The sequence below is a fragment of the Cyanistes caeruleus genome, chromosome Z (assembly GCF_971803275.1).
Source record: "Cyanistes caeruleus chromosome Z, bCyaCae1.hap1.1, whole genome shotgun sequence".
Lineage (NCBI taxonomy): Eukaryota > Metazoa > Chordata > Aves > Passeriformes > Paridae > Cyanistes > Cyanistes caeruleus.
This window is the reverse complement of record NC_141732.1, coordinates 1334410-1406498: the sequence shown is the minus strand read 5'-3', so window position 1 is coordinate 1406498 and position 72089 is coordinate 1334410. Positions and strand designations below refer to the sequence as shown.

Below are 72089 nucleotides of genomic sequence, written 5' to 3'. Positions count from 1 at the left end.
AATGCATTTATGTTAGGAAAACCCCAGAAGTAGGTGCCCGTCCTTTCTAGAAGAAAAGCAAGCCTGCAAGCTCAAAAGGCTGAGCCGAGTTTGCTGTATTTTGTCTCCAATTACCATTTTATTGTGCAGTTTGGTGAAAAGAGGCTGCAGGAAGGAGGTGAAGGCCAGCTGCAATGGAGAGGAAGATGGTGACACCAAATGCACCTGGGGATTGACAGAAAGGCACAAGCACCAGCTCCAGAAGGGTCCACACTAAATATTTCCGTTCCATTTCCTAATTAGACTCTGTGGAATTAGAGGCCAACAACCCTTGTTGATTATTTTGTAAATATTTTTGTATTATTTTGTATTATTTTTGTAAAGCAACCCTTGTTTTGCCCAAAGGAACACGGTCAGCTACTCTCAATTTTCATAGTAATAAGTACTCCATGTAAGAAAATACACTAAAAAGAGGAAATTATTTTGTCACATAGTAAAAATTTCAAGTAATAGGATTAATTTTAGGAAAGAGCAGAGGCCCTGAAGCAATATTTAAATAAAATATTTTAATTTAAAATTGGTGGTGGGACAAGGTGGGACAACAGAAGATTCTGAGGTGATCTGGAAGAACTGAAATGGGTTTGAGAAAAACGTGTCACGCTGCAACGGGACCTGTAAGAATGAGGCAAGCCATGAGATCTCAGGTTGTTAATACCATTCCTAAGTGCTAACACAAGAACTCCTGTGAAAGGGATGATGTGTCAAAATTATCCCCACTGATGGGATTCTGATGTCTGTGCCATGTTCACATCACTGTGTCTTGAGGACCAGTGGAAGTGCATCTGAACAGGTGATGCTCAGGGTCCAACATCTCAACTCTACACATTTCTGGGGTTTTAAATTTCCATTCTTTCAGAAAACACTCAGTGTGGTCTTGTGAAATGGTTGCCAGCCACTTGTGTGAGACCAAGATGCTGCAAAGATGCTCCTGGACCCCTTTTACATTCATTCAGTTTCATCCAAAGTGACCTCACCCACCTTGATGCATGTGCGTCCTTCCTTCAAGCAAAACAAAGCACAGGATAGGGAGATGGTTGGGAATTTCTCTTCAAAACAGGCCTCCCCATCTGAGCAGATCTGTGATGCTGCTGCTGGTCCAAGAAGTCCTCAGACCTGAGCTGCTCAGTGTTCACCTGACACTAAAGAGAAGATGCAGGAGCCCTCCAGTCAATTTATTAAATCCCTGCTCACTCAAATAGACTCTTCAGCTTCAGTGATTGATGTGAATTAAATATTAATCCATGAGCACAGGAATAATGTGGTGGCTGGTTTCCCTCTGTGCAGTTACTCTGGTTGTTTCTAAAGAAATTTGTTTTTAAGGGATGCAAGATAGCTGTAGACTTCAGACTGCTTTTAGGATCCGAACTGAGTTTAGCTGTAGGAATTATAGACCTGTCCCTTTGAATTCTTGCTATTAAGCTTGGGAGCTTAATTTTCTAACACAGTGGTTGCTCTGGCCTTTCTCCAGCCAAGCACTCAGGCTGTGGGGTGACTTTTAATCCTAGGAATGGTTTTCCTGTGCTCAGCAGACTGCTTGGGCTGGCACTGGGCACAAACTCCATGGCTGCAGTGGGCAATCACTGAGTGTTTGCAGGATCACTCACAATTTATCTGAGGGCAAAGTTATTTGAGAGTTCAGAAAGCACCGGAAAAGGTTTTTGCCGTGACGTTTCCCAAGTATTGTAGAAATCCTGTGACCCACTCGCTGGTGTGCTATATTTGTATTATCTCGGAGCGGATGCACTTCTCACTTACTGGGACTTTCACAGCTCATAAAAATAGAACTTCTGAACTTCCAAGGGCCCTGTGGATGGTGTGGGCGTGTGACATGTCTGCACTGCAGCAGAGGTGAAAGGGTGTGCGGGGGTCAGAGCGACATGGAGCCCGCGGCCTGGTGCAGGCCGCAGCCAGCATCGGCCACCGCATCTCCAAATAAAACCAAACAAACAATTACTGGAAATGCAGGCAGCGAAAATCCACTTGGACTCACTTCCACACATGCTGTCTTCAGATAAAGCCGGTGCTAAACAATAGGAATACAGTGTTTCTATTTTTTTTTCCCACCCCCCTGGGAATTCTGTGGCAAAATTGTGCCTGACTTCATCACAGTCATGATTTTATCCAAGGACTGAACCTCCCAGATGAGTTTTGCAGGGAGCTCTTATGGACTTCTGTGGGATGCTTTACATCAGCGATGCCGCTAAGAGGCTCTGAAGTCGTTTTGAAACAAGATAAACAAAATAAATCACAGGGTTTCAGGAAGACGAAGGAGTGCAGAGACTCCCTACCCCTGTTCCAAGGGACATGCCTCAAGCTTTGAAGAGCCCTGTCCTCCAGTGGGAAATCTCACTGGGATGGGGAAAAACTGCAAACAAGCCAGAGTTAGGCTAAGTAGCAGCATTTTACTGGGATGCAAGGAGTAATAGGATATTTATGCAGTGGTTTGCTGGCCTTTTGGGGGCTTTTGTGCCCTCTAAGCTGCAGAGAGTGCAGCAGGGACAGGCCTGTGGTGGGCTGGTTTGCAGTCTCAGCAGTGTCCCTGGGAGGACGAGAGCAGAGCCAAATCCCTTCTCACCGTGTTTATAAATGGCTGGCAAGGCCTCATTGCCAGAATTAATTACATCTATCTCCTGACAGAGTCTCGGCTCGATTAACTACGTTTGTAATTATTACTCCAGGAGAAGATAAAAAAAAACCAACCCACCAAGAACCTGCGACTGTGTGAAAGAAAAGCTTCCTGATTTATGTTCTTGGCATGTGCAGTCCAAACAGTTTCAAAAGGTTTCAGCTGTCTCAGCCCAAATAAAATGATGCTGCAGGGCCTGACTATAAAAATGCTGCTCCAATGAGCAATGCACACTTGCACAGCCAATTTTTTCTGTATGAGGAATATATCCATGATCACAATAGCTTCCTCCTCTAAGGAACTTAAATAGGAAGGATGGGGTTCTTATTTTGCTGCAGTTGTGTTAGCCCTGGTTTCAGTAAATTGGAAAAAAAAAAAAAAAAAATTTTTTTTTTTTATGCTCTGGAAATCTGAACCTGAGTGTAGAAAGTGAGTTCTTGCCTGCTAAGGGCATTTTGATTTTTCTGAGGTTGTTTTTGAAGTTCAAAGCAGATAAGGGCCCTATCTGGGGATACAAGCCACTGTAACATAACACTTATCCAATTTTCAAGGATGTTAATAGCTTCAAAGTTCCCTCCAAAGGCAGACTAAGCTTCCAGACTCAGCTAACCAGGAGTAAGCTGGTAAGAGACTCAGCTTCCTCTCTTGGCTGCTGTTACGTCTGTCCTCTAAATTACGCCAAAACAAGCTGTAGGGCTAGGAAGGCAAATACTAATAAAAAAATTAAATAGAGAAGAAATGTAAGATAGGGAAAAAAATAAATTTATCTTATTAAATTACAAAGGAGGACCATTTTACCAAAATGGAAACCCTACAATAGAGCATCTGGGTTGGTTTTGAGGTTATTTTAATTATTTTATTTATTTTATTGAGTTTGCCTTTCTTTGTACCCCATCTGACTACAGAGATCAGGAGGAGGAATCTAACATCTAGAATAAAGACCTTCTTATCTCTTGTCCTCAGAGAAACTATGCCTAGATACAGATACACCTTGCAGATTATTTATGGGGGTGAAAGTATCAGAGAATTTACCAAGCACTGCTTACAAAAAGATTATTTTCTCATGCTTTTTTTTTTTTGTTTTGGGGATTTTTTGTTTGTTTTTTGGTTTTTTGTTTGTTTGTTTGGGTTGGGTTTTTTGTTTGTTTTGTTTTTTAATTAAAAAACCATGATGGCTGAAAAATCAAAATATTCTGTGTTGGTTTTCAAATTATGGAATAGGGTTCAGTGCAAGGAAATTACACCTAAGTAATCCAGTGTGGTGCTGCCTAGAGGTATAATTTATAGCTCTCTTTAAGATCTAAATCAAAATAGCCCAATGATCTGCCTGGGTGCTCTTTTTGGATCAGAGCACCTTGATTTTTAATTCTGCTAACTGAAAGATTGCCACACAAATGTAGTGGATAAACTAGTACAAAGAGAAAATCAGTCAGTGACTAACAAATCATGAAATGTCATTTATACATATTTTTCCTTATGATGTAAATTATTGATGTGCATTACAGCCACCTGAAAAAATAGTGTGCTTGCCAGTCATGGGGCATTTTTTTCTTTTTTTAAATCATATCAGAGTAAAATGGGAAATTCTCAGAAATCTGTGCAAGCTAATAATGTCTACAGTTTTTATTCTTTTTTTCCACTGGGCAATGTAAAGCAGTGTCCCTGGCAGTTATTAACTGAGGAAGTGATCTCATTCCTACGCCACTAAGAGCATTTAAATTTAAATTTAAGTTTGAAAGATCCACTTTAGTCTCCCTACTTAGAAAGGGGCAGCCAGCCAACCTGGCTGCAGACCAAGAAATCAGTGTTTCTCTGTACAGACAGCTCCAGAAAGGACCATTTCGGATTTCAGCAGAGAGTTTTCAGAAACCAAGCAGTTAAATAAAGGACATGGAGAAGACAGCACCCTTCTGATACGATGCACATATCAAGATTGTTCAGTGACACAGTGGAAGAGCACTGGCTCAGACAAAATCTAAAGAGACTGAGAAAATAAACAGGAGGAAGGTGGTTTGGCAGTGTAAAAGTCTGGGTGACAAAAGATCAGCTTGGTCACGTAGCCCATTTTTTTGGCTTAATGGGCCCTAAATATTCCAGTGGAAAACAAAGCTGGCTGTAGATATTTATATTCAATTGATATGACCAGGGATAACTTGGCTTTCAGCTTTTAAAGTCAAGTTTGGTTTTGCCTTATAATTTTTGTTTTGTAGTCCTTAATAAGACAATGAGCTCCTATATGTATATTTTGTATAAAATTGTTTTACAATTTAAATGGTATGTAAACTATTTTATAGATATTGTGTGGACTATAGTCACCAGCTGCCAGGAAATAAGAGGAATAAAGGTCCACCTCCCTAAGAAAAAAAACCAACTATTTTTTTTTCCCCCTGAACATATTAAATCCCCCACCCCACCGGTGCTTGGTGAAATATTGCTTTATTTGTGCAGGGCACAGCTGAGAATCCTGCCCAGCTGTAGCATCAGGTTCAGATGAAGGTTTCAGGCTTTGAATTGCAGAAGCTGCTCTCACTCAAAAAGTGGGCAGCTACTCCTAGAGGAAGAGACTGATAAGCAGATAATAAGCCTTTTTTCTTCTTCTTTTTTTCTTTGTTTTTTCTTTTATTTCTCTCTCTCTCTGAGCCTAGCAGCAAGAAGCCAAGAGCCTCATTGGCTCATGTTGCATACCCAGCTGTAAAAAAAGAGGCTGTAGCTTTGCTACTTTCACAACATGGTTAGATGAATAACATCACACTTTGAAATGGTCAGGGACTATTCGTGGACAGTTTTCTTTTCAATAAGTCACACTTAAAGTCAAAGTTAATAGTTAATTCCTCTCCTTTTTAATTAATGCACAGAATTACAAAAACCAAACAAATAGCAAAGCACAAAGCAAACACAAACCAACTAACAAACAGAACAAAACAAAACAAGCAAGCAAACAAAAACAGCCCAAAACCAACCAAAAGACCCACATCCTACAAAAAACCCACAACAGAGGATGCTTCAACCAAGAGTCCAACACACTTAATAAAGTTCAAGAGACCAGACTGTGCTGCTCGTGGGCCTCGGCATCAAGTTTAAATTCTGTGCTGAATCTGAATCTGATGCACTGGGACAGACAGCAGTGTAGTTGATCTTAGGCTAGTTAGGATTTGTACTTTGACTTTTGCTTGAACTAATATTTAATCAAGTTTGCTGCCTCATGTGCATCTTCAGCATTGGAGGGAGATTTATTTTAGTAAGGTTTTGGAGAGTGATAAATTTGTTACAAAGAATTTGCAAAGATAAGACAAAAGAGCTGTTCTGTAGCCCCGATAAGGAAGGCTGCTTTGAAAAAGCAGAGACCATATGAAGTCCATTAAGGACTGGAGAACTGCACAAAAACAACGGCAACATCCTTTCCTGTGACTCCTCGGAATATAAGAGCTTGCACTGTGCTTCAAAGGGACTTCAACAATAACATAATTGGGGCTCATGGTCAGGCACTTAAACCCATGTAGGGTGGTGGGAAGAGTGAAATGTGTTCTCTCTTTGTTGAACCTCCCCTGCTCCTTATCTTATTTTCTCTCTCACTGTATTTACTCAGCGTTCATCCTCAGCCAGGCTGGTTTGTAGCACATGAATGAATGAAGACGTCTTTGAAGTCGCTGTGCTGAGCAAAATAGTTGAAGCTTTTCTTTGATAAGTTCACATGAATAGAGGCATTTGCTATTAACACATCTTCTACTGATGCAGCTATTATGCCTGGGGAGAATTAAGAGTCCTTTTCCGATGCGTGGTTGCAGCTCCCATTAGGGCTAACGATTCTGCAAACACGTATTTGGGGCGAAGATGTGCATAATGGTAATTGCCAGGCATTTGCATGTGCATTTAATCCGGAGAGAGCTCGACATGCTTTACAAACTCCACCAGCACAATTACACATGTTGTAAATGTAGAATCACTTTGTCAACAGCTGCTGCGCAGCCACCTCGAGGTGAGGCCCAACAGCTGCGCAGCAACACAAAGCTGTATGCTCTTTTATTAAATTGCCTTATCTGGCTGAAAACACCAGGAGAATTCTAGGTAAGCTACATGTAAATTACTCGAATTGAAAGTTGGCCGGAGCTCTGGAGGTAACACTCCTACTGTCGGGGCGGGGGGAAAGTGGTGTTTTTAATGATGGCAATTTGCCTGAACCTCTGTTTTGTGTCTCCACCGAAGGACAGCACCTCCAGCTGCAGGGTGATGGCCAACAGAGGCCAGGGATGGCTCTGGGCTGAGCCAGACCTGAGTGCCACCAACAGCACAGGCATCTGTGGGGCTTGGTGATGCCCTGTGCTGGATCCCGAGCCCCAAAACTCCCCCAGAGCGCCAGGTGGAACCACGCTGTCACACTAGACTGGGAACGGTGAGAAGCACGACGTGACTCTCTCAGCTGCATTGTCCAAGAGAGCAAGGTTTACTACTCCAGATCTTCCTTTATAGGCATGTTCAGGAAGAGGTAAAACTCTCACTGATCACTAAATTTACACATCACCATCACTGGTTGAGTGGAACACCACCCCTTGACTGTTTCTTACAAGTAAACAAGAAAGATCTTGAACAACACCTGCAAAGATTGTTGTCCTTTACCAAGGACTTTTTGGATTTTTCCTTATGCTTTCCCAGGCCAGAGTGAGAACCTTGCATGACCCAGTTTCACACAGGCTCTGTGCTCCCTGCCTGCTTTCAGCATCCATGCCACACGGCACAAATTCCACTGAGAAAAGCACACAGGTTTTTAAAAGGGGAGGCGAAAAACCCAAGAGTGATGTCAGTGTGATGTAAGAAATTGAAAGCCTGATGATGATTTCATCATCCCTACAGGTTGCATTACCTTTCATGTGGAATAATAAGTGGGCTTTCATTGTCTTGGCTGTAGGGGTGGAGAAATGTCTCTCTTGGCTGTGGATGCTTCATCTCTCCACGGTTCAAAGGTACACTGTGAAGCAAATCTGGGGAGTCTTCCACAGCTGGAGAAGACACTGTGATTGAAACAGACCGAAAATGCTTGCTTCCTGAATCATGGAAATGTAATAACTCTTTGCTCAGGCTTTGAGACTCTGGAAAATTTTGGCGTGTTTCCCATCATGATCTCCTTGAAGAAAAATTAGGGAAGAGTGGGTTTTCATGCCACCTGTTGTCCTTCCTGCCCACCATGAGCCTGCTCCTGCTTTAGTGGCTCCTCATCCCCAGCCCGTGCCTCCAACCCAGACCTCACATTATCCTCACACACTGCCTTGGGCTCTTCCTCCTTCCTGCTGCAGGAGAACAGCTTTTCCTTTGGCAGTGGGGCCCATGGTAAATGGCAGCTGGTGTTTTGGCCATACAGCCCCACGTGGCTTTTCTGGGCAGCTGTAAACGCCACTCCTGGATATCCTGGCTGGGAGGGAGAGCAGGACCCCAGGGAAGATGCTGTGTGAGCACCACATTTTCCAGCCCTCTCCAGCCCTCTCCTGCCCTGACAGAAATTGCCTCCCGCACAGAATCCCAAACAAAACACCATTTTGCAAAGGAAGGAATCCTTCCTACCCTCCCTTCCGTTCTGAGGAGGGGGAAGATGCCTGGAGAGAGGATGGGCACCCAGGGGAGGGGCTGAGGGTTGGGCTGGGGGCAGCTGGAGCAGCCCAGGGAAGGTTTGTGTCACTGCTTCGGGCCCAAGAGTCATGTCAGCACAAACAAAGTGGGAAAGAGCTGGCCAGCATGTGTTGTCAAGCTCTCCTCTTCCGACAGCTCCAGATGGGGACCACATGGAGCCCAAAGTAAAAGTGCAGCAAATGAACCTAATCCTCTAATTCTCTGCCTGCAGTGAAATGGGCTCTCACTGCTGCTCTCCTAATGAAAAAACTAGTGAGCAGTCATCTGTCTAGGTCGCTCTCGTTGCTTCTTATTGGCATAACTGAGTTTTACCATGAGGGGTTAAAGCAGCAGAAAGAAACAAATTATAGTCTATTTTCTGAGCCTGTTTTGAAAGAGAAATCAGAAACCTATTCTTCGTTTGGGAGGACGGCGACACTCAGCTTTATTTTTTATTCCTTTATTTGGCACAACTTTGTTTTATAAGAAGTGATTTCCCCCACGTTTCTAATTACCCACCATAGCCCTTTGATGTCCCTCTAACCTTGCTGTTAATTACTTCTCCAAGTACAGCAGTAGCAGCAGCTTTTCATAAGACTTTTATTCTTCTTAGGACCAGATACAACTGCCATCAAAGTGAGTAAAAGCCTTTCAATCCACTTTAGACAAGGGGCCTTGTATCAGGCCCTTTGTGGGAATGCATGATCCACCACTGAAAGGAGAGCAGTCACTCCTCCATCCTTCTCCTTCTGCTGGTTTCAGTGGAAGTGAATCAGCACAAACACAGAAATCCTAAATACTGATAGAAATTAATAGTGTTCCCAATTCGAAATAAAGTACTGCCTGTTTCTCATGCTAAACATCATGTGCAGTGTGGCTTTACTCACCAGAGTGACTGACAAACTCTTTGGTTTTTTCAATGGCATGTCCTGGAAAATAACGAAAGGCCGGATTTCCACATGCTGTTGCTCATTGCTGTCTAGACTACACTGTGAAATGTACATGACAGTTCTTTGGAGGTGAGACCTTTTTGTTTGCTGACCATACAGCTGGAAATCATGTTCTGAATGTCCTGTACATTCAGGGCTAAGTACAGAACTAATGGCTATAATGTATTTTTAAGTGTCTGATGAAATTACGGCTCAATCTTACTCCACTCAAATTGTAGCTGCCATTACAACTATACATTTGATGCAAGGAGGGTTGAGACCAGACTTACCTCAACTTTCTTCCATAAGGATTTCAATCTGTGTAGCTCAGTTGTTAATAAAAATTACGCAGTCATGGGAAAATTTTTGTTCTGGGAGGTGTGGAGATAATCATCTCCTACTCATTCACTGAACTCTTAAAATCCCAGCTAATCACAGTGTTGTGAAGGGCCCCGTCTCCATCTCCCCAGTGGCTTTCCCCAGACTCTGAGGCTGCTGACACTACCCTCAGTCCAGCTGGGATCAGCCCCAGTCCCACAGCCTCTCGTCACAAAGCCATGGAATCCCAGAGTTGTTAAGGCTGGAAAAGAGCGCTGAGATCAGCCTGCAGCCACCAGGGTCACCTCCACCACCAAACCTCCTCCTCTGCTGCCACAGCCACACGAGCTTCCAACACCTCCAGGGACAGACACTCCACCACTGTGCCTGCTCCAACACCTGAACACTCTTTCAATGAAGAATTTTAAATTTATATCCCACCTAAACCTTCCCAGAACCATTTCCTCTTGTCTTCAATTATTGTTTGGGAGCAGACCCCAACCCCCCTGGCTGTCCCCTCCTGGCAGTGACTTGTGCAGAGCCAGAAGGGTCCCCTGAGCCTCCTTTTCTCCAGGCTGAGCCCCTTTCCCAGCTCCCTCAGCCCCTGCTGGGGCTCCAGCCCCTTCCCAGCTCCGTTCCCTTCTCTGGGCACGCTGCAGCCCCTCAATTCCCTGTGCTGAGGGGCCCAGAGCTGGGCACGGCACTTGAGGTGCAAAGGGCAGAGATTCCAGTCCCAACCACTGTGGAGACATCCCCAACCTCACTCTGGTTCACCCAAGTCTTTCCCAAGCTGGACATCCCAAAACAGGCGTCCCCTTGATCTTGCACAGGTCAGGGCTTTGCATTTTTGCCTTTTGACTTTGGTGTGACTACTGCAGTCCCATTCCCCCAGACTGGACTCCTTTGGCCTTGTTCTTGAGGGCATCCTTTCTTTGCCCAGGCTTGGTGTCACCTCCAGACTCAGTGGAGAGCACTCCATCATTTCCCACAGGTGGCTGACAGCAGCTCTTCATCTGGAGCTTAAACATTTTTTGGATGCTCACTGTCAGTTCTGGGAGGATAATACCATCTGCAAGGCACACTGCCAGAGGAGATCTCATTTCCCATCCCAGGGGGGAATTAACACTTAGATTTTTGGAGGCAAATAGCAGTTTCTCCTCAGCTGATCTCAGCCAAGGTAATTCCTCTACTGCTACTTTGCCTCAGGTCTCCTCTTTATCACCCTCATGGGCTTCCCAGCAACTCTCATCAGTTGGCTCTCAGTGTCCTCATCAGGGGAAGCTTCTCTTCCCAGGAAAACACAAAGTGGAAGGGACCTTAAATCCCCTCCATTCCCACCCCAGGCACGGCAGGGCCAGCTCCCAGTGTCTCAGGAGCTGCCAGCCCCAATGTCCAGCCTGGCCTTGGGCACCGCCAGGGATCCAGGGACAGCTACTCTGGGATCCCCTTGTCTTTTTCCATTATCTTTTGCTCCCATTAAGTTTTTTCACCATCTCTGCTTCTCTCCTTTTTCTTCTTACTGGCACCTTCAGTTTCCTTCCCTTCCTGTAACTTCCTTTCCTTACCTTTTGCTGTTTTCCCTCTTTTCTTCAAGTCTCATCTTTTCTGTCTCATCTTTTCTCATCCCTCCTTTTCCTCCCATTTCCTGCCCTCACCCATAACTTTCCTCTTTTCCATAATTCCTGCCCCTCTTAATGCTACTCTTTGCTTTCCTCAAGAAGAGCTTTCCTTTTGTCACCTCCTCATAGCTATACTGGTGGAAGATACTTTGATTTTATCAAGCCAGAGTCATTCCCAAAGGTTATGACCTTTTCTTATCAGCGCAGACATCAAACACGGGCAAGCAGCCAAGCCAAGGCTGCACTTTGTGAGAATACAGACTCCCAAAGGCACTGTCAGGAGAAAACATTCCCTTGGGTTCCTCATCTGTCTTTGTCTCAAAACATTTCGATTTCAAGTTCAAAATCAAGTAGCAGGCAAGACTAAGCTGAGCCTTTATGAATCCTCTTTTGTGGCTTTTTGGAGTCTTTTAGTACCATTCTCCCCCTGCTGTGGGACTGGCTCTCCTGAATTATTCAGTTATTCCTGAATGGCATGCCCTTTATTATTTATAAAAGCATTTATATATTTATTATTTATATATTATATCCATAATATCCATAATATCCATAATATCTATAATATCTATAATATCTATAACATCTATAACATCTATAACATCTGTAATATCTATAATATCTATAATATCTATAATATCATAATATCAATAATATTTATAATATCTGTAATAGTTATAATATTTAAATATTATATACAATATTTATATAATATTTTCTATTTGTAAAAATATTTATATAATAATATATAATAATTTTATAATGTTATTATATTATTATATAATAATATTATATATTATATTAAAATATTAACACTATTTATACTATTTATAATATTCATAATATCCATCATATTAATCATATTAATAGTATTCATAGTATTCATAATATTTATAGTATTTATAAATACTATAAAAAACTGTAAAAAATTCAGTGATAGCACAACTGTAGGCTGCAGCTCGGTAACGCTGAGTCCATAAAAAGACATTTTTATAACCTAATAATTCCACTTGTGAGCATTTAAATGGCTTCAGAACTGGTACAAAAATACAGTATTTTCTCTGAAGCTTTTATAAAACAAATGGAGCAAAAGAGAATCACAGAACAGAGGTGGAAGGGACCCACAAGGATCATCAAGTTCAACTCCTAGCCTGGCACAGGACAGGACCAAAAAAAAGCCACAAACCTTTTAAATTTTGATTTAAAGGCAAGTAAAAACCATAACTGAATCAAAATTCTGAAGAATCTTGGTCAAGAAGAGCATAGTTTGTATTCTAGAAGACTAACTAAGCTTAATGGAACTTATATGGCAAATTGGAGCTGGTCTTACAAAAATAATACTTCTAAGACTTCCACTTCAAAGAGAGTTTTCTTTCAAAGTACAAGTACAAAACAAAATTGTGGGAGAAACGTCTTGTAATGACTGACAAAAAAGTTCTACCAGCAGAAAAGCGAAATTTTAAGCTGTAAGACACAGAAAGTAAAAATACCGCATAAAATTAAAGTATTTTTAAGTGATAGCAAAATTATGCAAATTTTAATTTTCATTTTGGAGTCAGATCAGATTTACCCTGGCAGGGTTGGCATCTGTAGAGAACTCACCATGGGCCAAGAGAGCCTCTGGGTTTGAAATGAACATCATCTGGAATCTGAACCGTCCACCTTCCTTAACGTGCTTGGGGTTTGGAAAAATGAAGTGCATAGACAAATCCAAGTAATGCAACAGGTTTTTGACTTTAAAAGGTATAAACAGATTTTGAACAGATTTTTAACGGTGGTGTCTGGTGAGATTTGTTTGTGCTTTTTGTGTGTGTGTGTGTTGGTGAGGATATATTGTTTTACAGACGTGAGCTTTTGGGTTTATATTGTACGTGCTGGATTTAGTACACTATATTCACTTTGGCTCAAAATCTACTTCCAGGAGCAGATCCAAACAATCTCAACCACTTGGTGTTATTTTGCTGCTTTTCTTGTGTGTTCTCTTCTGCAGAGCTAGCTGCTGAACCTCACTGTTTTTGTGGTTATCCTAGACACTGAGGAGCACTCCAGTGCCTTCTGGTTTTGGCACAAAGGAGCATTCTCTATCCCTTGAAAGGAAAGGTGTTCACAACATCAAAGGCTCCCTTCATGTCCTTTGGGATTGTTTACCAGGACACAATTCATGCAAGAAAACTCCTCCCCACAACTTTTGCAGCAGTGTCCTCCTCTCCAAGAGCTATCAGGGCTTGCTCACCAAACCTCTCTAGGCACTGGAGCACAAATGCAGTTTGGGTGCACCCCAAGTCTGCCTCTTCTGCCACAGGAACCAACTAGCTGTGCTAAATCCTTACAAAACTGCTTATTTATTTATTACGACTGAGATAAGTCAAAATCTTCCAGCTGACCCAAAATCTTTTTGCTTTGAGAGTGCAGAGAGGTTTAATTTATTTTTTTTTCCCCTGTTAATTCTAGGCATGGGTGTTGTAGGACTTAAAATTCAATGTCTTTCCCCTTCATTCCTCCTCTAAACCAAATTTTTAAAGAGGCTTTTTTGCCCTGAGTATTTAGAAAGAGAAGATTTGCTTTAAAAGCACGTAATACATGTTACACACATAAATGTTGTGTTTTGTGACAGCAAGAAATGTTCATTGATCTCTACTGATTCACAGTGATACAGATGACAACAATACTCAAACCAGCACAGAAATATGACCACGACAGGTTTGTGCAACTGCTGGATTTGTCATTTTATGGACACAGCAGATAAGCAAGGTTTATGAGTGACTTCGAAAACTTCTCTTTTGGCAGGGGAATGGTGGATTTAATTTGGCTTAGATGTAAGGCAGGGGAGCTTTGTGGCTGCTTTAACCTCTGCCAAATGGGGAGCCACGCTCAAAGCCCTTCCCTGATCCAGGGCTGGGGAGGGCTGCAGGGAGCACACAGCTTTTTTTGGACAAAAGGACACAGCTGGAAAGAGCAGAGCAACTTTTGGGCACCCAAACCCCTTGCCACTAAAGGGCAGGAGCCTGTCTTCACTCATAACTGGTGCAATCGAGGTTTAGCTGCAGATTATGCTGAGAAAATAAAAGTGTGGATTCTTTTAGAACCAGTCCACCAATAGGGATCCATGCTGTGTGTGCCAAAGGTTTGAAGTGCTTTCAAAATGGATCTGGGAGGGACAATGTTTTTTTCCCTTCTCAGAATGCTGGAGCAAAACCCTGCAGTGATGCCCACCAGTGGGAAAAGAAAACCCAAAAGAGGCTGCAAAGTGACAGGCAGAGTTTCCCTCTTGCCCTCTCCTGCAGCTGGTGCCAGGCAGGAGGGAGAGCAGGGGGTGTCAGTGAGATCAGCCCCACTGTGCCTGGTTTTTGGGGATGGATCTGGCTGTGACCTCACCCCACAAAAACCACGTCTGCTCTCCAAACTCTGTGGAAGCTGGGCTGAATGGCTGCAGCTGTTGCACCCCCCTGAAAGGAGCAACCCTGACCTTGAGGGTCAGCAGGGCTTCTTCCCTTTGGGGATGTCTACAAAACATCCCCACCCTGATCCATTCAATGTGCATTAGTGCTGGAGGACACCAGTTCTGGTACAACACAGAGGAGCTCTGTATTCTCCTGATCACATTTCCCAGCTGTTTTTGACCCTACTTGAGGACAAGGATGCATTTTCAGATTTGTTGGTGGATGTTTCCCCTCCAGACCAAAATCAGCTTTCTATGGAAGCTTCCCTAAGCCCAAACAAGAGCCTCATCATCACCTGCTGGTTTCTCCAGGGCAACCTCCAGGACCACAGCCTGGCTTGTTCCCATCAGCAGATCTTTATGAAAAACTGGTGGTGCTTTTACACCTGAGACTGCCAGACAGCATGCACAGCTCAAAGAAAACCTTTTAGGGGACGGAAGAAATGGGCCTAGTTGATTTTCAGTACAATTTCTTGTGAGAGAGCATTAGCACTCACGGCAATCAGAGCCAGCTCATCAGACAAATAATTCCTTAGCAAAGGAAAACCCAACAACAAGGAGGTCAGGACCATGTGCATTTTGATTTTGAGCTGATTTCAGTTTTAGGATTGCTCTGTGCATCACTGACACGGCAAATGAAGCCTTTGGGCTGTGTGAGATTACTCCACCTTAGCAGAGAACATAAATAATTTCAAAACTCAAAGTTCACATGGAATTATTTTCAAAAATTTCATGTGGAATTAGCAACAAATAATTAAGTGTAAAATAATAATAGCAATTATTTCTTACTGAGATTTGCATGTAATGCTTGCTGCTGCAAAAACATTCAACTAAAACACTTTGTGTCTAAAACACAAAGTATTTTAGTGATGAGATGACAGCAAAGAGGAAAGCTAGGGAAGTCTTATTAGGAATCATTCATTGATCATGTTTGCAAACACAGTAATAAAATGTTCCTCCTTGGGTACAAAGAAGAAAGGCTGTTCCTAGAAAACAGACAACTTTTCTTAGAAAGCAGTGATTCAGAGAAGAGTTTATGAAACATCATAAATAATTGCCTTGAAATGTGCTCTGAACATCAGTTTGTGGGAACAGAGGTAATGCAATTTTTGCATAACAAAAGGAATGTCAAGAAAAGCAGTAGAAACAATAGCAATGCCACCTAGCTGCTGTCCAGGGCTTTTCATGGCAGCTTTCAAAGTCCAAAACGGGGAAGAATTAGAACAGAGGAAATGGTAAATATCTTTCTTTTGTTCCATCGAAATGAAACCACGAATCATAAATTTGGGGGTGTGGGGGGAAGTCAATTCAGAGTAAATGGAACATGTTATTGTTGTGAAGAGCCTAATAAAATGGAATATTTTATTTTAGGACCATTAGGATGCTTTTATTTCTCAGTCAAGATTGAATGAAAATGCCATTTTCCAACTCAGTTTCATTTGACAACTTTACGGGGAAATTTGTAAAATTTTTACATTTCCCTCCTGACATTTTGAAAAGAATTGGCTGAGAGTGTGTTTCTCATGGACCAGCAGGTCAGACCATGCTCAGAGCTGCTTTGCCTTGTTCCAAAGTCACAGCTTTGACTGAAATCCCCCTCCAGTGTCCTCATGAGCCAGGAAAAAAATTCCTCTGTGCACCATTTCCATTTTCCTCCTCCCTCCTCGAGCAGCTGATGGGTTTTCATGGTCCCTGGCAGAGGGCAGAACTCCTGCGTGCTGTCACCCATCCTTTTGGCGTCTGGAAGTCTTTCCCAACCTTTTCCATGATTCTGTGATTCCTGCTTTGCTGGCATGCCCAGAGCTAAAGAGGATGCTGTATTTGAGGGCTAAAAAGAAATCACTTCAAAGCCAGAGCACCAGAGGCATTTGCAGGTTTTTACATCTCACTGCCATGCATGGGACAGCTCAGCCCATGATTTTTATTTTTCCTTCAGAGAGGCTTTTGGAGTTTGGGGGTGCCTCAGTGGGCTCCCACTCCCCACTTTGTGCTTGGCTTTAGCAGCCAGGCTGGGACTCACCAGCCCCAGTGGATGCACCCCTCTTAGGGGATGATGGGGGAAACTTGGGACCTGTGAGGTCAGACTGTGACCTGACCTGCTGCTCCTTTGGGGTTTGAGATCCAGCACTTAGCAGGAATGCTCCCGTGAACAGGCAGGTAAAAAAAAACAGGTACATGATGCCCGTGGTTCTTCCTGCTCTCCTCAGGACCCCTGACTGCAACGACAACAGTCTGTAATTTCAGACAGCCCTCATGCATTAAATAATAAATCTAATAAAAGGAATTGATTTGGCAGTGCCCAGACTTTGTGCTCACACAAAACCACCCTTACATGGCACAGAGCCCCCTCTCAGCACCTTATCTGTAACGAATAGTTAATGCTCTTATTCCTCTTCAGCATAATTCCAGGGTTATAAAAAGCCTCCCCACGCTTGGGAGGTGCCAAAAGCCACACGTGACAACACTCCAGAGATGACATGCAAACACAAGGAGTTTTCCCCTAGAGAGAATCCATTTTGTGCTTTTTTCGGGGTAAAAAAATCCTCCTGGATTTTCCCACTGCCTGCAGCAAGATCATCCCTCATAACCAAGACATTCCTGGGTTTGATAACCCCTGCCTTGGGTCCTGGTTATTTCACAGGTGTGTGGCTCATTCTGCACTCCAGTGTGGCAGCTGTAGGGGGAGGGATTTTTGACTGCTGATAAACTTCACACTAATTAATTCAGAATAAATTCAGAGAAAAATTAATCCAGAATAGCCTTGATTTCTTGCAAGGAGTTTGTAAGGAAACCTCAGTCTAAAGCAAAGCCTGTGAAATTGGGGTGGGTAAATACGAGGGGCTCTGTTTCAACCCATTCCCAGCACCCAAAAATTGGAATATAGGGCATATTATACTTTCACAGCCTTGGAGACCAGGGTTCACCCTGACTCAGATTAAGGGGGACCATTTAGGCTTTGCCCATCTTTCAGCCTGGAGCACCATGACATGTTTTGCTGCCAGAATGTTGCAAAGATTTCACGGTGATAAAGAAAATTAAATTTTGAGCTGACGTGGGTTTTGGAGAAGAATTACCAACTAACAGAAAATGTAAGCCTTGAGTAAAAGTAGGACAGAGAAGTTGTTTTGATTGTTTAGCAGAAAAGACCATAATTTGGGCCAGTCTTCAGGAATGGTCATTGCTGGAGTATCGACTTTACAATAAATGTGGTAGATGCAACTTGCAGGGGTATTGTGAGGAATTGGTCTTTTAAATTCTGTTCTAATTAGTTTGCTTCTACCCATTCAAATCCTTTTGTTCCCTAAAATTTGGTGATTATTTTCCTGATCAAAAGGAAGTGGTGCAATTTTAAAATCTGCAGAGCTGCCCAGAACTGGTAGTGTGGATGAATGGCCTGTAAGTAAAATTTATTTTATATTCCTTTTGTTTATTGTTACAGTGATGTGATTCTGCAATAACGATACCATTGAAATTGCAAACTGAAAAGATAATTTCTTTTTAATTGGCAAGTTCTACAATGGGTATTTCTTTCCCATTTGAATTTCTCTCTCCTTGCTTTTCTCCCTTCCACTGCCAGGTCTCTGCGACCCTGTATCTGAAGTCAGTAACTCTCCAAATTTTCTCTTCATACTGGTACAGTAAATGAGGAAGTTCCCCCATTTCCACATTTATGAAAGAAGAATACTTCCAGAGAACTTGCTTTGTATCTTTGCTCATTTTATTGATGGGTGCAACACAGTAAACAAAGGTGGTAATTTAGATACAATTCACCAATTCAATTCCAAAATAAACTTCTTGGTTTCAATGAGGCCAACAAATGTGAGGAGAACGGACAATGAAACCATGGCTCTCCTATTTTATATTTTTTTTTTTGCATTTGCAGTAGCTTTGGGAGGTTCCTTTGGAAAGGAAGAAGAGCCAGAACTGATAATTGCCTTAATCTGTGACTTCATTGTTTCAGTGCAAAGTGTTGCAGTCAGCACACATTCCTGTCTGCTTGTGATCTCCACATCAGCTGACTGCTGATGGCACACTCTGATACGCTCTGTCCAGATTAAGATAAATTAATTTTGTGTCCCAGTAACTCTCACTATGGATTTATGGAAATAGTGCACAAATCCGGGTAAACTCTTGGGTGAAATTGCTTGCTCCCACCATGATCATTTTTCATATGCAGCTCCTATAATCCCCAAGAAGCTGAGTTCAGGACTGGAATACTGAGTTCAGGGCTACTGATCCAAAATTCATTAAATCCATTTCATACTACTTTTTTTTTCAGTGGGATTAAAATCAGGGACTTAATTACCTGAGAAGGGTTATGCAGCGCAGCATTGTGAATTATTGCATTTAATATTCTTGTGGCATTCTCAATATGTATGGTGGCATACAGGCAGCAAACTGCCCTAAGGGATTCATGAATCCATTCATTTATAAGGGATTTAGTTAAACGAATACACAGTGGAAAAATAAAAATATTATCAGGGAAAACATCATTCTTTCAATTCTTGCCCAGCGCAGTATTTCATCCTCGCAGCTCTTGCTGTGTAAGACAGGGAGTGAAAGAGCACAATTGCCTCATAGTGCGATGGACCTGTCATGTGGAGAAGGGTTTTTTTTCCCCCCCTAAAAGCCAAGAAATCACTTGTCAATGTCAAGTCAGCCATCCCCAGTGTGACATTTGCATTGTGAGCCCCAGCACAGCTCGGGGGGCGACAAAGCAGCGCAGCACACTTGGATCCCGAAGCTGAATGTGGACAAATGTAATACTCAAGTGTAGCTTTCATGATGAAATAAAAGATATCTCACCCATGAAAGGGGATTATTATCTCTGCCATGCAAGTGTGGCCCCTCATTAAAATATCCATGGTCAAGTCTATCTCTTCCAGTGAGAGCTTCTTTTTATTCCGTGGCATTGTTTTAGTTGTCAATGCCCACACTGCAGTTTTGAACCAGACTGTGGGAATTAGAAGTGAATCCGGTCAGATTCTCATGGAAGTTTTTTACCCACTCTATTTCATCCCCTGATTCAGGATAAATAATAATAGCTCTTTTTCCATGCAGCGTTTTACTGATCACTAATGTGATTTTGCAGAAGTTAGTATTGCCTGGGCTTTTTTTATGTTGTACAATGAGCCAAACACTCTTTCTGTTCAGAGCAGCTTTGTTTTAAAAATCTGCTAATTCAAGTAGAAACATTATTCCTGATGTAGGTCAAAATTCTGGATTATAAATAAACTCCTTTGTCTTACTATTTAATCTTAAAAGATGAAAACGTTGGAAACACGTTTCAAATTATTGTATAACCAGAGTTTAATAAATACTCAGATCTTTGTGCCCCTTGATTTCCCTGTCTGTTTTCACTCATGATTTACACTTGACTGAGAAGTTTTACCTGTAAATTGTGAATTTCTTCAATAATATGGAAAATTGAGCCATTAAAGCATGGAGTTCCTAAGCCATTAGCTGCCTGCAGTGGTTGGAGTGGAAAGATTTTCCATGTCTTAGTTACCCCCAACTAGTTAATGTCAGATACGTGGTGCTAATGCCTCAATACCACGGATATTTCAGTTAAAGAAGGGTGACCTGCTCCCCTTGTGTGGTCATGCCGGACACTGGCCTAACCAGCCCCTTGTCCTATTTTCAGAGAATTAATCTTTCCAGTCACACTGGAAACCAGGGAGTAACAGAAATGAGGGTAGGTAAATCTTTTAGCTGCCTACAAGCAAGAAAACCTGCTTGAAATAGAAAATTAACAGTGGGCAGAGAGCTGTCGGCACATGGTCTTGCTCTTAACTCCAGTGAGAAAGGAGGTTTTGCTGAAAGGGTCATGGAGACTGATTATTAAATGGTTTGGTGTAGGAGTCCCACTTTTTTAGAAATAGAAACCTGAGGGGATGACCTGGGAGAAATTTGGGGCGGGTCTAATTCCCACCTTTGCTTTGCAAGCAAGCAGAAGCTCTATTCACCTGAGCCAGCATCCACGAGATGTTTGAGGGAGCTGGGAAGATTGCAAAGGCAGAAAATTGCTCCAGAAGTCAGCAAGATGTCTGGCATCCACATCTGGTGTCCTGGGCAGGATGCACAGTGGTCCTGGCCAAGCTCAGGTGCTGCAAAAGGGGGTGAAGAATGGAATATCCACATTCCAAAATTCACCGTCCCCTCGCCAAAGTAGCAACGTGAATCACAGCATCCCGAACTTCTGCCCATTCTTCTCCTTTATTCCCTGATATCTCCTCACACCTCTTCCACACAATGAGGGATTTTACACTGAGGAGGGAGTTTAATCTGTGTAGGTAGATGTTTTACCCACTTGTAAATAAGTTTTGCTGACTTTCAAATGTATAGTAACAAAAAAAATATATATATATAAGTGACTTGTAGTTCTCCAGACACAAAGCACCCTTTGGCAATAGAGCACATTAATTCATCAACCTCCAAGGTATTATTTGTGAAAATACATCATTTCCCATATTGGATATCACCCCCAGTCAGCTGCCCCTTGGCCAGCAATGTGAAAACACATTTCTCCATTTGTAATTTTCTTTTGTATACATTCTTCCTCTGCTTCAGCTGAGGGGAATTTAACATTTATGTTCCACATCCTTCCATGAAGCCTTACCCCTTGATTCATATACGTTCTGACAACACTCTTCAAGTGCTTTATTTTAGTAAGGACTGCTCTCATTACGCTGCTGGGGACTTGGTGGGAGAAACACACTCTGGGGGTTGTCTGCCTCTTAAAAATGTAGCTAAAGGCCTTTCAGGTCCTGTTTCTTGGACATAAAACTTGTCTGCGATGATTGAAATGAGAATTCTGTTTGACCTCTTGTGACTTAATTTCATGCTTCATTTCCACTGCTGCCACTACTTCTCCTCGTGGGCCAGGGCCGTGTCCCCAGGACAGGGAGGGGAGAGTCTGTTCTGTGTCTGTTCTGTGTCCAGCCTCTCCTCTGTCTCATTTTGGACTTCGTGGTTGGGTTCTTTTTCCCTTTGAACTGAAGATTGAGGAGAGGGAGGCAGTTTTCTCTTGTTTGGCCTCAGTAGTTTATTCTTTTCTTATCAGCATTACAAGGTACAAGGAGCTGTGTGCACTATGATAGAAAAGGGTAAAATGGCTAACAAAGATCCTCTTCAAGGGCTTTTATATGTCCATTTACCCAATTAACAGATGCCAACTAAATTATTTCTCTCAGTGACCCAATGACCCAACACCTGTGCACTGCACTGTGACATTCCTTACCCAATCACTCACTACCACCCAAAAACCCCTGGGAGAAGAACATGAAGAAGAAAGAAGGACAAGAGACAACACCCTAAATCCTCCATCTTGTCTCCTGTTCTCTAAACTACTTTTTCACCCAGTGATGTAAGAAACTTTTTAATCTACACACATTTTCAGTTCTTTCTATCTAACTTCAACACCTGTTCTCATGTATCACCGTGAAAACATGCTCATGAATTTCATGTTATATGGAATTCAGGGGTTTTTTGGCTTCTAGAAGTATTAGAAACAAGGACACACAATCTGTGTTCCAGACTCCAACACTCCTCCTGACCAAACTAGTCAGTTTTGCTGCAGAGCTGACTTCTCAACTTCAAAATTAAGTGTTTTCAGCCCTCTTCCATTGGTTTCCCCCATCTACCGGGGCCATATGGAGTACAATAACTGTCATTCATTCTTAAATTATCTTGCCCTCTGCCTTTTAATGCTGGGGTTTTAATTGTAGCTTTTAAAAGTGTATTTTGCATCATCTGAATTTGCTGGTTGATCTGCTGGACGTTTCTGTAAACGTTGCTTTTGATAGTGTGGTTTCACTGGAGTGAACAGAGCTGTGACTCACATCCTGCTCTGCCCAACACGTACCTGTGATCAGCACCATCTGCCACCCCTGTAAAACCCCTGCTTCTGGTCCTGCTAAACCATTTCTTCTTCTTCTTCTTCCCACCCTTTGCCCAGCTCAGCCCCAGTGGAAACGAAAACAAACAGCTGAAAAACAGAGGGAATGGTGAAGCTGCAGATTATAGCAGAAGTGCCAGTGTCTGTTCTAAACCCAGGGCGAGAAATTCAGTTTCTCCAGGGCTGCAGAAGGAAATTGCTTCCTAATTTTGAGCCTGAATTGCAGAGGGCAGTGCCACAACATGGAAATCCCCAGTAAGGAATACTAATGGCATTTCAGTCCTCTGGACCTTCAGGTCCTGAGTTTAATGCAAGGAGATGGCCATGACTGATTCTTTGAAATGTTGTATGTCCTGGACCCATGTTATTAAATTGCCACCCACAAATTACCGGCACAGATTCTCAATTTTAAAATTCTCAAATTTAAAATCAGCCAGTCTCTACAGAGAAGCAGGGTTTTCTGTGTGTTTTTATGCTTTGCTTTTGAATAAGAAAAGCTTGCTGGAATTAAACACTGTTTATCCATAAATTAAATAACAAACAAGTTAAAACATCCAAGAACATTAAATGTTTGAACCAGCACAAGCAGAGGAAAAGGTGAAGAAGACTGAAAGTCGCTAAAGAGAGGTGGAAAAGGGATAAAACAAAGAGATGCATGGCTGTTTGAAAATAAGCATGCAGTCCTCAGGTTTAGAAGTTGTGGAAGAGAGGTTCTGGGGATGAACCACTCCAGATTCCACACCTGCATGGGTCTGATGATGCCAGGCAAACACGAGGCACCTGTAGCTGCCTCATTGCATCTGCTTTCTTAGGAATCTCAGTGTCTCTGCACCAAACCAGCCTCCCAAAACATGCACGGACACACCCCAGACACATCCCTGGCTGATGGAATTCCACCCAGGAAATCAAGCTCCAAGGGATGCTGAGGCTCCTCCAAGATGCCTGACCTGAGTAATTTTGAGCTTTGTTTCTGTTTGGATGAGGAAAGTGAGAAGAAAGGGAAGGAGACCAAGGCTGTAAACCCAAATTGGAAATTAGCAGAAGTGTTTCTGCAGCTCAGCAGTTTCCTGTTAACTCAGCTGCTGGGAGCAGCAGATCTGGGACCTCCTGTGGGCTCCACACCATGAAAACCCATCCAACTTGTACTCAGCCATAATCTGTGAGATTTTGATCCATGGGATCAGAATCTGTGAGAATTTAAATTGTAGAAGCATGACTGTTTTCATATACAAGTGACAATTACTGGAGTCAGCAGGGCTATTCCTGGGGGTGTGTCACTTCCAAAAGATCTGGAACACTGTTGGTGTGGTGAAACATGACTTTGCAGATGGGTTTGAGAGTAAAAAATGAGAGAGAGAGAGAGAGAGAGAGAGAAGGAGAGAAAGAAAAGAGAGAAAGAAAAGAGAGAAAGAAAAGAGAGAAAGAAAGAAAAGAGAGAAAGAAAAGAGAGAAAGAAAGAAAAGAGAGAAAGAAAGAAAAGAAAGAAAGGAAAGGAAAGAAAGGAAAGGAAAGAAAGGAAGGAAAGAAAGAAAGGAAAGAAAGAAAGGAAGAAAGGAAGGAAGGAAGGAAGGAAGGAAGGAAGGAAGGAAGGAAGGAAGGAAGGAAGGAAGGAAGGAAGGAAGGAAGGAAGGAAGGAAGGAAGGAAGGAAGGAAGGAAGGAAGGAAGGAAGGAAGGAAGGAAGGAAGGAAGGAAGGAAGGAAGGAAGGAAGGAAGGAAGGAAGGAAGGAAGGAAGGAAGGAAGGAAGGAAGGAAGGAAGGAAGGAAGGAAGGAAGGAAGGAAGGAAGGAAGGAAGGAAGGAAGGAAGGAAGGAAGGAAGGAAGGAAGGAAGGAAGGAAGGAAGGAAGGAAGGAAGGGAGGGAGGGAGGGAGGGAGGGAGGGAGGGAGGGAGGGAGGGAGGGAGGGAGGGGAAGGGAAGGAAAGGGAAGGGAAGGAACAGGCTGATTTGGCCCTGCTCATCAGCAATGGTGAGAATTGGCACTACAAACAGATCACAATCCAATTACAGAAATAAAAATCACAAGCAAAACAAACTGCGTTTAATCCTATCAGTTATTTTTACCTCAGTTTCCTCATTGCTCATTTACATGTAGTCTAATTAGGTCATTCAGGGTGGGATATTCATTAAAATCCTGTCTCCACTGAGGCAACATTAGCAAGGGATTCATACTGAACGAAATACAATTAGAATGCTTATTAATTAAGTCACCAGTGTCTTTCACTTTGGACCATTACATTCAGTTTGGCGTAGTGAGTTCTCCTGGACAGCACAATTTAATTTAAAATTTGGCATGTAAATGCTACCTAAGTATCCTTAAATACCCAGTACTGTGCTTGGGAAAAGGAAATTAATGCAATACATTTTTAGTCTGTACAGAAATCTCAATGTGTTCACTTGTCTTTACAGGACTAGTGAATCTGAATATATCCTCCCTCCCTCTCGCTCCAGTCTTGCACTATTGTCCTGCTTAGGCTAATTTTAGTATTAAAAATAACTGTAATTGTAATTACAACAGAGTTTTAAGGTAAAGCATCTTATTTCTTTCTGTGCCTCTCCCTGGCAGTGTACCTTCATGCAACACTTTTAACTGACTTTTCACTTTTTAAATAGTCAGCAGGTTCTATCAGAAATGTCCCAGAGTTAAAGATGAGCCAAAAATTACCAAGGTAAAACCAAAAAACATTTATTTTCTTGATGTGTTCAGATCCAAAGTTTTCAATAAGAAGATATTTCACTGAGAAAAATACTCCTTTATTATAAAAGACATTAAGGGGGGATGTTAGAGACCAAAGGATGTACTTTCAAATGTTGGCTCTCTTTCTCTTGTGCAGATTTGGAGTCTGGATTTATTACTTAAGATTTTAAAGGGGTTACAAAAAATTTTTAAAAATAAATTAAAATTTTTTTAAAAAAAAAAAAAAAAAAAAAAAGGTGTTGAGGGTATTTAGAGGTAACAGAAATGTCAAATTCTGGAAGTGAAGAAATAATTTGTAATATTTCCATAGTGGCAGGGCCCTTCCCATCACTCAAGATATGAAAGGTGATGCTCCAAGTCTCAACAAAGCTGGACATGGAAGAAGCTTGAACCCAAAATCCAGACAATTCCCACCCTAGAGGAGTGTCCAGAACATCCTGAGCAAGGGCAAACCACTGCTCTTCACTCCCAAGACAGAAGGTGGCACAGAACTCACCAGACTTCAGGACAGCCAATCTAAACACAGAGTGAAAGCCTTCACGTGGATAAATCTCCTCTTTTCCTGCTGTGTAATTTGCTGATTACCCAGATGAAAACTTCTCATCAACCAGCTAAATTCAAGCAATTATTAACTTAAGATGGCTAACGCAAAAGCCTGATGGATATTTGCATTGTGTATCGTGCAACATAAATACGTTTATAATTGTTAATAATGTATAAAATAAACAATGTCTGTACAAAAGTCCATGGAAACACGGGCAAGAGGCTGGAGGAAAAAGCATGCTTCAGCTGCTAACACCAAACTGCATTTGAGAGGTTCTTGTTAATGAATGCAGCCTGGGACACGTTGAAACCAACTCCAAGCTGAGGATGTTGCTAAAAACACATCCTCAGCAAGGCAAATGGACAGAGGGAATGCCTTCCTTCAAGAACCAGAAGAATAAAAAGAGAATATCCATATTGAAGTTGTCCTGGCTTGCATGAGAGCACATGTCACACAGACTGGGGGAAAAACCTCTCTCTGATAATGCAGAAATAGTGAAAAGCCCACCCAAATTCTGGGGGTCATTTTCAAAGGGTTAAAATCAAAACTTAAATGATTAAAATCAAAACCAGCATGACCACAGGAAGACGTTGAGGGAAAGTCCCACCAGCCAGCCACCCCTTAATGAACAATCATTTCAGAAGGGATACAACATTAATGATGTAGCATTTATCCTTCTTCCCAGTGATGGGAAGCAGAGACAGATACCAAAACAACATTACCTCAGTGAACTTTGTAAAACAAATCTCTGGCTTTAATCTGGGGGGTTTGGGGTCTTCTTTATGCCTGTAAGCACAAGAGCACTGTCTCTTCAGTTCCCACAGTTAAAAAGGTTTGGGGAACAAAGAGAGGTCGCTGACTGATGTGGTTATATGGTCACTTTCTGCAGTCCCTGCTGTATCTGGAGGAATGAGAGAAGTCATCAGCTGGGGCAGACAGAAAAATCTCCTTCTCTGCCTGGCACTTGTGCCCTGCTGGCCACAGACCTCTTGGTTTATGGCACGGTCTCTGCAGTTCCTCCTGCAGGGCAGAGACAGGGTACGAGATCTGCTCCCAGAAGGAATTAGATGTCAAGACAGAGCTGCACTTCAATGTGCTCTAGCACTTCCCCATGAAACCCACAAGAGCCATAGCAAAGAAAAGGGTTTGTTTGCAAGGTCAGAGCACAGAGCAGCTGGGTGGTGGAACAGCCTCTCGGCTTGGGTTACTCCAGGAAAGGCAGGAAAGCCCTGTTGTGGGCACTCAGGATGGATATCAGGTGTCCTTCCTCCAAAGGTCACCTGGCTGATCCCATTGTCTGGAGTTCTTGTCAAACTGGTCACAGGGAACAGCCCTGGAGGAACTTCCTGGAGTCCTTCCACCCTGAGTGCCTCCTCAGAAATCCCAGACAGCCAGGGCAGGAAGAACAGAAACAGGCAGGTATCTGTTGGCAAAACAGTTTACACCTCAGTTTACACCTGATGTGGAAAAGGAGAAGGAGGAAAACGAGAAGGAAAGGGAAAGAGAAAGATAAATGGAGTAAGGAAACAAGGAAACTAAGAAATAAGGAAGGAAGGAAACAAGGAAGGAAATAAAGAAATAAGGAAGCAAGGAAACAAGGATCAAGGAAGGAAACAAGGAAGGAAGGAAACGAGGAAACAAAGAAGGAAACAAGGAAGCAATCAAGCAAGCAAGCCAGTTCTAACAACGGTGTGCTCATGTTAATTCTGAGTTTAGAAAGAATTTGAATATTTGGCACATTTTTGTGTCAGATCCTCGGAGCAGAAAAGAAATAGGGTGAAGGTCAGGCAGCCACATTAATGCAGAGGAGTGCTAGGAAGACTGAGAGAAAATTCTCCTGCAGTCGTGAATGGTACTGCAGCTGAGAGTGTATCATCCCTGGGAAACCTTTCCCATTAATTAAATCTCCCATCACCATTTCTGTCTCTATCAAGTGGCTGAATCTGACAACTCTAAATCTTCGGTGTCAGGCTGCTCGTGGTCCTTGAATGACTCTTGATGCCTGTGCAGCACACAGACATTTGCAGCTTCAATACAGTGCCGTGATCAAAAGAACATTAAGTGACAAGATAAGTAGTCCAGATAATAGCCCTTGGCAATCCTAGGTGTGCTCATCTGAAGCCCTTCAAACACCAGCTTTTTATGCATTTCATCCATTTATCTCGTGCACTGCCACAGAGAGCGGGGGACGATAATGATTTTCCTGAGATTTCAAGGTCGCAGTGCCACCCTGCATATTTTCTGCTTTCATGTGGAAAACTCTTCAGCAGGAGGCACTTCACCAGTGTTACTCCTCTGTGGTGCAGCCATCGAGGCACACAAACAAAGCCCTTGTGGCTGAGGAGTAACCTGAGTGATTTGGACACAGAGTAAGTATGGTTAGACTTGACAAACACCTCTTGGAAAACATCCTCCCAAAGCTGATCATCCCAAATGACAGGGAATCTTCCAAAAGCCACGTTCAGTGGTGAAAAACAGTCACACAAAAATCCCTGCAAAAAAGACTAGCTAAGTACTCTCTTTGTTTAATTTATTTCTATCTTCCCTTTTTGACTATGGGATATTATTATGCACTTGAATGCCTACAAAAGAACTTAAAGACATTAATTATAGGCCAAAGGCAAACTGCCTTCTAAATTTCTCTTTGATGAGATGAATGGGTGAATTCCTTAGATTTCCTAGAGTAAGATTTTCTAACAGAACTCAAATCACTGTGATAATTATGGCCTTAACGTCACCCCTTTTTTTTTAATTCCACTCATCTCGTGCATGTTCTGAATATCCCACCTACTCCAGAGTATCATTTATTTTCTTCTGCTGAGCTAAACTTCCTTGTGGAAGGAAGTTCCTTCCTTCACTTGCATTGACAGTGGTCAGTTTCGTGGACAAATCTGGAGCAAAAAGTGCTATTATCTGCCCACAATGAAGAGACCAAAGTTTGTATTACTTCACCTTTACTTCGACTGTAGCTAATAACATAACAGCATAACCTCTGTTTTAAATTTATTAGGATGGATCTCAGTTAACACAGGCTATGAAATATTCCTGAGACACTTGGCAAATCTCTTGGTTGACAGTCTGTGCTTGTATAGCCACTCCCCAAGCAGTAAACAATTTAATTAAAGCTTGTTTGGGTACACCTCTTGTGAAAAGCAGGTAAATCTTTAATAGCAATGTTGCTTTACAGAATTTTAGTGTTTTTGCCCTCAGAAGCACCCATATTTCAAGGGTGGAATTGAGGGGCTTGAGTGTGTCCAGCGAAGGGAATGGAGCTGGGAAGGGGCTGGAGAATTCCTGAGGGAGCTGGGAAGGGGCTGGAGAATTCCTGAGGGAGCTGGGAAGGGGCTGGAGAATTCCTGAGGGAGCTGGGAAAGGGGCTCAGCCTGGAGAAAAGGAGGCTCAGGGGGAATTTCTGGCTCTGCACAAGTCCCTGCCAGGAGGGGACAGCCAGGGGGATTTGGGATCTGCTGCCAGGAACAGGGACAGGAGGAGAGGGAACGGCCTCAGGCTGGGCCAGGGGAGGCTCAGGGGGGACAGCAGCAGGAATTTCCCCATGGAAAGGGAGCTCAGGCCTTGGAACTGCCCAGGGAAGTGGTGGAACCACAGTCACTGGAAGTGTTAAAAGGATTGGATGTGGCACATGGGGACAGGGTTTAGTGGCAAACAGGCAGGGCTGGTTTAATGGTTGGGTTCAGTGATCTTAGAGGTGTTTCTCAGCCTTACAGATCCAGGGGAGGATGAATCTAAAGCTGCCTTAAAAGAGGCATTTATGATGAAATATCTTGGTGTCTGCAGATGTGCCATGAGAAAAATCTGTCCTTGTCCCTCTGGGAGCCACTACTGTGTCAGATGCTGTTTCCTTCTTCAGGTTAAAAACAAACACTTGTGTGAAGAAATATGACCAAAAAATTAAAGGATGGCTTTGTTCAAGAAGCTTTTCTATTTACTCTGAGGGGAATTCTTTGTACAGGACAGTGAGGCATGACTTATGGATTATGTCATGTTCTGTGAATTCAGCAGAGCCATTGAAGTTACTGGAGGTGTGCTGAAATACTGACAGCATATCTTAAATGAATTCTGTGGCTGAATAAACTCCAGATGTTAGCTTTTCATACCATCTCAGACCAGTAGGTGCTGAAACATTTGGCAGATAGAGAGCAGGAGCTTGTTGCAGCTGGTGATATCCTTTGATGAGATCAAGCTTCAGGAACACAATGGAACCATTCAGTGTAGGAATTATGTCATTTACTGCCGGTGAGATATGGTGCTGTCTTTGCACTGATCTTTGCTCATTTTGCAGTTTTTGGAGCTGTTCAAATTCATCTCCTCCTAAAATGCCATCTCTCTGTGTCCTGAGAATCATGCAAAAGACAATTCAGCAGGGTCCTGTTCCACACCTCCAATTTCTGCAGCCCCATACCAGCAGTCGTGAGGGATCTGCCACTGTTAATTTACTTCATCAGTTTCTTGATTTGCAGGTAAAAACTGCTTTTCATGTCAAAATGAGACTGCACATCTTGGCTTGTCTGTCAGTATGATCTTTTTTTTATGTTTACTGTCAGTGTTGTCATTCCAATAGTTGGTCTGGCAACAGAAGCCAAAATCTTTGGGTTAAATTTTCTCCTTTCCAGTTCCTTTTTTAGTCATCACTACATTGACCAAAGCAGTGTTTAACTAACCTATTGTGAACATCTTTTAATCTGCTTTTATCATCTTCTTCCAAGAATGAAGCTCTACAGAGGAATTAAGTGTTTCTCATTCAAACACAATTATTTGTGCTGCAGTATTTGCACTCCAACCCAAGGCTGATTTGTTGGTGATGCTGAAGAGCTGTCACTTGGATGTACTTTAAACACCTAAACTGGGACTAATTAACATCATACAGGCTGATGAACACACGGGATGAGGAGGAAAGACATCACCTTAAGGTAACAGAGCATAGAGATAATTTAGTTGCTTCAAGCAGTTTGGGTCTGATGAGTGCTCCTGGAGGGAGCTGAGAGAATTGGATTAGGAACCTTCTGAATAATTATTTCTCAGAAATTCCACAGTCTGTGTGTGAAGAGCCAGAAGAACTGAAAGGGAAAACAGACCTAATGGAAATGGAAGAGTGGGACAGGAAAAGAGAGATACCAGATTAAATATTCATTCTCACTGGTACCACCCAGATGCCAGAAAAAAACAAAAAGCCAACCACACTGATTAACAGGCAACAGATTTCTCTAGAGGAAACCAAGAAAAATCAAATAAACCAGCCTTTGCCATGAAGTTTGTTACTCTTAGAAAATACAATTGCTTATTATAGAATTTAATGCCACTTAATGTAGTGTTCCAAACAAACTCTTGAAGAAAATACTATTAATTTCTCATAAACTTGCAGAGTTATGGTTCCTATTGAGTATTTATTTGTGTCTCCTCTTAAACTGAAATAATATCTCAAGTAAGGTTCTACACTTGTTTTTTGACATTTTAATAATTTGATTGTAATTATTTTCAATTGGTTGCAAGTATTTTCCCAAATAAAATTAATGAAGGGATGAAGTATGCATATTAAATCCGCACAAAATAATCCTCAAATAGATGCTGGTTAAAAAGAGCAAACTGAAAGTTATATTTTCATTTTGAAAGGAAAAAAAAAATAAGGATGAGAAATATACTTCTCTTTGGCAGGACAGAACAAGCTTCACAAGCAGAGGGATGGGGTTTGTGGTTGGAGATAAAAGAGTCTGGGGTTGGATGGTGGCTCACAAGTTTAACATTTTGTAACAAAAAAGAGATAACACTATCATGAGACATCTGAAAATGGCTTGCATTCTGAAAAACAAGTGAAATAGTCCTGCTGCTCTACTGGATGATCTCCATCGGAATTTTGTGCAGAACAAGAAGGGAGAGAAAAAGGAACAATCAAAGTTCTAAAAAAAACCCCAGAACTTGAAAGGAACGACAGAAATTCTAAATAATTTCTTTGAAATGTTTCCTAGACATAATATCTTGGGAAAGGCCAAGGCTCAGGAAGGTCTGGAGACAAAACACCATGAATTTGCTTTTGAGCTCCTCAATGAAGAAATGAAAGGTCATGATCACAATCTCCACGTGGTTGCATCCAAAGGAAAAGCTGGGTATTTCTTACTGTACTTATGCACTGACTGTTTTTATCCAATTGAAAATGTCTTTTTTTTAATGCACTGAATGTCTTTTAGCTGCAACCTGTAACTTCTCAGGGTTTTTCACATCATCACGTGCCTACCACTCTAACTTGTAATTATTGTAGAGATAGCTATTTCACCTTACAAATCTTTTTAATAAAAGGAACATATTTATGAATCAATGGACATTAATATCTTCTCACAATTCATTACTAAGGAATGAATGGGAATAGGCCTCTAACATTTTCAGGTGTTCAAGGTACATCCACAAATATTCCAGCTTTCCTCCAAAAGATGATCTGAAGAGGGTAAGTGCCTCATGGGACCTCTTACATGTTTGACAGCCTCAAACAAATGTCTCTTGACACTCACAGACATCTAAAACAGAATCAGAAAGACATAATTAGTCACCTGAATCATTCTGATTGATAACATATTTTTAGCTAAAGAAGAGTTTCATTTAAGTCTGTTAATTTAATTTTATTTACATTTCATTAAAAAAAAAATTAAAAGCTGTGATCCTTTACTGAAACCTCAATTATTTACATTGTCCTTTGTCATAAAGGCAGCACAACAGCACAGAGCAAATCCACAATTAACACCTTTAGCATTCCTCAGGTCTGCAGTATTTTGGTGGCACAGGGCAAGGCTGGGTAGATAATTCACAAATCATGGAATTCTTTTTTTGGAAGGGACCCCAAAGCCCATCCAGTGCCACAGCAGGGTCACTTCCCAGTGTCCCAGGAGCTGCCAGCCCCAATGTCCAGCCTGGCCTTGGGCACTGCCAGGGATCCAGGGGCAGCCCCAGCTGCTCTGGGCACCCTGTGCCAGGGCCTGCCCACCCTGCCAGGGAACAATTGCTGCCCAAGATCCCATCCAGCCCTGCCCTCTGCCACTGGCAGCCATTCCCTGGCTCCTGGCCCCGCAGCCCTTGGCAATTGTCTCTCTGCACCTTTCCTGCGGCTCCTTCGGGCCCTGCGAGGCCACAGGGAGCTGAGGCCAAAGCTTCTCCTGTCCGGGCTGAGCAATGGCAGCTGTGGCAGCCTTTCCTGGCAGCAGAGCTGCTCCGTCCCTCTGCTCATCCTGGAGCCTCCTCTGGGCCGGCTCCAGCAGCTCCAGCTGCTCCCTGTGCCGGGCCCGGGCTGGGGCAGCTCTGCAGGTGGGGTCTCAGCTGAGGGGCAGAGGGGCACAATCCCCCCTGCCCTGCTGCCCACGCTGGGGCTCAGCCCGGCACCTTTGGGCTCCCAGGGCTCCTCTGGGGCTCCCTGAGGGCCACCAGTGGTCACTGGTTGTGTGGGGAGCTGTCTCTGCAGAGGCAGTGCACGAGCACAAAGCTGGGAGCTGCTGTGCCCCAGGAACAGCATCATGAGAAATCACCACAGGGCACCCTTCACCCTGCTGAGGAAAGGGCAGTAAACAATTTCTTGATTGAAGTCAACAACAATAATCCATGGTTTAATGATTTTAGAAAGGGCACGCACATACCTAAGTCACATTCAGAGGAGGACACTGAAATGATTATTACCCAGGGGCTGGCAATGAGGATGCCTTTGAAGCAATTCACGTCTTTCTTTGACTGACGCCTAAGTGTTCTCGTTCCCCTGCTCCTTACGGATGCTGCATTCAAAGGGCCTCAATTCACTGAGTTTTCCTTTCTCTGGAGGAGTTTAAGGTTACACAGACGTCCAAACACTCATTGAACATCTTCAATCTATCTTAATGTTAAATTCCTTAATGTTGTAGGGTTGGCAAGCCCTCACAAAGGTACACACAAAGCTGGGACCCCGAGTCTCAGTGCTACACTCTCAAAGACACACAAGCATCCCCTAATTCTTTGTAGGATGGGTTGTAAATATCTGCTGTTCTGTTCTTAGTCTTCCCAGCTGACAGCCACTGAATTAATTCCCATGGTTCATTATCTTGGCTGAATAATAGCTGTTGATTTTAAGAGTGCACAAGTTCTTCCACAATGTCCCCTAAAATTGCAGGTCAGGTTACTTAGCCTTTCAAGCCCTGCACATCTGATCCCCAAGAGAGATCAGCAAAGAAACCTTTCGCCCTCCTGCCACCAATCATCCCTCCAGGACTTCAGCAAACAGCGCAATTTGATTTACAGCAATGAAGTGTATCGGGAAGAGGCAGGAATTGTCAACAGTGGATATTACCACAACCAGAAGCCACTAATTGCAGAGTGGTAAATCTGCTTCCAGAAGTCATCACAGTGCCCAGAAATGCCACAGGTTGCTGAGTAGCAATGGCAGTTGTACATAGCAACTACTTTTCCTGTTTAAATAAACCACAAGTGCCCAGAGACTGTATCAATAAATCACAGATGAGAACTGGAACTTCATTCAAGGTGCTGTTTTGCATTCACGGCCAGCTTTTACTTGGCCTTTCACTTTATTTTTCTGCTAATATTTATTTCTTCTTACCTTCAATTTGGTCAATTTCTTTATTTGGTTTCCCACACAGACATCTCTCATACTTCTGCCAAAAAGCCTAAACCAGAAAGTGTTCTTTTTCCATTTATGTTTAAACAACACCAAGCAAGACCCACAGTTGTGTCTGTATTTGTTAGCTACCCTGAGCAAAATGGGAGTTTATGGGTTTGATTTTAACTTTGTTTTTCAGTGTCACAGTTTCCACTAATGCACTCACTATGTTTTTTAGCACTGTTTTATATTTTTATCCATGTAGCAAATATATGAAAAACTTGGATTTACTCATGTTTGCCTGAGTCCTTGTGGAAAAAAACACTGCACACCTTGCCATTTATTTGTGTCTTATTTTTTTTACAAGTTTCTACACAGTTTTTCTGCTATGAAATAAGTCTCCATCTTTCCTAATCAGAGAGATCATCTATGACAGTAGAGAGCACAGGCTCTGTGCACCTTTGATTTACACTGAAAACTTCCTTCAGAACTTATAGCCCTCAGTTTTATTGACAAAAAAACCAAAAACAAACCTCTGAATTGATTAGCTGATATTTCTATGCTTGCCTGTTTGATAATATAATGAAAATGTGCTAATAAGCACATTGGTAGTTTTTAAAGAAAAGAGAAAAAGTGACAGTAATGGAGTGAAGCAAAGTTTTGTCCAAGTACCACAATAAAACAGATAGTTTTGTCAGTTTCATCAAGCTGATAATAATAAAATGAATCAGGAAAATCAGAGACAATGCATTCCGTCACTTGTAAATAGTGAGCAATAACCAATGTAATGTACCAATACATGCCTTAATTTTTCCTCTCTGATTGGCATTCCTTGGCACTGCTCTGGGGAGTTTACATCTGGTCCTTCCAAGAAGAAAAGAGAACTCTTTCCACCTTCTGCTGTCCCATGAGTTCCTCTGAGCCACAGCAAAGCGCATTGCTGGCAGCAACCTGACAATATTGGGGGGGGTTTCATGGGTTTTTTTGTTTCTTTGGGGTTTTTGTTCTCGTTTTTTTGGGTTTTGGGTTGCTATTTTTTTAATGTGAGGTGTTTTTCATGGTTAAAGTCCTATAAATTTGGTCAAAGGGGTGGTGGGGGACTGCTTGGCCAGGGATGAAGAGGCACAGGTTTGAGCTGGGGTGAAAAATGTGTCCAGCTGCGGGTGAGTTCCCCTGCAACAGCATCCTTATTATCCATCACCCTCATTCCTGCTTTTCTTCTCCCTCTGGACACACCTGGCTCTAGCCCCAGGCAGGTGAGAGCCTCCAGGTCAGCCTCCCTGGACAGGGGCTCCTCAGCAGGACACAGGGGGAGATCCCCGAAGCCAGGAGATGCTCCCAGGAGGAGAAAGGTGGGAAAGGAAGAGGAATCACAGGAGATGAAACAGAGCAATGGCCTTTTCCCTTCAGCAGTGCCAGGAAAGCAGGGGAAAGCTGCCCCCATCCCTGGGGGAACGTGAACCTGGACCCTCTCCCTGGCAGGGAGCAGTAAGATGAAAGGGGAAGGGAGCAGCAGCTGAAACAACAGGAGCAATGGGATAGAGCAGAGGGGAAATGAAAACGAGGAGCAGTGGCTGCTGGAGCAGACAGAAACAATCCAGGCTTTATTCCCCAAGCTTTGGGACCTCCTCAGTAAACTGCATTTTTGGGAGCAGCAATGAGCTGTGAGGAGATAAGGATTGTGAAGTACCGTCCTGAGCACAGCTCTTTGCTGGTGGTGGATCCTGTGCACCCCCAGGTGTGTTTTCATCACATTCCCTGTCCAGGGAAGCAGGGCACGCAGCACACTCGCTGTCCCTGTTTTCTGGGATTTGTGGTTTTGACAACGTTTTGCTGCTGAAGCCATCAGTGCTGTTGCTGACCATTTGAAAGCAAAATGTACTTGCAGTACAACCAAGTGGGTTTGAGCCACAAAGAAAGAACTTCTGACAGCTCCCTGCTTGAAAATGGTTGATGCAGTTTGTTTTTTCTCAGAAAACTGAAGAAAGAGCTGCCTGTGATTGCCAAACAGCACTGCTCCCCTCTTCAGACCATTCTCTCATAATATTTTGAAGGGAAATGACTGCAAACTCCCACAAAACAGTAAATATTAACTGACCTTGTTGGTTTCTCTCTCCATCTCTCTAAAATATTATTTTCCAGCACAAAATTCTTATTTCTTCTTGTTGTGATAGTAGTTTCTTCTAGTTGGAATTTTTTTGCTAGCATTAGGTTCCCACCTGAAGCGGTGCTGCCAGACCACTCCTTTTGCCAGTTCCTTGAAAAATGTGATTCCACTGTGCTACATTTCAAAATTCTTGCAGCTTTTTTGATAGCCTTTGGACATTTTTCTATATTCTTCTATATTTTTCCAGTGATACTCTTTTTTTTTCCCAGCAGAAGGCTAAACCCTGTTAAAAATATTAATTTTACAAACAACAAACATCCTAAAGCATTGAGTGATTGACATAATAATGGTATCTCCCAGAAAATGGAAGAAGCTTTAACTGGAAGCTCAGGTTTTTCCCCTGGGATCAGTGCCTGCGAGGTGAGGAAGATAAGGCAGAAAACATTGTCCTCTCTGTTCCTCTCAAACTGAATATACAGGAATTAGGCTACCAGTATTTCACCAGGATTTATTCTTCATCACATGAGTTTTATCTTCATTTTTCCATCTTCCTAGCCTTTGAATGTTCCATTCTGCATGAGTTCTGCTAACGTTTCTTACCATTGCATCACAATCATATAGACCAAAAAAGAGATATTCTTACACCAGAGGAAAGGAAAAAAAGTAAAAACCCAAACTAAAAAACTTGGTCCACGGTGTTTGCATTCATCCTTATCCACTTGCTTTGAATTTCATGGGTTTTTCCTATTTTATGATTATGTGGGTTTTGACAGATGTTCCTTGGATGTTTGTGTCTGGTGAACTCCAGTAATGTTTTTTTGTTTGTTTGTTTTGGGTTTTTTTTTTTCACAGTTACAGTCCTATAAAGATTACAAGGCTCTCAGGTGAGCTCTTTTTCTTTAATTTTAAAACCAAGTGCCTAAACATAGCCACTCCTGTGAATAGGGGTGGGTTTAAACACCAGACTCCAGGCTTTCCTGAAACAGGATACATTTTAGGGAAGCGCCTTAACTCAGCTGAGCTCACTGGACAACACTGACCTGCACCCCAAAAACATTTGTCCCCACACAAATTCTCTGACATTACAATCCACCTGCCTCCCCTCCCCACCCTGAATGAGGGTCCAGCAGTGTGAGCAGTGGTAGTGAGTGATGACAGAGGATCATGGCACACAGAGTGAGCACCAAGTTACCCAAAACCTCGATTTTACACTTATTAACCGACAATTTTCACTGGTTGAGGCTCATCTCCCAGGAATATCTGTGGCTGCTTTTTTCCCCCTCAGTGTAGTGGAACTTCTCTGTGTGGGTCTGGAGATAATGTCCTTTCTTTGATGGGGATAAAGTCCTTCCTCCCATCTGAGTTCCATTAGGTGACCCCACCAGCACAGACACCAACAGACCACAAATACAAGCATGGCACTCCTCAAATAATAATTCACAGAAACTTTCATCAGTTCTGCCCCCTTAAACTGCTGATCTGACTGCTTTCAGTTTCTACTTCAAAGGCAGTTTTTCATTTTAAAGGTTCCTTTCAAAAAAAACCAAAAACTGGTGGGATTACAACATAAACAAATTGTATGTTAGAAATCCATTTACAGAGGAAATAATATGCCATAAATCTTGAAAGATTTGATAAGAATCCAAAGCAGTCCCCACTCTGGTTATAAATTCACTATCTCACAAAGGCAAAATAGCTCATTCCACAGCTTGCTCACAAACTACTCATTCTTGGAAAAAAATCTAAAGTAATGGCAGCTGGTAAAATAATTAGGATCATACAGATATAATTACGCTGCGCATCTGCAACCGTTCTACCACCATCAGACTACATAGCAAAGTACCCAGAAAACAGCTGGATTTAGTCTGCCCTCAACTCGTTTTTTAGGATGTGAAACTGACAGCAAAATGCCTCCAGCTTGATAAATTTTCCTGGGCATTTGGATGTAGTCACAGAAGTAGCAGGAAGAACAGGAAATATTTAATACCTTCTACCTGGTGTGGCAATACTTATTCCCCTGGCAACACAAAACAAGGGAAATTATATCTTTTGGTATCTCACTGCTTCAAAGGCAAAAAACCTGATCAGACCTAATTTTTATTTTTTTGAGGGTTGCGGTCATTATGGTGGGCTCAGGCTGGGGAATGATCAGCTATCACTTCTGATGAAATGTAAGGTGAGGCCACAAAATTCTGTTTCCCTAATTCTGCCCCAGTCCCTGCCTTCATGTTCAGGGAAACTTCTGCCACAGTGGCTTCCCAGCCACAAAAAGCTGGCCAGGTACTGACAGAATCCTGCCTTGAGGGGCTTGCACGCAGAAAGCTGGGTAAAAAAGCACATAAAAAACCAGCCTGCTCAACAAAGTCCTCAGAAACACAGCTACATATCTCAGTAACGTAACATTTTCATAACAATTTTATGCTGCTTACCAGTCTTTTGCACATTTTGACCCATCAAAGTCTTTCCCCTCTCCTGCTCTCTGCACAAAACACTGGCCTCACATCCACTGTGTATTTCTCCAGGTCTTTTGGCACACCACAATGTTTGCCTCAAAATGGCATTTCCTGGGATGGGGTCCTTCCTGTGATCATGGGGGCAAAGGGACAATTAATTCAATTAATTCAAAATACGTTGCTCATTTGATGATCCAAACATAGGCTCTGGGAAATGTCCAATATATTGTAAAAGTCACAGGCCTCAGTTATCCACCACTGATCAAAACAAATTATTTTCCATTATTAAAGCCTAGAAATCTCGCAAAACATGCAGAAAGATTTTTTTTTTTAATGTTATTTTGATGATGATATTTTATCATATTTTTGCTTTGAAGCAGTAAGGAATGGGGGATTTCCCATCTCTCAATCCATCAAGAAGAGCAGCTGGCTCAGGACCCACAGACAGCATCAGAAATGTATTTTCAAGGGTGGCAACACTGCAAATACCTGAAACTGTGGAAAAAGAAGGTGACAGTATCACACCATGACAAACTCCATAGAACCCAAAACATACCCACAATCCTAAGTTTGGATATTCAACAACCTAAAGTCCTAACAATGTATTGTTGAAGACCTCAGTATTATCTGAAAAAGAAAAGCAAAGTCTTTTCCCCGAACTCTGGGGATTTGGTGAGGGGTCTGTTGCTTACAGCTTCTCTTCTCTTCTCTTCTCTTCTCTTCTCTTCTCTTCTCTTCTCTTCTCTTCTCTTCTCTTCTCTTCTCTTCTCTTCTCTTCTCTTCTCTTCTCTTCTCTTCTCTTCTCTTCTCTTCTCTTCTCTTCTCTTCTCTTCTCTTCTCTTCTCTTCTCTTCTCTTCTCTTCTCTTCTCTTCTCTTCTCTTCTCTTCTCTTCTCTTCTCTTCTCTTCTCTTCTCTTCTCTTCTCTTCTCTTTTCTCTTCTCTTCTCTTCTCTTCTCTTCTCCTCGAGTCTCCTCTCCTCGAGTCTCCTCTCCTCTTCTCTTCCTCTTCTCGAGTCTCCTCTCTACCTCTTCTCTTCTCTCTCTTCCTCAGAAAATTCCCCAAAACCTGCAGAAATGCAAAGGGAGACTTTGCATTTTTATACAGTTCTATACAGGAAGTCATGCTTGACAAAGAAAAAATTACATCTATTATCATGTTATTGATTTACATACGGAAAGGAATAATATTATTTATATACAAATTGTTAGAATAAGGTGTCAGATTGATAAGATGAAGAGCATTTTCCCCTCCTGCTTTTCTCAGCAACGAAACATCTTTTTGCAAGTGGTTGGTGGGGTTTTATTTCCCTTTGCCTCTTTTCCCGAGGAGTTGAGATATTTTCTGCATCACCAAGCTGTCTCTGGCACTAGAATTTCACAGTTACAAGAGGTAACTGGAAGCCTGTGACTCTTCCACATTTGTGCAAGTTGTAATTTGGAGCGCAACAAGAAGAAAATTGCATTTTTTTCCCTCACTTCGGTCTCAGAAAACCTCTTTAAGAAAAGTACCAGAAGGCAAACCAACAATTGGAAAGTACTAGTGAGAATATTTTGATAGCTGCTACTACTACAGATACCTTTCTGACCACACCCACCAGGAATATTAATTTTCTAGACATGAACACCATTGCCAAAAGAAGGTTCTTTCTCCACATGGTACTAAACATAAAGCTTCTCATTTAGAAAATACAGTTTATCACTGCTGGAGACAGAAACCCTCTGAGGAGTGTTTTTTGTTGAAGCTTTCCTTGCACAAAGCACACCTGGGAGATTAATAACCCCCCTCCCTTTTCTCAGACACAGTTTCTCATGTCAAGACTTTCCCCCAAGCAATAAATTAGCTGCTCAGCCTCCTTTATAATCTGTTTCTCTGGTAAATAAAATGTGCTGATAGAATCTTCTGAACAAGAATTACCTCAGGAACACTGAAAATTATGAAATATAGAAAGTTGTCACACACTGTAATAAAGGAATAAGAAACAGCTACCAGAAAACTCTCTAAATGTGACCTTGGATGAAGTCAATATTCTAAAGACAATAACGTATTAATTGGATCAATAAATGTAATTAGGCATCCAGGCTGATTAAATGTCATATAATATTATTTCTTATAGAAAAGAGTTTTGCCTACAGCAAGGACAGCATAAAAATATGCATCCTGGGACTCAAAAAGTTTTTGCTCCTTTGTGGATGGTCCAAAGAACCCGAGGAAGTCTCAGAAATTAATGACACTGCTTTTAGATAAAACAGTGCAATTAAAGGATGGACAAAGCCAAAAAAAATTGCATTGTATACTGGGCTGAGATGAGTTTTTGGCTTTCCAGCTGGGCAGCAAGACCGGTCTGGAAGCACTGCTGGTCCCAGCCAGCTGGTGTGGTGGGATGAACACCTCAGCTGTCCAAGGAGAGACTCCACGAGGTGCTCTGGAACCTGTCCGTGGAAACCAGGAGGAGTCTGCATCTCTCCCTGGGCACAGCACACAGCTGGGACTGGAGCTGTTGATCCTGCAAGTGTTAAGGCAGTGTTTCAGTAAATTTCAGATGTGGAGGTGCAATTGTCAGATTTTACCAGAAGAATGTGGGACAACTCTATCCTGGATATAAAATAATAAGTCATTTTTGCCTGCTTACAGAAAGTGGTGCTAAGTTTGCTTTCTTCCAGGTTTCTTCAGCAATACCGACCTTCACAGATGAAAAAAAAAAAAAAAAATTTGGAATTTCTACTGGAATTTCACCTGGGTGTTATAAATGATGCTTGGAATGACCTAAATCCAGTTTCTTTTGTACCTGGTTATAGAATAATAATCTTAATGCAAGCTGTCTTGCATTTGCACCACATGTTGGCCCAAATATCTTATTTCAGACTTAATTTTTATGTCCTGGACACCAAAATCCTCCAGTTTGATAAAGATCCAAGCAACACAATTACCAGGGACTTGGACTGAGATTTTTCTAGCCCAAATTTTTGCTACTGACAAGTTCAGTTTCTAGTGTAAACGACTTAGACTTACCTAGACTCAATAGGCAGAAGTAACCAGAGGGAAAGATGGATAATATGTTCCGTTTTAAGACACATAGGTTGAAACACTCCCTTAAAAGCCTGACATTCTCCAACAATTATAGAGACCTCAATAAATTTATTTTGCATTTGATACTTACCTTTGGGACAAATGAAGGTTGTTGAGGTCAACACCATGAAAACCATTAAAGGACGACTTTACCTGCTGTATGCATGCAATGAAACTCTCCTTGCATGAAGAAAAACCACAGGAAAAAACAGTTCATCTCTCCTCTGTGCCCATGTGCTTCCCTAGCAGGGCTGGCAGAGCAGCCCTTGGATTCTGATCTGATGTGAGACTTGACACAGAGGGTTTCTGTCCCACGGCAGCAGCAGCATCAGGGAACACACACTCAGATTGCCCACAATCTGCCCCAAAAGAGGTGCCAGAAGGGAAGAGGCAAGGAAACAATGACAAAGTTTTTTCCATGACAGAAATCAGGCACAGCACACGAGAGCATAGTCATTGTTTAGATTTTGGCATGTCACAGTGGAGAAATGGTGGTCCTCTGGCAAGGGGAGCACCGTGCAAGCGTGAGGTGCTGGTGGCAGAAAGCAGAAGGATGTTCTGAGAACTTGTGATTTGTACCAGGCCTTTGTTCTCCCTTCTTTTGTCTGAAAACACATGTGTTATGTAGATATATCTTATTACGGCCACACATTCAGCCACTGACTGCTGCTTATTTTTACAACGAGGGAAACATCCGCCCATTTGCTAAGGTGAACAGGAATATCTTGTTTTGTTTACAGCTTCAAAAAAAAAGAAGAAAAAAAAAAAAAAAGAGAAGAAATATCTTCCCCCCTGCCATCCAAGAAAAGAAAGAAAAATAAATAAATCTCCATATCCACTTTCAGGTTCACGCTGGTCCTGGTACGTAACAGGCTTCTTCAGCAACTGTGAATGCTTTTCATCATCTGCTCTGCTGGGTTTGTGTGTGGCAGCGAATTCATGTGAGCTGTGTGACAAATGCAATGGCCTGAACTTCCTCCAAAGACAGCGACAGCAGTGCTTGGTGCCTCCTGTCTGAACTGAAAAATGATATTGCAATAAGGTTAGAGAAAACTTACTCATTTGAGTTTGAAATCCAGTGTGAAAGTGAAGGTGGACTGCAAATGTGGCTAGTGCCATTGTAGAGGCTTAGGTCTCTGTTAACAGAAAAATTAGGTTTAGTGCATTTCTACAAGTCCCAATTAGAAAGTTATCCATAGATCCAACAGATTCTGTCCCCCTAATGCAGATATGAAATATTCACAAGAGCAATTAAATGAAAGGAGATAAAGAGTTTTCGTATGTGTCCTGATCATCTCACATCAGGCTCAGCATTCTCAAATGCTAAAGTGGTAAATGAAATTACTTTCAACTATTTGGGCAGAAAGGGGTTAAGAAACTGTTACTGTCCAGGGCTGAATATGGCCCAGACCCAGGGAAAGGGTAACGAGGACCCAGAGGAGACGAAGAAAGTGGGGATGAGAAGAAACCTCTGAGATTTGCAGCAAAAAGAACAGTGGAAAAGAGAAACCTCAACCCAGGCAATGCCAGGAGTAGCCAGGACGCTACAAATTCATAGGCAATGGTAGGTAAATATTTCAGCCACTAAATGTTGGTTTAAATATTTGCCAGTGTTTAAACACTGGTTTCCAAATGAGGAAACTTAGATGATTCCCACTTTTCTTCCAGCTTCTCACCCCTCACTGGTGTCCTTAAAACAGGGAAGGGGCATTTAGTTTGCAGGAAAATACTCTGAAGAGCAAAAGCATCTTGGACAGGAGAGTGTTTTCCAGTTCTGGTTCTGTGGAAGCAAAATACACACTTGTTTCATGCCAGGAGAAGTTTTTGGTAAACAGAGACAGTTTACAAGATTTCTGATAAGGGCACTTGTATTACAGGAAGTCACCCAAGTTTTTTCAGTTGTACTCATTGTACTGCTCTAAAAACAAACTTTGTGGAAGGAGAAGGCACCTCACAGTGAACCTCTACTGCTATTAGGTGCATCCACCTGGAGACATCCAGAAATGTACCTCTTTTCACAGTCCCTGAACATCTTTAGGGTTTTTGGAATTTATAGTGCACTGTCACTATTTATGAGTTCAAATGTCTTCATCCTGGCCATAAAGTGCATTAACTCCCCTGAAACTAAATGCTCTACTGAGTTAACTCCAAGCTCTCGTTGGGCAGACTCTCCAGAAAAGGAAAAGTTACATAAGAAAAAAAATATAATTAAAAAAAATTTTAAAAAAATATATAAAAAAGGAAGCAAATCCCAGTTTATCAGTCTGCCATTAAACAGCCTGACAGAAAGCAAGAGTGAGCTTTCATGAGAACCTTGGTCTCAATTGATTGCTGAAGCAGTTCTGGCTCTGTTTCATCCACCCAAGAGCTCAGGGAGATGAAGGGGATGTGGGGAAAGACTTGCATTTAGGACACCAATGGAGACCTGGCACAGCAAAATATTCATCTGTCTTGTCGTTTGCCCTCCTAAACTTCCATTTTCCTTAATACTACCCCATGTGGTGTGAAGAGCTGACCTTAGAACAACACAAAAATACCTGTGCCTGCCTGCCACCGGTGGCATTAACCCAGAGCACGGTTCAGGATGAGAGGTTGAAGTGGGAAACCCGAATTCCTGGATGCAAAGCTGCTTGGCTGACATATGTGGAGCAGCAGCAATCATGGTTTTCCCAAACTGGAGGATTTACCCCCCTTGCTGCCATCCTCTGCCTCTCCATGTGTTTGTTTTGCTGACTGTCAGGGACCACATGCATCTCCAAAACCCTTAGCTCACTTCCAAGGGTGATTTTTGAGCATGCCTCTGGGGATGGCAGGAATCCCATGGTTTGTGGATGATGGGGGGGTTTGGTCTGTGAAACATCGCAGAGGCGTATGGGCAGGGTGGCTGCTGCAGCCACAGCCCTTAGAACAACCGCAATAACAAATTAAACATCACCATCGCTTGGCTGTCACACATTTGGAACAAATTGGAGACTGAATCATGAACTAAGGCAGCCTGAGCTGCTTGCATCCTGAGGGAGATCAACAGCATCACAAGTGCAAACCCAAACTGTTCATTGTAAGAGGTGAAGGAGATGATCCCTGCGTAGCCGATGCCTCACAAAAACCTGAGAGAACTTTCCTGGACCTGTTCACCAGGGCTTGGTACCTGAAAATGTGTCCTTGGGCATCATCCATTTGCTGTGGCAAATAGTTATGAGTTTTCAGAGGCAAAGCAGAAGGAAAACTCCGACCAAAACGCTTGGAGTAATCTCTGAAGACATCACTGTCAGATTCACTGGATGACAGATTTAACCATGGGAGTTCAGAAATCCCAGCTCAACACTCTGACATAGCAAAGGGAGGGAAAAGCCCAGTGCTCTCTAGCAGAGCACTAGATCTTTGACACAAGCACAGGCTGTGAACCAAAACCAGCCTTGGCAATGTTTTTAACAAGTGAACGAGCCCTGCACTCAATTTTCACCCACAACTGGCACACATTTAAGGAAGGTCTTAAGGAAGACCTTCAGCAAATTGTACTCCTCATGGTAGGAATACTGCTGCCATTTCCCTGTGACTGCATAGGTGTTGAGTTTGGATTTTCCAGAGCATCTTTATTCACAGCAAGCCAACACATTTACATGCATTAAATTCCTCGCTCCCAAGTCTTGATGCAGATAAGAGTGAAAGACCCCAGCGCAGGCCCTGCTGGAAGCTCCTGGCTTGTCGGTGCAGGCTCAGAGGGAAATAAAACATATTTGTCACAGCTGCTGAGAATAACATGAGCACAGAGCTCCAATGCACTGCTATCTTGTCCATCTAGGGGCAGGTTAGAGCCCAGCCAGATAATATTCATAGAAAGGTTGAGTATTAAAGTTGCAGTCAGTGTTGGATTCTGAGCCTTGCATGCTGACTCCCAAGCCGAGGCAGGTGGTGCAGTTTACATTTAAAAGGAAGAAAAGTAAACATGTGAGACCAAATGAGAGGCGGGCACACTAAATACAACACAATAAAGCCAGGCATAGCCATATTTCCTTTGGGTATCAATCCCAAACCTCCAGATATCCCTGGACAAATGGCTGGATTTTCTTCTGCAGCCTGGAACTAAGTAACAGCTCATCTCTAATTGGGCTTCCAAATTAATTCTTACCAGTGTGGCCAGCATTAGTTGCTGGTGCATCATCAATCATCCCATGTAATAAAAGGGTTATCCATGCATCTTTAAATCACTTGGCACAGTTAAAATCTCCCATCTGCTTTCATTCTTCTTCCCTCTAGTAAGTCTCGGTCTCTTGCAGAGATCCAGTAGTAGAAATCAATTGTGTTCCCCTTTCTGTGCCACTATTTAGCCTGGTGGCTGCAGCTGATACTTTCTGCAGCCTCAGGCCTGGAAGCGTGTGGTAGGCTTAATTTTTTAGATTAACAGTAAGTCTCCATTGGTTGTGGTAGCTGTGAGTCATGAAAAAATCCCTGCTCAGTCTTGGGGTGTTGGTTCCCTGCGATGATTTGTAACATTGAGTAAGCAAGCACGAGAGATTCAGAAATGGGAAACCTTTTAACTGTGAGTGAGCTGCTGATAAAAAACAAAGTGCTCTTCTTACTCCTTTGCTTTAAAGACAATTGGGCACCAATCAACATTTGCAAATGCTCTTTTGCCATGAGAAAACTACGGTAACATACCAATATTTTCATGAGGTTTGTTGACAAAGTCATCTACAAAGTCTGGACTTTAACACAAAGAAAGCTTCTTCAATAGATTATCCCCTAGTGTTAGTGTCTTGATGCTCAGTGCTTCCAAAACTAAACAGAAATCTTTGTTTAGTCTCAGTGTGATCAAAAGATTTATTTTGCAGGGGAAAGGGACAGGTTCTGCAAATCGTGGCCCCTGTGAGAGAGCCGTGATACCCTTGCAGAGTAAAAGACATACATTTTTTCATTTCTTTTTACACTGGAAGAGGACAGTGGATTAATAAATAACGACTTGTTTCTTTCTCCCTTACTCCCTGAAAATGCTATCAAAACAAGCTATTGTTCACAATTTATGTTGGAGGAATCAGCTGTAATCAACACCGTAATTACTTTGTGTGCAGGACACATTCAAATGTGTATTAAAAGAGAAAGTGCTACGTATCTCCAGCTCTCCTGAGACTGGAGTGAATCCATAAAATTTAAAGAGAGGTGTCCTTTGGCTGCTGCTGGTTTCGTTCTGATGCCATAAGGAATACAATGCCCTGTCTTTGGGCCAGAAGTGAGTTCAGCCTGCTGCTGAGACAGAGGCCACCAGGAAATGTTTGGGAAAGGCATAAAATCAGAGGTGGACATCTCCCTTGTACCTGCCCACCACAGTGAGGCTCACTGAACTGCTTGCTCCTTGATGGGAAATTCTGTTCTCCCTGGATGGACATTTATACAAATTTAAATTACCAGCTGCCTTTGGAAACTTGCTATGGTACTTCAGGTACCCATAATATCCATATGACCACTTAGCTATGCACTAGAGAGAAAGAAAAAAATAGAAATATTCATTTATTTTGTCTTAAAATCTGTGTCTGATGGGATTAGTTTCTTGATCTGGCTGCAAGGGAGGCAGTGGGATGGCATTGCCAGGGTCAGTGAGGGAGGAGAGGAGAACAGGACTGTCACCTCTTGAAGCAGAGTGGATTTAGAACCATTCAAGACAGACAGCACCACGACTGAAGGAAGCTGCTGTGACTCATCCACTGCAAGAAACTCCCTGAGCATTTCCTCTGTGTGCACAGATACAAACAATTAATTTAGATCTCTGCCAGTTCTTATCTTCCCCAAGCACTTCCATTATCCTTTCATCTTCCACTGGCCATGCAGACAATTGGGAAGATATATGTGTTTATAAAAAAGGTTATTAATATTTTTGCCTTTGGAACTTCTTCCTCAAGACCTTTCTGGTCACTTTTCTCTTTGTTTTTGATGGAGATTTCCAGCTTGCCTCCCTTACTTATAATTCTTTTGGGTTTCCCTGTTTGTCTGCTACTTAAAAGAAAATTTATTTCTGTTCCTGATGGACTCCCCTATGAAACTGCCTCATTTACACCATAATTTAATTGGTTTTTTTCCTTCCAAAATTGTATTATTTGCTTTACTTTTAGTGTCATGTTACACTGGGCCCCTCTAAAACATCTCAGTATCCCCCCGCATGTATTTTATTTACTCTTTTGACTGCTTCTTTTCCTTTTATTCCCCATTTTAATTCAACTTGTTTTCTTTTAGTTAACACTACTGTGTTCTTCCTTTAAAAACAAAACAAAACAAAAAATACAAAACTCCAAAAGTCAAAAGCAAAACACTCAACAAAACACAATAAATTCAGTCTCGGGGGTCTTTTCCAACCTCAGAGATTTTCACCTGTCTGACTGGTTTTGTTTTCAAGAAGCTGCTGTATTTTGCTTCTTGGTTTGTCCATCATGTTTTGATGACATTTATCATCCTGGGGATTTTCCATTCCTTAATTCAGAGATTTCCATTCCGTGTGTTCAGAGATTCACTACCATTTAGTGCTTTTTGTGAGAGACAAAGCTGAGCCTTATAATCAGACTGCTCAAGGACTCGTGAAACAGCTGGAAGAAAATTAAGTATCATGAATAATAAAATAAGGTTATGAATACTTTTAATATCACAAAAGGAGAATAACTTATAAGCTTCAGAGCTTGGCGGGCCTTTACAGAGAAAAGCTGCTTAGGCAGGAAACTTTCTCTGAAAATTCAAAGCTCTCAGACAATTTGGACACAACCAGTGCCAGCTTTCCTCGTGGACAAAGATTCAGCTTTCCTCCCATCTTTTCTTTCTTTCTCTCTCCGCCCTCATTGTGAGCACCCAATCAGCTCTTTCCTCTTGCCAAACCTGAGGGCTTTGGCCTGGGTTTTAAAGCCTGTCACCCTTGAAAGGAGAAAAAGGCTGAGTGTTGGGACACGACCAGTGTGATGGGAAGGGTCGGTGCAGTGGGTAGGTCCACGACCAAACCATTATAAATGTTGGAATCAGATCTTTTCCACACATCTCCAGCTAGGTCACCTACTGTTCCTCTGAAAGAGAATCCAGAATGGAGTGGCATTTCCTTTGAGGAAGGTGCTCTGTATTCAGAGGTAGCTTACGTCTCATGCGATGCATGAGCTGCTGTTGTAAAGGACTTCTTTTTTTTTTATTGAACAGTAATGCATTGTAAACTCCAGCATAAAACTCCAGCTGTCCCTTTACACACTTGGCTTTTTGGCAATCATTCCACTTTCTTTTTTTTTTTTTTTTTTTTATCCCCTTTGAATAGTCATAATTCATATACAGAGCCAGCCACACACACACACATTTCTTTTTTTCCACTGGCTTTGTCCTGGTTTTGGCTGCACAGTCCTTTGGGTAAAATGGGTGAAGTTGGCTTTATGAGCTATAAAATGGCAGGATGTAAGGATTCACTTGGTTTTGATGTGTTAGCAGTATTTTATGGATAAAGTGTGAAGAAAGCCGTATAATTGGGTTACTGGGAATAGCACATGTGGCCAAAAAGGAGGAAATGGATCCTTAGATCTGGCATTCCTTCATGCAGGGGGTATGGGGCTGCTGCAGTGCTAGAACTGGTCCAACTGATGTGGCAATGTTCAATTAAACGAGCAGTGAGCTCTCTGCCCATTCCCTCCCAAGTATTGATGGTTAATCAGCACCAGCAATAAGTGTCCTAAAGAATGAAATTAATTGAGTGATCATTTCAGTCAGAGATGGACATTCTGACCCCTTCTGCCAGAACTACAAATCTTCAGGTCCCCTGCTAAAAGTGGAGTGAAGACAATTCTGCAGCAGCAAAAGTGGAAGAAAGATCAAACATGCAACAACAAGACTGAAAAAACAGGGCTCTTCTTATACCATCCTCTGGGAAGTCTCAGTTCCTTGTAAAGTATTTTATACTTCATAGTTTGCCATAGGCAAGGCAGTCAAGACAGACTTTTGGCTGAAGCAGTACTTGTGTTTGACTTGCAGTCTTCAACTAGGATTTATTTATTTTTTTTTTGTCCATTAAAATAAAAAAGGTTTCATCCAATGAACCGTTATTTAATAAGTAAGGGTATATATTCCCCTCCCTCCCAAATAATTCTGCTAGAGGCTAAAAACTGGGAAAGTCAGTTAAAATCACATAGCACCTCCCAGAACAAGCTCTGGTTGTCACAGAGAAGCTAGACAGAGGAAGGGTTTAGACTGCTTTATTTCACATTTGTGGTCTTTCTGAGAGGTTACTGTAATGAGTCCTGTTCTCACTTTCAGGATGGAAACCCAAAGGTCTACCTGACACAAGCAAGACCCTGCCGTGAACTCCTCCACCAGGACCACCTCACCTCCAGCTCCTCTGCATGTCCCAGGGATAAGGAGATAAGGGATGAGGAAATACGGGATGAAGAGATAAGGAATAAGGAGAAGGAGAGGCCAAACCACACTGCAACCTGCTTGTGCAGCATCAACAGCTGCTGGGCACAGCCAGCACAATGAGCTCTCACCCCTGGGCACAGCCTTCTCTTCTCCACTGCTCCCACCAGGAAATCTGGGTGGTGCTGACAGCATGGTCCCTGGGGACTCCAGATCCCAAAGACACAGCAGTGCTCATGGCTCCTGTGTGGATCAGGATCAGGATCAGGAGAAGGCATTTTCTCCTTCCCTGCCTCTGAGATGGGTTCAAGGACAGCTGGAGCCACAGAAAGGGACAGCTATTTTTACAGAGGGCTGTCCCTGAGCCCCAAAGCCCTGTCAGGCTGAAAACCTTGATGGTGCTACCAGGACCCTCCAGTGTCTGTGTCACCACCACTCAGAGGTGGCTCAGTCACACCTAGGGAAACCTGGACTGAGTCTGCACATCAAGCCCAGCACCCGTTTCCCAGTCCTTTAACAGCTGCTCTCACTTATTCTTACAAGCACAGCATCTCTGCATATAATTTACATTCCTGCAGATGTCCTTCTATTTTTTGGCATCACTGAACTGCTTCCAAATTTCTTTTCTATTTAGTCTAATAGACGTAAAACATTATTTAGATTTTCACTCATAAAAGTGACCAAAAGCAGCTGTATCTTCACAAGCTGTTGGATGCAAACCAAAGCTAGAGGTTGCTCTCACATACACTGATGGGAATTAATTTCAGAGCACAGTCCCCATAAAAAAAAAAGAAAAAAAAAAGAAAAAAAGGCTGCATTTCATCCTACCTGAAAGATCTACAGCTACATACTGAAGCAAAAGCTTTTATTGGATTTTGTTAAGAAATTAGTACTCCAAAAAAGAGTCCATTATGTTGAGCTGCTGTAAAGATAGACTTTAACTCAATGAAGAAGTCCATCTGGGAGCTTTCCTGGCTTTCTCCCCACGGAAAACACATTGCTTGTGGAACACATTTTGTTGGTGGGCTACAAAGGTATCCCAGGGGAGGAACCAAATTTTTTTCCAGCCTCTCCCCGGCAGCTGTCCCTGAGAACAATCCTGTAGTTCCACAGAGGGCAGGAAATCTGGATCCAGGTGCCTGCACACACACACTGCTGACTGACACTTTACCCACCCTCCAGGGCTTCGCTGACACTGCTGCAGGGATGACTAAATGTCCTACTTCTGAGGGTCTCCTCCAGAATGTTCATAGAATATTTTGTCGTGTAAGACTTGAGTAAAATCCAAGACACCGGTTTTTTTTCCCCTCCAAGTGAGGAATATCTGTAGAGTTTATTCAATAACGTTTTTCTTCCAAAATCAGAAAGACACCAACCACAGGATTTAACTGTGCAGCCAGGTGATCCAGCAAAAAAGGAGGATCACACAGATGAATGTACACAAAGCTGGGTTTCTGGTCACAAAGGGCTCAGCAAGGCAATGTGAAATGAGAGGCACCCCCACAGCCTGGTAACTTTGCTCTTTTCCAGTCACAGGCCCCCATCTCACCCAACATTGCTCTTGGAGGAGCCCTGTGTGAGGAAGGATTGGGAAGGGCTGTCAGGACTGCGCTGGTGCTGCTTCTTTGTAGGAGGAAAAATCCTGTGTAAACAGTTGCTTCATTTGCAATTCTCCGAGGGGCATTTGGAACTGGATGCGGAGATTGAACCATCTGCAGTTTGTTTAACTATTTCCATTTCAAAGGTGAACAATAGCTTCAACAAAGCTGCCATTAATAACAACAATTGTTGTGCCAGAATTGTACCTTTTACTTTCTTGTTTTCTTGCTTGCTCACTTTCTCTCTTGTTTTCTTTCTCTTTCTATTCCTTCCTTCCTTCCTTCCTTCCTTCCTTCCTTCCTTCCTTCCTTCCTTCCTTCCTTCCTTCCTTCCTTCCTTCCTTCCTTCCTTCCTTCCTTCCTTCCTTCCTTCCTTCCTTCCTTCCTTCCTTCCTTCCTTCCTTCCTTCCTTCCTTCCTTCCTTCCTTCCTTCCTTCCTTCCTTCCTTCCTTCCTTCCTTCCTTCCTTCCTTCCTTCCTTCCTTCCTTCCTTCCTTCCTTCCTTCCTTCCTTCCTTCCTTCCTTCCCTCCTTGTTTCCCTCCTTGTTTCCCTCCTTGTTTCCCTCCTTGTTTCCCTCCTTGTTTCCCTCCTTGTTTCCCTCCTTGTTTCCCTCCTTGTTTCCCTCCTTGTTTCCCTCCTTGTTTCCTTCCTTGTTTCCTTGTTTCCTTGTTTCCTTGTTTCCTTCCTTGTTTCCTTCCTTCCTTGTTTCCTTGTTTCCTTGTTTCCTTCCTTGTTTCCTTCCTTGTTTCCTTCCTTCCTTCCTTGTTTCCTTCCTTGTTTCCTTCCTTCCTTCCTTCCTTCCTTCCTTGTTTCTTTCCTTGTTTCCTTCCTTGTTTCCTTGTTTCCTTGTTTCCCTCCCTGTATTTTTCCCCTTCACTTTTTCTAAGTGCAACTAATGGGGTAAAAGCATTGGAAAAAATGCAGAAGGACTGGAGGAAAAAAAACCCAGATTTTGTGACACTGATTCAATTTTTGAAAAATAATGTGTCACTTCTCGGTGACAGTCATCCTGTCATACATTCCATCATATTTGCCACAAGGAAAAAGTTTGATTACCCACAACTGGGGAAATATCATTTCCACACTAGGCAATTCAGCATTATTGTGGTTAAAGTTATCATTAATTTTCAGGTGGGGAGGGCTTCCATATTGTTCACATTTATGCACCACGGATAATCCAGGTCTCTTTCAAACACACTGCAAACAGAAGCCATTCAAAGTAGCTCAAAGGGTTTGCAGTGTTTGCAAAGTAAATAAATCCAGAATTTTCTTGATTGCCAGCAACAGAAAAAAAAGGAAACCAGCCAAAGTCAGAAGGGGTTGAATTTGCACCAACTTCTGTTTCCCCAGATTGCCACCATATAACTCAGCTGGAAAGGAAGACAAAGCAAGATATTTGTGTATTATCTCAGACAGCTTTCAAAGTCACTGCAGAATTTGCCCATTTAGTGATGATTCCCATTCAAGTGGGTTTGAAACTTGACAGACTTCCACTTTGGGTCACATTTCCTGAGGCAGCCCCAAAATGGAAATTATCAGATTGCACAACCCTGCTAGACCTGTTCCAGCTGCAACTGCTTGGCAGGGACACTGCAGTCTGGGAACATGTGACAAAAAAATATCCCAGATAGTGCCCACAAAGGCAGAAAATGACCATTTTCCCTTTGGAGAAGATCTTGTCAGGACAGTGCATATCCCAGGAACAAGCACAGATAAGAAATATGAAGGAAAACATACAGAATAAATAGGAATAAAGAATTAACTACCAATTATCACTCACAGGACAATTTCTTTTTCTGGATAGTCGTCTGTTGTCTCCCATAATCAGCATTTTAGGGACTGAGATAATGGTTGCCTAGGTGCAATAGTCTTAAACAGCCATTAAATTATATATTTCCCATTCACATATCTCAGCCCTTAGAGAATTCATTTCTACATCTCTCTTCCACAATGCCCTGCAGCAATTTGTTCAATTTTCAGGGAGATACCCAAAAAAATTGCCAATCCTTTTTTCCTGATTAGTAATAACTAAATTAAGAGTTTGTCTTTAGTGTAGGATTTTCCTATAGGCTGAATATCATCAAGTTTCCTAGTAGCCAATCTTGAAAAATATTTCTAAGAATCATTGCAAATAGATATAAATTTATCTTTCCAGAACCAACTGCATATCAGCAAACATAATTATGTCATTTGTTGTTCCTGTTTCATACCATTCATGAATAAACTGAAAATCCTGGATCCCAGCACAGACTTTGAGAGACTTTGTGAGAAGTTATCATCTACTCCTCTTTTTTCCTGTCTTTTTATTCCTCAAAAAGATTTAGGTTTTTGTACCATTGCAGACCCTTTTCACCAAGACACTCCAGTCAGGGACCAAAAGTTGAAATGCAACATTTTCTTCCCCAATGAGCTTAAACGTATTTTAAAATATTGAATTTTTTATTTTTTTTTTTCACTGACAGGTGAAAACACCTTTGCCAAAGTGAAACAGCTCTGGAGTTTTCAAACACTTATGTAATTTGTCTATTTAGTGTCTGCATGGGTCATTTTTGCCAGGCTAAAATTCTGCAAGAAGGGGATATGGAGAGAGACCTTCTTACCACTCAACATCTGGCAGTTTTGAAATACTTGTGGGGAAAAGCATCATGCAACAAAGGAAACAACAGAAAGCAATGAGACAAATACGTAATCCAGTAAACAAATCAAGAAATTTCCAAAGTGCTGTCTGCTGAGCAGTGTTAGTCTTCAGGAGATGGCTAAATGACTACAGATCCATGTTAAAATTCACTTCACTTATCCCATCTCCAGAGTGTTTTCAATTACATGTTCGAAGATAAGGCTGCAAAATCCACAGGAGAAATTATGGAAGTTTCCTTTAAAAGTTTAGTTCCAAGCTAGTCTCTCTCACACATGCTAAATCTGGAGATATTCTGGTAACTGAGAACAGATTTCAGCTTCATCATTAAGGCATATTCTGTCTGAGAAGGAAATAACCAGAGTCATTAAATAAGGACTCCAAAAAACACACATATTGCTGTGTATTTGCCCAGTCACCATATTAATGTGATGCATGGTTTTTTTGTAAGGTAGAAGCTTTTTCATAAAGTGTTTCAGACTGCCTTTTATTCCTCAGGCTGGCTCTCCATGTAATGAAATGTAATGATCACCATCTACACTCCAAAACCACATTTAGACCATGAAGGCCTAAAATTACTGTATTTTTTTTATGCAATATGAGCATGACTATAGCCTGATCCTTTTCACGTCATGAGAATTAAATAAGTCATACTCAGAAATTATTGGTGCTGTTATTGAAATTCAAGTATCTGTTAAAACCCAGTGGAACAAATAGAAAGGTAACACCCCAGCAGATCACTGGAGCTCTTCCTACCTGAAAAGCACCAGATGTTTTGCAAGAAGAAGCAGCAGCCCTCACTAAATTTTTGCCATGATTCTACAGGGGAATGCCCTAAAAGATGCCTTCAATAGTCCATGTGTTCCTGAAGAAGTTGCCACAGGGTTAATTACCTGAAGAAATACATATGAGAAAGTGATTTCAGCCAAATCCAGAGAGGCTCCTTTGGCTTTAAGCTGAAGGAGAGTAGATTCTTACTGGATATTGGGAGGGAATTGTTCCCTGGCAGGGTGGGCAGGCCCTGGCACAGGGTGCCCAGAGCAGCTGAGGCTACCCCTGGATCCCTGGCAGTGCCCAAGGCCAGGCTGGATGGGGCTTGGAGCAATCTGGGATAGAGGAAGGTGTCCCTGCCATGGCAGGGGGTGGGACTGGGTGGGCTGTAAATTGCCTTCCAACCCAAATAATCTCATGGTTCTCTGATTTCAACTAAACCAATAAAACCATGGGCAACTCAGACAAAGTCAATACTCTTCTAACAGCACAGATCACTCTGACAGGAGATATATCCAGAAAAACAACACAAATGGGGAAATATGAAACCCAGGTTTATAAGGAAGCACTCTTAATAATTCCAACCAGCCTCCAAACTGTAACCAGAATAACAAAAGCTCTCCAGTGATTTAATCTTACACATGGGTCTTAAGAACGATGCGTTTCACACCAGGTTCCTCTCTGTACGTTCAGGTCCAGCTTTGATGTATCAGCAAAACAAGCTCAGCTCAGCAGATACTGTGAGGATGCAAAACACTCGTGGCCCCACTGTCTTTCAGGCCAGTATCACCGAGGCAGGAGGTGACAAGGGGCAGTGCTGGAGGGAAGGGAAGCCCACCTAGATGCAGCCAGCCCAGGCTCTGCAGCTGCAAAAGCAAGAGGCTTGTCCCGGCTGCAGCACCCCAGCCTCTGCCAGCCCCCAGCCTCAGGTCAGGAAAGCTCCTTTTTGCCTGTGGTGCAGAGGAGCCTTGAACTGTCTCAGCGTGGAACCAAGTGCAGATGGAGCTGATCCTGCAGCTGTGCTCCAGGAACCTCCAGTGGCTCTGTTCATGTTCTCCTGGGCATGTGCTCCACAAGGTGGGTTCTGCAAGGTGCTGCTTCGCCCCTGGAAGGGGAGCTGGGGGAGAAAGAAGAGCTGCTGGGACTGCAGCCAGAGCTGGGAGCCTGGGATGGAGTGAAACTCAATAAGCAATCATTTACTCCAGTTTTTCCTGTGTTGAAGAATGACCTGTCTGTAGCCTGTGCAGCTCCTCCTCATTTTAAGAGTTTGGAAACTTTCCTCCTGCTCTATAATGCACTCAGTCCATAAAGCTAAAGGGAAAAAAAAAATTCTATTGTCTTCTCTGTGCTGCAAAACATGCAGAGGAAGGAAAAAAAATATGCTGCTCCACATTGGGAGGGGAAAGAGAAATCAATTAAAGAAAAGAAAAAACATATGTGGATGTTTTGGAGAGGGACCAGTTTGTTGAATAAGTTATATTGATAAATTAGGCCTAGATATATTATGCAAACCCAGTAGTAAATCACGATATGCCACATGTGTCTTTCATCCCAAGTACTACAAAGGCTTTACAGCTCACGAACAAACCTGAACACCATCAGCTACAGATGAGTCTGGGTTGAATTTGGCAAAATTTGGTATTATGATGTGTGCTAACCCGTGGAAAAAGGTATCTCGCTTACTTTTGCAGATTATAGCAGACTGCAACTGGGCCACTTCGCAAGAAAGTACTCACATTTTGCAGGATTTCTGCAACTATGGTGATTGAAATAAGTGTAAGACAAAGCAATGATACAACGGTAAATATATGATAGGGGTACCAGATGTAGATTAAAAACCCAAACTGACTATAAATAGGAGGTAGGGAGTGACTGACTGGAAACCAGTTGTGAATCCAGGAGCTGGGGATTGTCCTAGGCCACAGATGAATCTGAAAGCTGAAAATCTGAGACGATGACTAAAAAGAGAAGATGACAGGAAATAAAGTACTTCAGTGGTGTAAATCCCTACCATTTCCCCTTACACATAAGAAATATAGTTATAACCAGTCTGGGATAATGTAGGCTAAGGCAGTGGGCAGCAAAATACAAGAGGTAGTTTGGCCAAGCCCTAACATAAATTCACAAAGGATGTTGTTTAATCTCTAGTTCATAAGTTCATAATCTCATCTTAAAATGAGTTTAGACTAATATCACTGGAAAGAGATTAAATATTGTGCAGAAAACTAATTTTTTCCATCCAGATTTTATGAAGAAATTTCACACATTTCTGCTACCTCTGGCTGAGGCTGGAAGGACCAGTTAAAGATCTTTTGGTAGATGCATCTTCCAAAACCAGGTTCCACAAAAAAAAATTGCCCTCTGTATATTGAATATCAGCATTGATGGGAAGAATTAAACCTTCCAATATATTCACATAAATAACTTTTGAGGTGATTTCTGAGTGAGTGGTGGAAAATAAGCAGGTCAGAACATGGCTGAATAATGACAGGGAGTGAGGTCTTAGGAAAATATTTTTTATTATTCTGCCATGTTTGAATGACTCTCTTTCTTTTTTCTACTTCTTGACCTTTTACCAGGTGCCACCATGGAATGATACAGTTTATGAAATCCACTGTTTAGGAAACACAACAATGTAGAGTTACTCCACATGTGAGCCACAGCAGCAGCTACATCAATCAAGACCCTTATTCCTGGGTTATTTGTACTCCTCAGTGTTTAAAAGGAACTGGCCTCCGTGATTCTCAACACCCCAAGCACAAACAAAGCTGTAATAACTCACAACTTAATGAAAGCAAACTCTGTATAATACACACAGACCCTGAAACTCACAGGGTCTTTCAAGAGAAAATCTTAGTTCAGCCAAAACACGCAGACAAAAGAAGAGGTTTAAATCCCTTCCAGACGCGGAGGCATGAGACACAAGGATATGTTCTGTTTATTTAACAAGCCAGAGCTGGAGCAAGGGCCCTCACAATACAATTACAGTGGTAACAATAAAAATGCAGCAAACCAAGTCCTGCAAGCCCAAGAAAGTCCAAGCCAGCAGCAAGATTATGGAACCTGCACACCCAGACGTTTTAATACCTATGCCAGACATAGAGCTGTATGATAATACGAACACAATAAAACACAAGGAATCTAAATCCAAGGAACAGATGGGAAGGCATAACTTCTCTGGTGAAACTACTTTTTGTTGGAGGCTTAGCTCCCAGCTTCGTGTGGAGCAGCCACCCATTCCAAGTCACCCTCAGTTCATCCTCCGCAGCATCTTGGAAATGCTGCTCCTTCCTCTGTTCCATATGTGAGGAAGCACAGGGCTAGATTGTTCTCCTGTGGAAAAGACAGAGTATTCCTTGGATGATGTCAAGATTGACTCTGTGATCCACAGGCAGCATGGCAAACCCATCAGGAAGAGCTGACTGAAGCACACGTGCAAGATGAGTACGTGAAGCCATTGACCAAAAATGTCTCCAGGGGACCAGTCCTGCTTCTATGACACAGGACTTTAGCCACAGCCTTTTCTCAGAGCCCTCTGACAAATCCAGGACTGGGAATGCAAAGCAACACAAAAGGTGGGACCAGGGAAAGTTTAGACCTAATGGGCAGCTGAAATTAGAATAATGGTCGTGGTTGCTCCTAAGTGATAAACAGTAGGGGTTTTTTTTTGCCCCAGAAATATGAACCGTAGAGAATCATGGATCTCAATGTAGAGAACTGTCATTTCAGAACTGCACTGTCTTTGGTAGCTAGGCTCTGCCTGAAGAACACAGGTCTGATGGAACACTGGTGCTTCAGAGGTTGGATTTTGCTTTGCAGAAGAATGCAAGGAGGATATTTTTTATTGTGTCAGATTAACTCCAGAACAGCAACAGTAGGGCGCTCCCATAAATATATGAAAGACATAAATTTATATAGCGTGCCAAAAAAAAAAGAGAAAAAACAAAAGGAAATGCAACGGGTTTGTGATAAAAATGTTGTTTCGGGACATGGTACAGTAGTACCAATTTAAGGGCATTTTTAACACTTTTTATGCAGAGACTTGCTTTAAATGGCCCATTCTTCAGTTGGTCAGCTTAGAACTAGAAGTAGCAAGAAAGACGAATCATTTTCTTTAGTTCAGCTAGCAAGTAGAAACCAGCAGCAATGCAAGTTGGGCTTCTTAATGCCATCCATGCTGAATTCTGAGGATCTGAAGGCTGAAGTCAAGAGGATCTTGATTTGCCACCACCCCATGAGGTATCCAAGGCAGGACTGGATGTGGCACTCAGTGCTCTGGGCAGGGGTAGCAAGGTGGAGATTGGTCACAGTCTCACTTTGAAAGCTTGACTCTACATTTATCATAAAATAATAATACATGTCTGTATATTTAAACACCACGCAAAATTGTACAGGGAGAAGATTTGGCCTCCCAAACCTCTATAATTTTAAATTTTTTTTAACTCTTCTTTTTCTTCAATTTCTTCCTGCTTTTTATGTTCACTTACCACTGGAGATGGCTCCTGCAGAACCAACAGGGCACTCTGTCAAGCAAAGCTCACACGCAGGTTCATGTTTGGGGTACCCACTGCTTTAATCAAAAGGGAGAATTTCCTCTCCTCTACCGGTCAGCACCAGACCCAAGGAAGGTCTAAACTCCATGAGCCCTAGAGATCAAAAAAGCGCTTTCAAGAGGAAGAACAGCGGATAACTGAAAAGGAAGTTACAGCTGTTTGCCATTTAATGAAGTTAAATGCACATGTAAATGTTTATAGACTCCAGGCTGAACTCAATTTTTTTTTGGAAGCAAGACTTTTGCAACATAATTATATGCCCCATGATGTTTTCCTGGTGGATTGTGAGTTATGCATAATTCTTTGTGATAATCTATAAATGGGTCACGGATCTGAAGAAGCTGAGACACCCCATTATCTGGCTCATTCACATGAGCACTACTGTCATTTTTTTCCAGAAAATAACATTTATACAGACCTCTCACACTTAACGTGATTGGTTTGGGGTTTATATTTTCTTATATTTTTTTTATATTCTTACGTATTTCTCATATTTTTCCTCCACTCACAGTCAGATACTGTTGGAAAACAATAACAAGGAACCTACTCACATTACTGGGTAGCGTCCAAGCACTCCTTGAGGATTGAATGAATGTCTTCCACTAAGCCAGGAAAACTTTCAGTGTTTCATATTATGATATGAAAATATTATGAGAGCAAAAGCTCAGGTCAGCTGTTACCTGCCGAGTCTGAGACTGTTATCAGTTGATTTTTTTATTCTTTCACATGGGGGAGGAAGCAACACATACAATTCAGAAGAAGAGGATGAAATGGCCTTTGTAACCAGGTGAGTGTGAAAATCTAAGGCAGTTTAAAAACTCCCACAGAAACCTGTTTCAATTTAGTTAAAGTCAGGGGAAATATTTTAACAATATGGGATCTTTTCCTTCCTCCAGTCTCTAAACTGTGTGTTCAGCCTAGTGAACCATCTCCATCTACACTGAACGTCAGATGTTTTACAAAGAGACCTCCAAGAAGCCCCCACCCTCTCTCCTGCATTGCTGCTTGCTGGCTTTCCTGCAGGCATGCAGCTAGGAAGAAAATTTCCATAATAGCCATGAGATTAGAGGCATTTTATGCTTGAGGAACCAGAGTGCATAGCAGGCAGCACCAAGGTAAGTGTCTATAATTAAGTAGCAATTATATAAGGTATCTGAGCAAAGATGACAGCAAATTTCTCTCCATAAAAGGCTGATTAATCCCAGTTACAGCCACTATAGAAAAATCAGATGGGCCTCTGTTTTTGCCATTATATCTCACTCTTGGCTTCTCTCTCAAAGATTTTCTGCGCTCTGCTTTCGTGTGATTCCCCTGTCAGAGCCCCGGCACGCTGTTTCTGGGAGAGGAAAACAGTCCATCATTCATCCCCTCTGGCTGTAGCAGTGAAGAATTGCTAGCTCCTATAGTGGCACTGGATATTAATGCCATCCCTGTCAGGGAGAAGGGGAAGCTGGCTCCCAGCACAGGCTGCTTTTATATTTTTCAGATCCTGTGCTGCTTCAGTGTGTAACCCTAAAACTCCACGGCCTGTCAGCTGCTGATCTCCCCTTTTATTCAGACACAACAAATCCCCTCTAGGCCTGAAACTCAAGGACACCTCACTGGCTCAGGCCCCGAGAGATGTAAACAACAGAGAATTGAGGGGGGGAAATTGGAGAAAATGACCTGAAGCTGTAACTGGAGAATTAACCCCTGATATGCAAATGGAACAAACTTTTATCTGTATGAAAAGCTCGTGACCACTGCCCATTTTGGGTGTAGCCCCTCAAAGGTTTCTGACAGCCCAAGGTATATCTATTGAAGGTCTTTAATAAATATGCACTTTATTATCTTTAGCTTAGGCTCTGTTCCAGGCAGCCACTCCAAGGCATCACATTTCCCCTCACGGCCTCCACCTCTGTCCCCCCGCGGCCTCTGGACACAGGCCTGGCTCAGCTCCAGGGCCCGGCCTGTCAGACCCACAAAACCTTCTGACTTTTGGTGCCTTTTTGGGCTACCTAAATCAGAGGCCAGGCCAAGTGACTGGAATAAAAAGCAGCTGGATTTGCTGAAGGGCCTTCAGGTACATTTAGGGCAGAAAAAGCCCCCCAGGGCCGCACCCAAAATGGAGCAGGGCTGACGGGTTCCCCACTTTTCTAAGTCTGCTCCATTTGCACACCGGGGGTTGATCTCCCAATTGCAGCTGCAGGAATTGATGAAGCCATTCAGCCCCAGTTTGCTGTCCCCAGCTCCCTTTTGTTTGCATTTCTGGGGCCTGAGGCACTGAGGTGTCCTTGATTGCCAGGCCTGGAGAGGAATTGCTGGGTCTGAGCCCAATGGGGAAGCAGCAGCTGACCCTGCACATGGGGTTTGGAGTTGTGCCCCAAAGAACTGCAGGGTTACAAATGCATGGGAAATATAAAAGCTGAAATCCCCAGGCAGCACCTAGACCCCCCCCCAGCAGAAGGCAGGAGAGCGGCACCACGGCCACTCTCACTCCTCTCTAAATTCTGTGCACAGATCTCAAAATGGCTTTGCCAATCCCAAACAATCACCCCAGCTCTGCAATGAAACACTTCCCCTGGCCCACCCCCTTCCCCTTCCCTCTCTCCCCTCGAAACAAAACACCCCTGTGTCTCTTTCCGTCAGACCCGGAGACTACAACAGACATATTTAAACTCAGATACAATAAAGGCACGTCCCTTATGGCCAAAGTGTAAAATGTCATTTAAATAAACTTTCACACAAAAAAAATAAAATAAAATTTTTTTTTTTAAAAAATTTAAAAAATAGAAAAATCACAAAGTGCCCTGTCATAAATGAGTGATTCTTAGTGCAGCCACTGATCAACAAACTCACTTCCTAATTAAGTGTAGGAGTGTAATGAGGAACAGGGCATCCTTTGTTTCGCCAGCCCGTGTGAACTCCAGCCACAAGTCCCCAGACTCCCCTAACTCCTGCCTTCAGAGCTTGTAATTAGTACACGAGGAACCAGGTACTGCAGCAGCAGCCCCTCGGACAGTGGCTCCATTCAGCACCAGCCAGATGTGAGGAGCGTTCAAAGGGCGCCGACTGACTCACACATTGCGTGGTCCTGTGTGACACCATAATCTCTGGTTTCCAGCCCCACAGTCAACAGCCACTGTCATTTTTAATGCATTCTAATTAGCTGGTAAGCTTTACAGAGAGGTTCAGCCGGCAAGTAGAGCTACTGGTAGAGGACAGGTTGGTCAGTATGCCTCATATTTCCTAAACTACCCCCGGCTTCGTTAGATATTATATATTTATGCCAGTATGATAAAAATCGGACCATGGCATGTGCAATAATTTTAGGGCACTTTCAAATGTGCTTGTTTTAAAAGTTAGCCCACAGAATAAAAGGGAAAATTGGAAAAATATACACAGAAATCATCAAGAGGAGCAAAAGTGACCCTCTGCCTGAGGTACCAGGAAGCCTCCAAAGCCTCAGATGTCCCCCTCTGTTATCCCTCTCTGAACAGTGAGCTACTGCTCCCTTAAGTTTCCATCCCAGAAAATCCAACCTCTGAGGCAGCAGACAACATTCAGAGGTCAGGCCTCACTCTTACCTCCCTTGCAGAGCATCTCAGCCCAATGTTTTGGATGATCCCAGTAGACTCAGCCAGGCTGGCACCCACCAGCTAAAGAGCATATGCTTTTTAACCAGTCAGTAGAAGGTAAAAAGTGATAATAAACTATTTTATTGAAAAGAAGTATTAACTATTAACTATATAACTATTTACTATGTGGTGTAAATTGCTCCGCTGGCAGCAGGAAAATGGATTCCTCCTGTATCTTACAGCTTTACTGCCCTCCAGGTAAGACAAGGTGTGTGTGTGTGTGTGTTCAAAGCCCCTTCCCAGCCACAAAATTAGTAGCTTTCTCTTTTCTCTCTCTCTCTTTTTTTTTTCCTCCACTAAATAAAATTTCTCATACAGGGTTGCTGTGTTGCAGCACTTAATGAGCAGAGTAACTCATTTAAATTATTTGAGTAAGCACCTATAAGAATACCAGTACAATACTGACCTAAACAGGGATGTTACAGAAATGTTTGTGCAGGTTTCACAGCCCTGCTCCAGTCTGGGGAAACACTGACACAGGGTATAAAAGAGCAGCAGGTAAATTAGTGACAATTACTGAGAACTTAACAAATATTAAGTAATATTATGTAATATTAACATAATTAACAAATTATGAATTGCAAATGAACCAAGTTAGCAAATAGACTGAAGGGCCACTGGCTATTATATGCCCACATTAATAATTTGCTGAATTAGTTGGAAAATAATAATCACACATTCAAATAGAAACATAAAGTTTGATTGTAAAATAGGACAAAAAGCGAAGTAGATTTGTTGAATGTAAATTGTACCATTTCACTTAATTCCAGTTAGTGGTGAAACAGAGATGTAAGGGAGGACATTTTCTTAATCTGTGTGCAAATATCAGATGCCATCAGATGAAAAATCCTTTTTGAAGAAATTAAATCTCTATTCTTATCCTGTGTTGCAGCAGCATCCCGGTACTCATACTTGCAGACAAGCAGGTCATTCATCCAGAAGCAATCTTCAAACTGTGAAGCATTATCAAGTTGTCCATTCACTTTGTTTCTTTTGCAGATGAATGAGCCCCAGCTACCTCTGGAGTAATGTGGTGATGAAACCCTTCATCTGGTCTGTGCCTCTCAGCCACTCAGAGATAAATTGCACTGCCCCTCACCAAGCTACCCCAGGTTAGTCTGATTTGCTGCAGGCTGCTGCAGCACAGAGGATCAGAAACAAAAGGCTTTCCCAAACACCATCCCTGAGACCCACATCTGGACAGAGTCTGAGCAGGAAAGGGTTATGAAAAACCTCACAACTCCAATCCTGTGGCAAGACCCATTTATCCTCCTAACCAGGCATACCTGTGCCTCCAGCCTCTTTCCTCCAGTGATGATCTAATGATTGATAACACAAGTGTAAGGGTGGGGGGAATGCAGTGATGAGGAAGACAGCTTTTCAAGTAGCACCTCTCCTCCAGAGAGGTGATTACACATTCACCACAAAATGAATAATGCTGCTTATAATGTGCTAAGGAACATCAGGCACCACTCAGATGCATTACTCATCTATTTTTCCAGGTCAAAATCAATGTGAGGAAAAGTGATGTGACATGGGCATTATAGACTTTTTAACAATACTGATACAGAAGAATTATTAATGACCCACCCATTGACCTCGAAGGAGACTGGTGTTTGCTCGATTTGAATGTGCAAAAGGAGATGGGCTGCAGGAGCTCAAAACACATGTTTTCAGGATCTGACCTGCCTTTTTTCTGGAAGTGTTTCCTCCTGTTGTAGTGGAAGGACATCAGAAGCACACACCCTGACCATCTAGAGCTGAGTGATGTCAGGGGAGAGCTCTGTACAGGGATCCACTGACCCATCCCAGCTGCCACACAAGAATCATAAAATCATACTCAAAGGAGCCTAACACATAAACAGGAATTTCTACTTTTTATCAAAAGACAGGTGTCCCAAAACCTGGCACAGTCATGTATTCAGTATATGACATAAGAATAAAATGCCTATAAAATGAAACAGGCACAGGTTTGTTTAATTCAGTGGATCTGCACCGCAGAGTTTGACTTGTTTTCCTCTTGTCCCTTTCTACTTCTTTCCATATCACCTGTACCTGTGATTCACATTGAATGCCTTTATTTGGTCCTGTCTCAATTTTTCCCCCCTCTTTTCTAAAGTGGATTCTGAACTCAGAAGGGTTGACATTCAGGATGGGCTCATGACTCACAGAATCACAGAGCCACTAAGGCTGGAAAAGACCTTTGAGATCATCAGGGCCAGCCCTAGACTGAACACAACCAGTCACTAAACGTGTCACAAAGTGCCACATCCACACTGAACACTTCCAGGGATGGTGACTCAAGCATTGCCCTGGACAGCCTGTTCCAATAATTAACCACTCCTTCAGTCCATAAATATTTTCTAATATCAAATCCACATGGTTTGATATTAGAAAATATACTACAAAACAATTAAATATATAAAACTTCTTTTGAGTTAAAACTAGCACAGAAATCACAGACTTCTGTCAACCAATGACAGATTTTTATTACCCTCAGTGTTGCTGCTCAAAACTGCATCCCAGCAGATGAGATTTTTGCAGGGCTGGACTTCCCTAACCAGGAACCATTGAGGCAGTAGGATATCTCCACCCAAAGTGCTTTCTTGTGTCGATATCACCCTCCAATTCCTGTCCATCCTACCTGCTCTGGAGCAAAGAGCAGGGGTGGGCTCCCAGCTCAGTTATCTACAGCAGATTGATGGATCTCAACTGATGCCTTCTTCTCTGACCCTAAAAATACCAATCAGACACAATTAGGGTGCTGATCCTCCTTTGTGTGAGGATCCTCAGGTGCACAAATCTGCCAGGTAGAGAAAGCCAAAGATGCACACACACCCCCATAACACATGTACAATTTTTGTAGATTCTGCAAATTAGCATATCTGACAAGAACCCCCCCTGAGGAACCCTCCTGGTGAGGTAATTCCCCCAGTTCTAGCACCTTCCAGATTCTCTCCCCTTAGGATGAGACCTAAGGGTTTATAAATGTCTTGGAAAGCTGGTTTCAGCCTTGGTGTCTAAGGAGAACCAGGATAGCAGAGGGATCCTGGAATTTGTTTTGTCTTTCTGCCTAGGAAAGTGTTGAAACTAAGCTACAACATGAAGCTACAAAGCTACAAGTATATGTGCAAAGGATAGAGAATATATGAAAGAAAAAGAGTCTAAAACCCAAAACAGCATCACAACCATCCATGTGGAAAAGCCTGGAAGCATGAAAAATGAGGAGAAGGAGACATCCCTGAACTGGAATCTTCCCAAACCTATTTGGGGTGTGCTGACAGGCAGTAGCTGGGAGGGAAGCTGTGGTTATTGCTACGTTAACAGGTCTCTCTGTAAATCCATCATATTCTGGGGGTCCTTACGTGACGTGTGGGAATTGAGATAGGTGGAAAACAGGAAATACACACCAACAATAAAACTGGGTTTTAATCAGAAACATACTTGGTGAGAGCAAGGGGTGATTTCAGCTTGAAGAACTGCACACAAACCCAAGCTAGGCTTTTTGAAATGAGCCACAGCAAACTTTAAAGATTAGACCAGGAAAATATCACACCATGAGAAGATAAAATCCCTCTTACAGGGTGAACCACAGCAAATCTGAACCAAATCCTTATTGTTCCAAATAATGCTTGCAACCTGATTGAAGAAAACTGTGTTGCTAATAATTTAATTTAATTAACTTAATATTGCATTATTAAAACTTCTTTTGTACAAGGCGCTTGAAAAGCTCCATAATCAAGAATGGCTTTTGGGAATAAAACATTAGCTTTTAAATGTAGTGACAAGTATTTGTTGAACTGATTTCACAGCTGTCATTAGCAGGAAAATTCCACTTAAATTTGATTAGAGTTCTTATTAACAGAATCATATTTTTAAATGACACATTTAAATCAGCTTTTTCAATTTTTGGAACCCCAGTTAGTGCCAGATTGCAGACTTGGGGAGAGGCATGTCATGGAAGTCCTTCAATGTTTTTAAATTCCACACTCCTTTGATAATTTCCACATGTTAATAGACACATGTACTAATAACTTTGGGGCAGTTTAGCAACTGACAGATGCACTTTGCTGGTAGAAGTTCATTGTTTTACCCAATATCATATGACCATAAAAGAAAAGACGTATGCAGAGAGTAAGGGAGGAAGAGACCTAAAGAAGGAACAGAAGTGATGGTTTATGGTAAAATGAGGTGTGAGGCTGGCAAATAAATTATATTAGAATATTAATCTATACAGGTCTTCCCTTGACCACAGCTCCCATAAAGAGCTGCTACGGAAAGAGAAGGGTGAGGTTCCCAAGATTGATATTAATTGATCTCTAAATGAAACAAAATATTGTAAGGTCTCAATGATCCTCTGATCACAACAACAGCCGTGCTAATGAGTCACACTGAAGGCGCCAGAATCTGAAGGATTTAGCCAAGAAAATAGACATCACTGAGGAGTGGGGTTTTCAGGATCTCTTTATCTACCAGTCAGCACCTGGAGCCAGCTGATAACACCGTGGATGTAGATGTTTGTCTGTCCATACCCAATATCCAGACACACAGAAAGGTTAAGCTGGTCTTCAGAGAACACCATAAAAGTATATTTTCCTGACAAAAAATAAAATAAAATACTAAAAACACGTACACAATGCCATATTTCTTGTCCTGAGTCAGCTGCATGCACAGTTCTGTAAGACCACAGCTTTACGTAACTGTGCTTGAGATCCCAGTTCTGAAACACTGCAGAATTTAAAGTGGAAATTTTAAAAGTACAAACTAGCTCCCTTCCCACTGCCTGCTGGAATTCCTGAGGGAAACTCTTACTCTTCCAGACTGTTCCAGCTGTTTGAATAGACAAAAGAGAAATGCAGAAGTGCAGCTGGCATGGCACGTCCTCCTTTTTAAATGACAAGTCATATCTCCACATGATTTCAGACCATTAACTGAATGTGCACCCATAAAGCATCTGGTTCAAGAGCTGTTAGCTGCTGTTCCAATGCCCACAGCAACAGCTACAGGGCCCAAAATAATCAAATCACTGATTTTCTGAAGACTTATGAGGAGGTGTCTTTTTCCTCCACGTCAAGACAATCACAATCTCCTCGGCTGGCTTTTACATTCACAATTCCATCTCCCAAAAGCCCCAAGAGTCAGTGTCTTCTTTCAGTTTAAAGAATGGTCATTTTAATCAAAATTGTGTCATTTTAATAAAAATGGTCTCAACATCTGGGCCAAAGAAAACTAAAAGAAGGGCTTGTTTCCTGAACTAGCCACTCAGATCCATAAAGGCTGATATGTCCTGGCCAAGTTCACCTGGGTGACCTGTGTTAACCATCTGATTTATCTGATTTAAATGCTCATCTCCTCCCACTTGCCCCTTACACAGTCACAGACTGCTTCAGTTTGGAAGGGGCCCCTGAGGACCATCGAGTCCAGCTTCCTGCTCCTCCCAGGACTACCCAAAACTAAACCAGGTGGCTCAGAGTGTCATCCAGATGCCCCTGGAATTCCGACAGCCTTGGTGCCGTGACCCCTTTCCTGGGGGGCCTGGGAACTGGGAGTTCCCTGGAGGAGGCAGTGGAAGGAAAGTGCTGACTTTTTGGGATCACTCAGTGTTCTGTCCCTCCATAATTAAAAAGGGAGTTCCATTCAAGGCAGCTGCAACCAGCTCTGTTACAGAAATTTTTTGGAATTTTATTGAATCTCCATATAGGAAATGGAGTTTTTAGGAATTAGAAGAACGGGTAAGGAAGCATCTGCTAATCAGATGATGGTGCTCAGCAAGCTGGGACAAAATCTTCAGGATCAACATCTGGAGGGTGTGCAGGCTCTCTGTCAGCTCATGGGATGTTCCCTGGGTGGTGACTCTGGATTGCAGCTCCTGTTTCAGGAGGAGTTTATGCTGAATCGCTTCTTTCTTCACTGATAACCCTGAAAGATCTATCAAGCCTCAGAACAGGGCTCAACTTCAGTAGTTATTTCATTGTAAGGCTAGAGTGTACATATTTCAGTATTCTCTAAGGATAGCAGCAAAAAACTTTGCTGTAGTGACAGGTATTCTAATACCACACATGGGTGAGGAGAGTGCTTCTTGTTTTTATGACAGATTCACCATCAACTTGTTATCAACCTTATAATTTTACTGATATTTGCCTTTTCCCCTGTGTTGTCACGGAACATCCCTTCTAGAGCAGGAAAAGGAAATCACACTTATTAAATAGCAACTTATGCTGTGTTGCAGGCAAAAGGAAATCACTTCCAAGAAGCACCAGGAGGGTCCCTTGCACAAAAGTTTGAGAGCAAAATTAAACCTGGAACTCCCAGCATTGAGTGCACTTTTCAGCAGATAAATAATTTAAGATACACAGGGTTGCTGTTTCATACTAAAACTACTGCAAGGTGTGAAGCATAAATCCTATCCCTGATTAAGGTGAATTACCTAGATTATTAAATGTTTTCTTTAGCTCACCATGGGGATAAAATATCACCGAAGATAGCAATGACAGGGCCATTGAAAAAACAGCAGGTAATGTTCCAACCAGTTGTGCAAGCAGAACAGATATTGAAAAAGAGCTCTGTGGAGTTCTTTAAAACAGCTTAAGATCCTTCTGATGCCTCAGCGTCCACACCACTCTGAGAGACTTTTTGGATGCCAGACTGTGTGATTATCTGTTATGAACTGGAAGGCAGAAGTGATGAGAACTTGTAAGGAGAAAGAATTATCCTTCTTGGTTGGATTAATTTTTAAGCCTTTATGTTTCTACATTTGGCATTTGCTCATGTTGCCTTGTGGCTTTTAGGTACTCAGAGTAAGTGGGTTTGTAGATTTACATTATTCAGGAGAGGGAGCCAAGAAAATGTTGGTGCTGTAAGGAGAAGTAACAGAAGTGTATTTTTTCTTTGAATTTGCTTTGAACGATAAAATCTACTTGTAGGAAGGGACTTACATTATTGAAAGTTTCATTTTTCACATGGTAGATAAATCTGAGGCATTAACCACACATGGTTATCAAATAACTCATGTAACTTTCCACAGAAGCAGCAGTATTAAACTGCCCTGGGTCTATTGTGCCTGAGGGGTGGGAAAATAAAAATCCTTGATGTTTGACCTCTCAGTTTCTTGTATGAAAGGACACTTGATGGATTCCTGACAAGGGCCACAGGGCACAGCCTGTGGCTACAGCAGCACAGGGAGATGCTCCTGGAGCTGAGACACATCCTTTGCTCCACCAAAATGGGGTGTGCCTGGGTTGTCGCATTTTTTACTGGGATTTCAAGTAAAAACCTCTCCTTCGTGGTGCTTCAGGGGGGCTGGCACATCTGGCAGGATGGGATGGCCTCTGGTGTGGGAAGGGTTGTTGGGTGGACGCCACCTCCTCATTTTCACCCTACAGCAATAGTTCAAGTGTCAGGTGTTGGCTTGGGGGGGTCCTTTCACAAGCACAGCCGGAGGACAAGGAAGAACTGAAAATAAAACAGCTTTGAAAACACGAGGCAAATCTGAGTGGGGTGGCCTGAAACCTTAGAACCACAAAAAAATTGTTCAGAGGGGGCTCGTGGGTCCCTCTCCAGCGATGACACCTGCGGTGGATGCGACGCCTGCACCCCGTGTGTGATGTGCTCCTCAGGCACAGGGGGTGGCTCCTGCCATGGGGGTCCTCCAGGCTTCCCCAGGCTGTGAAATGAGAGAGGCACAGCTCAGACAGGGCAGGAGGAGAGGGCAGGATCGTGGCAGGGTGGGTGGCAGGGATGTCCCAGGGACCAGAGCGAAGCCGCAGCGCTCGCTGCTGAGCAGAAAGTCACCCAGCTGCCACAGAGCCAGGCTCACAAGGAGGCTGAGAGGCTGTGGCAGCCTTGTTTACAAACCTTTTTATTCCTGCAGTCTCCTCCCTAGCTGCTCTGAGCTTACATTCCTTAAAAGATGCATTGAGCTATTTTTTAATTTTTTTTTTTAATTCTAATGAATCCTGATGTTTTGTTCTTAAAAGCCTTTTTTAAGGGAACTCAGTGCAAGGGAATGCTCCAAGCAGACCCATCTTGAGCCAGAGATCGTCTCATGACACCATGAAAGGGCACAGAGTCCTACAGCTGATCCCAAGTGGATTCCAATTAACAGAAGCAATTATTACACACCCACCCCTGCCCTTTATTTAACCTGATTAAAACTGTGGCTCAAATAAGTGAAAAGCAGAAATCTGTCGATGAAACATTATAAATAGGGGTCTCCTGTGTCTTTAAACTCACAGTACAAACACAGTAGCTGGAGCACCAAGGGGAAACAATGGCAAGAGAAATGCAGCCATCTCCTCTCGAAGCCCCTCACTGATCGATCCTTTCTCGTATCATTTCGCCCTTCTGTCATCTCTTTGCTATGCTAATAGCCAGAGCCTTCAGCTGTCTCTGGTTTCTGAGCATCAGCTTAAACTGAGAACCCTTTAGATGTTTTCCCATTTGAAGAGTTTTTCTCTGCCAGGGAAAGAATTCAAAACATATTGTATTTGACTGTTTTAAATTGACAATTACCTCGTCCTGCAGCTTCCTCTCTTATTCCACACTCCAGTTGTTGTGGGCTGCAATTGTGTGGCAGTGATGAGCATGCTCTTATCACACTCAAGTCAATAAAACAAGTCTTTCCTATTTAATAATAATTAAAATTACTA

The 72089-nt window shown here is 42.5% G+C and overlaps 4 long non-coding RNA genes across 4 annotated transcripts; 1 reads left to right on the top strand and 3 right to left on the bottom strand.

Moving 5' to 3' along the window:
* Window positions 1–530: 530 nt before the first annotated feature.
* Window positions 531–2408, bottom strand: LOC147647968 (uncharacterized). Its single transcript, XR_015280273.1, has 2 exons — window positions 1018–2408; window positions 531–651 (listed from the first exon to the last, which is right to left on the bottom strand). It is a non-coding gene; the product is annotated as an uncharacterized LOC147647968 (long non-coding RNA).
* A 26436-nt stretch (window positions 2409–28844) lies between these two features.
* On the bottom strand, window positions 28845–33167 carry LOC147647967 (uncharacterized). Its single transcript, XR_015280525.1, has 2 exons — window positions 32800–33167; window positions 28845–32225 (listed from the first exon to the last, which is right to left on the bottom strand). It is a non-coding gene; the product is annotated as an uncharacterized LOC147647967 (long non-coding RNA).
* A 19524-nt stretch (window positions 33168–52691) lies between these two features.
* On the bottom strand, window positions 52692–62190 carry LOC111941620 (uncharacterized). The gene is made up of 3 exons (XR_015280611.1): window positions 60376–62190; window positions 59759–59917; window positions 52692–56582 (listed from the first exon to the last, which is right to left on the bottom strand). It is a non-coding gene; the product is annotated as an uncharacterized LOC111941620 (long non-coding RNA).
* Window positions 61717–65402, top strand: LOC111941618 (uncharacterized). Its single transcript, XR_002870152.2, has 4 exons — window positions 61717–61886; window positions 63593–63639; window positions 64441–64553; window positions 64944–65402. It is a non-coding gene; the product is annotated as an uncharacterized LOC111941618 (long non-coding RNA).
* Window positions 65403–72089: the final 6687 nt, after the last annotated feature.